The following is a 72,089-nucleotide window of genomic DNA, read 5'->3' on the forward strand; positions in this document are numbered from 1 at the left end:
TGAAGGACCCCTCTAGAGCCGTCCAGGCACCAGAACTGCATCGTCAAGATGCCGAAGCACTGCCCGATCATGCCCCCAGCGCGACATGGGCGTCATCGTAGTGGGTCTCGACATCGGTCTGTGGCCTTTGGATAGGCGTCGTCAGCCACGACCGCAGAGAATAACACCTGTCGCCCAGGGACCAACACTTCAGCAAGGTGTGTGCCTCGAAGATGTCAGGAACCGTTGGGTGTGCCAGGATGAATGCATCGTGCACACTGCTCAGGTTTCAAGCGCAGATGTGCATCAGATAGTCACATACCAGATGCACGTTCATCAAGTGACAAGTGACCTTTTCGCTGTGGAAAGCCCGGCCTGTCATCTGCAGGTGTTCCGAGGGTGACTTGCATCCATCGATCACCCCCTGGACCTGGGATATTGCGACGATGACAGCGAATCTTGCTGTCCGGCCATTCTGGTGGGCCCGGTCCATGTTAAATTTGTATTATTGTGCCAACTGGGCATATAGGGCCTCTGTGACGGCACAGATGCACCTGTGCACAGAGGCCTTTGAAATCCTGGACAGGTCCCCTGGAACAACCCCATTGCTGTGTTCTGTGACCTTGTGGTTGCAATGATGCACACAGAGCATCTGGTGACTTAACTAGAATGATGGTTTATTGATGAATACATGGAAAGATAACAAACAATGCTATACAGACTAGGTTACTATTTGAGTTCCGTGAACTCTCCTGGAATCACCCTATGTGTGACTGTCCTGCTGTACGCCTTACTACCAACTGGCGAGTGTCCCACCTTACATGACCGATGTCTGACGCCACCAGCTGGTTGGAGGTTGTATTACTAACTATGTACAATACTATTCACAGGCATATCACCACACCAATGACAGAAAAGTTCAGGTCGACTATCACTTTTATGGCCACCGGAAGAGGGGGGCCTCCTCCATACCCCCGCAATGCCAGTTGCACCATGATCCTGTAGATATGCTGTACAATCCCCCTACTCAGCCAGAGTCCTCGACACCATGCCCGGTCCGGCAGGTACTCAAATGACAGGCGCTGCCAGTGCACACACGGCCTCATGCAGTGCCTCCATCCCACCTCCTCCTCAGCCTGTTGGACGGTCAGTTTTCCATCCCCAGTCTGGTGTGCGCCCGCCGCCACGATTTTGACTTCACGGCCAATTTTCCGCCCAATCATTTCAGCGCACGCTATTTCTCTCTGTCAGACATGAGCAATCTCAGGGACCAGGGATTGAACTTGGGACCTTCTTAGATTGAACCACAATAGGTTTGTCTTTTCCTCAATCATTTCAACATTGGGGGAAATCTTTGAGTTGTTCACGCCGGCCGGATCTTCTGGTCCTACTGACAGCTCCGCAAATGGTTTCCCGGTGTGTGGGGTTGGTTCAATGGACAAGAAGATCCCGTCACTGGGACCATCTCCTACCACCAAGACACATGCTGCAGGGAGGCCAGAGAATCTCGCCCAATGTGTACAATACTAAATGAAATTAAATGAAAATCGCTTATTGTCACAAGTAAATATTTCAGAAAAAAATTACCATTGTATTTCCCTCTTTCTTTTCTCCAACAGAAAAGCAAGACCAACAAAAAGCTGCGAGGACAGTGAGGCGGCTGAAACAATTAATGCTGAATCCAATGAGAATACACTAACTGTTAACAACTCAACAGTCTCACAGTAAGTTCACCAGCAATACATTGTTGTACTTTGATCATGGAATGTTGAGCAAGTCGTGAACAAGAATAGCATGAATTATTTAATGTAATAAGAAATTATGCTTGTTTGATTGATTGTGTTGTTCAGGTCATCTTCATCTATTTTTTAGTCTTGTGTTTATTACTTGTGTGTTACAATCCCCATAGAAACCAATGACTTACAAAAAAAAAGAAATTCAAACTTGCAGTTACTCGCTGAAAGGTTAACACGACAAAATTTCATATTTTAAAATGTTTACTGAAAAACACCTTTGACTAAACACAGTTTTCTGAGGGAAATTATGCATCAAACTGCAGAATGGAACTTTGAACATAATCATAAAATTTACAGTGCAGAGGGAGGCCATTCGGCCCATCGGGTCTGCAACGACTCTTGGAAAGAGCACCCTACTTAAACCCATGCCTCCAACCTATTCTCTTAACCCAGTAACCCCACCTAACCTTTTTGAACACTAAGGGGCAATTTAGCATGGCCAATCCAACTAACCTGCATATTTTTGGACTGTGGGAGGAAACTGGAGCACTGGAGGAAACCCAGGCAGACACAGGGAGGAAGTGGCAACTCCTCGCAAAACAGTCACCTGAAGCTGGAATCGAATCTAGGTCCCTGGTGCTGTGAGACAGCAGTGCAAACCACTGTGCCACTATGCCACCCTAACCGATAAAGGCTACTATCAGATTTGCATCACATTTTCTTGACATTCCGTCCGGGATTCCCAATTGGCAGGATCCTCCACTTCGTCGACAGCACACCCATGCCTTCGGATTTCCCAATGGCGTGAGGGTGGCCACAATGGGAAACCCCATTGGCTAGCTGCTGGGATGGAGATTCCTTTGCCAGTGGGGCATGCCATGCCAGGAAACGGGTCTCTTGGGACAAAGAATCTGCCCACAATCGTCCCAAAATCTGTCTAAATTGATTCTTAGGTTCCAAGGGTTTACTTCTGATATTTTCCTTTCCGAGTCCAGAACCCTTTAACTCCAGAATTGTCTTCCACAGGATGAGCTTTCCTGGAAACCCCTCCCTCCAGATAAAGCCAGGCAAATCATCCAGCCCCATTTTTACCCTCTTGCACCTTCTACCCAGTAAAATAATCTGGGCCCCCTTTAATCTCTAACAATCAAACCACCCAGGCTTGCTGTCAGGCAAACTTCAGAATAGGTCACATGATCCCTTTCATTTTACTTTAAATTAAATACATATTTCCAAATCATAACAATCTTATAAACTCATGGAGTGAGAACGGATACAGTTGTACAGGTTGTAGAACGTGCATCTATTAACATTTTGCCATATGACCGGTGCACCGGTAGTGATAGGTGATGTTGGGGAGGGTGCCATAAGTTACTCCCACATGGCTACATGCGTAACATGTAAGAGCTGTCAAAGCTGGTAATAAGCTGCAAAAATTATCGGCAGTGTCATAATTCCTGCACAACCACACAGTCATACATGATGACAGAAACTGGCTAAGTTGGCACAAGGGCTCCATCTCATCAACCTGCCAACAATTGGAAAAAGTCGGAGAAGGAATAACGTGTATATTGCCATGCAGGTCTGTCTGGCAAGTTGAAATAAGTCCAAGCCTACATGTTGCTGAACCTGGTGGGCCCAGAGGCTGTGGAAAAATCTAAATCCTTTGTATTCCAGGAGGGAGAAGTCCAAGTGGACCCTAAGGTACCGCTAAAGAAATCTGAACAAATTTGGGGCCTCACGGTAGCATGGTGGTTAGCATCAATGCTTCACAGCTCCAGGGTCCCAGGTTCGATTCCCGGCTGGGTCACTGTCTGTGTGGAGTCTGCACGTCCTCCCCGTGTGTGCGTGGGTTTCCTCCGGGTGCTCCGGTTTCCTCCCACAGTCCAAAGATGTGCGGGTTAGGTGGATTGGCCATGCTAAATTGCCCGTAGTGTAAGGTTAATGGGGGGATTGTTGGGTTACGGGTATACGGGTTACGTGGGTTTAAGTGGGGTGATCATTGTTCGGCACAACATCGAGGGCCGAAGGGCCTGTACTGTTCTATGTTCTATGTTCTATGTTCTACATCTGCAGGCTTGTAAAAAAACGTAACCGTGGATAGATACACGTTCAACACTGCGAGTCACAAACCCAATAAATCGATACAGTAATCTGTATTGACATTGAACATTCTTGTAAAAAAGTGCAAATTTGGTACCTGTAAGACACAGTTTAGTGTGTGAATAATCAGCAACAGCAGCTACTCCACAAAATACACCTTAACGGTGGAATCCACCATTAATATTTGCACATTGAGAGAAGCACTAAAGAATGAAGAGAAGCTGAAGTGTTTTTAATACAAAATGCACCCTGCTCAAACTGCAATGGCCAACACCCACAAAAAAGAAGCACATGCTCAACATTGAACAAGCGCTGCAACAACTGTGGTAAATGGAATCACTTTGCCAAGTGTTGGGGATCTGCGACTACTAGAAAATATGTTGCAGGCAGTTACATATCAGCATATAAACAAAGTGAATGAGCTGCAGAAACATTAACAGTTTGAGCCCCTGGAAGCATTATATTGCAAAAGCGTTGACCTTATTACTGATAAGGGTGAAATATTCACAACGCCCAACATTGCTCACAACAATGCCAAACTGAAATTCAAAACTGATATCGGAACAAAATGCATTGTGTTGAAGCCACTTCGGAAGAAAATTGAACCCAGTCCTACGTGAGATTCCACCAACCAAATAAACTTTTTTGCTGATGGTGGACAGGTCATATGCACAGGAGGCGCAGCCACCTTGGACTGCGCGCAGGGCATGTTCCAATTCCACACAGTCGACAAACCACTGCCGGGTCTTCATGACAGCATTGTACTAGGACCAATCCACCTGGGACCGGATGTGGACACCTTATGACACCAAGCAGCAGAGATGCTGGAATAGAGATCTGTTTGACTGTGATGTTATTGGGAAGCTGTTATATATCAGGTTGGATGACTCTGTGCCAACCACTGTCTGTGCTCCAAGAGTAACCCTTGCCATGAAACAGAAGGTGGGTGGATCAAAGGTTGCTCCACGTGCGGATGGGTTAGAGACTAATATCCTCATTGGTGTACTTTGTGAGTTATTGCGGTTATTATGTCAGTTTCCATCAGCTTCCAAAATCAGTCTTACCATCTGATCAGAGAATCCCTGCAGTAGAGAAGGAGGCAATTTGGTCCACCGAGCCTGTAAAGACCCTCCGAAAGAGCACTCTACACAGGCCCACTCCCCCACCCACTCTACCCTATCCCCGTAACCTAACATACACATCTCTGAATTGTGGGAGGAAACCGGAGCACCCGGAGGAAACCCGCACAGACAGGGGGAGAACCTGCTAACTCCACACAGACAGTCACCCAAGGCTGGAATTGAACCCAGGTCCCTGGCACGGTGAGGCAGCAGTGCTAACTCCTGTGCCACCATGCTGTGCCCAAATTATGATGCAGAGCGAGTTCAAAAAAATTATATACTGGCTTATAAATCAATATTTCAACAATTTCCAGTAACATTTTTCATGTAAGACTACATTCAATTTACTTTAACTTAATAAAGACTTGATATATGCATGTCACAGTTCATGAACAAATAAATGGACCTCTTCTTTAAATTTTAGAGCAAAATTTCCTCTGGAGACTTCGGAGACTCAATGTTTTTCTGAAGTGGAAAAGGAAGCAATGGATCAGCAACCCCAAGATCCATCCAATCGGGACACAGACGATGAAGACAAAATGTTTACAGCCTGAACTCTGTCTTTACACAATGTCATCTTCCATTCTGAATTGTCTTATGCTCCATCACAAACGCGACTTTGTTTAAACTATAAATTTATGGATAGTTCACCCTCCTACATGTGTTTACTATGAAACACAAACGTTGATCCAATTAACAACTTTTTGGAACGTTAAATTTCGTCTATAATATAAATTGTGAAGAACAGAAACGGGCATTTAATGTCCATGGTGTCACTCAGTAGAAGTTTCACTTGTGCAGGCGTACTTTATTGTTTTTAACGAGAGGGGGTGATTTTAGACTGGAGGAGTGGATGAGTTTTGGTGCGGGTCAGGATGGTTAAATCCAGCAAAGATCTGAACATGTTGGCAAGTTGGCTCCAGCCCACTGTCTTCCACATTTAATTTGAGTGTATTTGGTTGACTTTGCGCAACCCCTCAGAAGGGATGGGCTGTCTATTAACATATGTTAATATGGAGCGATATTTCAACACAGTTTTAAATTTAACATTGCGTCCATGAGTTTCCCCTACTTCCTGAAACTTGCTGTAGGAAGCATGGTGCGAAAACCATGACAATTGAGTGGGCTAATCACAACTCATAGAAATACTGCAAGGGACACTCAGTACTACTTGCTTCTTTACCTATTATTGGGAGGGTATTTGTTCATTGTACTTTTGCTAAGAGCTTATTGTATACACTTTAAGGAGTTTCAGGTTGCCGGGTCACGTGGTAGCAAACAACTGCAGCTGGCTGGAAGTCTTGCTCCCTCATGGGTCTGGTGGTCACACATTACACAAATTAAGCCCCCCCCCCCCCTCCCCTCAATAATGTTTCCAACGGATCCTTCTGGGCCTCCATTAGGATCATATCTAGGACCATACAGTCAGCAACCCACAATTCTTTAAGACAGGTGACTGATGGCTTGATTTCCAGGTCTGGCAATTATTTAAACGTGATGATGCCAGTCAGAATAAGTTACCGTTCAAGGTCTGTGGCTCTGGCTGGTTTCCCAGTCACTGAATGTACATAAGTAACAGTCTGGGCACCCCCTGATCAGCCAATATTTTTCATGAACAGCAAAGGCTTCCGCTCCATCCATATGCAACTGGTGACAACACAAAAGAACTGTTCTGCAAAATTGTGCAAGATTTCCGAGAGGCCGATTTCATCCTGCAAAATTCCAAACCAATTAAAAGCCACTTAAGGGCCTTATCCCTTTGACACTGGTACCCTATCTGTGGTGGAAGAATGGGGAATGGAGTGGAGTGGAGAGGGGAGTAGAAGTCAGGGGCTCTGCACCACATGGGGACTGTGCCCAGTAAACGCTGGTGACCTCCTTGCGGACTTGGGGGAGGGCGCTCTTGATTAGACATCCTGTGCTCATCCTGGAAAGGGCCACCATTGCAGAAACACCCCACCTGCCTTAGCAATGCCTGCACCCGACCACCTGTGGGTCTGCTTGACAGTCCTTGGCGAACCTGACCACCTAACTAGATTCCAGGATCTGCTGCATGGTGACTGCTCCAGGGAAGCTGCAGTGCGGCCTTCACTGTTGGGACTGAAGAAATGCTGGCCCTCCAATTGGGCAGCAGTTCTTCAAGGAGAAATATTCATCCAACACCGTCGTTAAATTCAGCCAGATCTTCTTAAAGCCCTCCCTCCTACCTCCTGTACCCTCATTCCCAATAGAAAATGCAAGTAACTCATGGATTTCTTCGTCATGAAGGTTGAGACCAGCCACTTAGCTGAAACTGCCACATTTCTCCCAACTCCACAATAGCCCTCAATACCAAGGCCAGCAAGGCTGCATACACAGCCCCCTACTATACTCCCTATACACACGACTGTGTGGCAAAATTCAGCTCCAACTCCATCTATATGTTTGCTGATGACACGACTGTATTGGGTCAGATCTCCAACAACGATGAATCAGAGTACAGGAGGGAGATACAGAACCTAGTGGCATGGTGTAATAACAACAATCTCTCCATCAATGTCAGCAAAACTAAGGAGCTGGTCATTGACTTCCAGAAGAGAAGTATCATACACACCCATGTCTGCATCAATTGTGCTGAGGTGGAGATGGTTGACAGCTTCAAGTTCCTAGGTGTAAACATCACCAACAATCTGTCCTGGTCCACACGTCAATGCTACGACCATGAAAGCACTCTACTTCATCAAAATATTAAGGAAATTTGCATATCCACATTGACTGTTCACAATTTTTTTAGATGCACCATGGAAAGCATCCTATCTGGCTGCATCACAACCTGGTCTGGCAACTGCTTGGCCAAGACTTTAAGAAACTAAAGAGAGTCATAAAAACTGCCCAGTCCATCACACAAACCTGCCTCCCATCCATTGACTCTGTCTACACCTCCCGCTAACTTGGAAAAGCGGACAGCATAATCAAAGCTGGATCATTCTCTCTTCGAACATCTTCCATCGGGCTGAAGATACAAAAGTCTGAGAATACGCACCAACCGATTCAAAGACAGCTTTTCCCCTGCTGTTACCAGACTCCTGAAGGACCCTCTTGTCAACTGAACTGATCTCTGTACGTATCTTCTCTACAATTGTAGCACTGCACTCTGTATGCTTCACCCGATGCCTACGTCGATGTATTTACACTGTGTATCTATTGTATGACCTATGTTTCTGATGTATGGAGCGATCTGCCTGGACTGCATGCGGAACAATACATTTTACTGTACCTCGGTACACATGACAATAAATCTAAATCTAAACCCTGAGCCTACAGGCCAAACTTCCTTTAAGGCTTCTCCTTTCCCTAATGCCAAACTTGATCATTCTCTAGTTTCTCTCCTATCGTCATTCATGCCCTTTCTGAAATCATCTTGTCCATGAAACCGACCTCCAGTTCTTGCAATCCTATTTCTACCATCTGCACATGGATGGAGTGGAAGCCTTTGATTTCTGGTTGATCTGGGGGTGTCCCCATCCACTTGTGTATACTGGCATCCTTTCCTGGCCCCAATGTTCGCTGATATTGTTCATGGATCTCTCTTTTCAGGTACTGGTCCATTATCCTTCAAATCCACTGTCATCTTCCCTCCCTTCAAAAGCCAACCCATGTCCCCGTTAGGTACAAACTAACCCTCACCCCCATCTGCAACCTCTCTTTCTTCTCCAAAATATTTGAAAAGTTTGCTGCCTTCCAAATCCATTCCCACCTTTCCTCGAACTCTACGTTTGAATTTTTCCAATAATGTTTCCACCCCAGAGTCACATAGAGAAACTATCATTCTTCCTTCATGACCTGTTGACCACACCATCCTCCTCTACCCTCTCAATACACTGTCCAGCTGAGTGTGTGCACTCGCCCACTTCCTTTCTTATCTATCTGGTTGTAACCAGAAAATCACCTTCAATGGCTTCACATTCCCATCCATGCAATTTCTCATAAATGGATATATTTTTAAAATTGTATGGCGTCTTTCACAACCACAGGATATCCCAACATGCTTTACAGCCAATGAAGTACTTTTAAGGGTAATTACACTTATAATGTAAGAAACATGACAACCAATGTGCACGCATCACGGTAGCACAGTGGTTAGCACTGTTGCTTCACAGCTCCATTTTTCCCAGCTTGGGTGACTGTCAGTGCGGAGTCTGCATATTCTCCCTGTGTCTGGGTGGGTTTAATCCGGGTGCTCCGGTTTCCTCCCACAGACCAAAGATGTGCAGGTTAGATGGATTGGCCATGCTAAAATGCCCTTCGTGTCCAAAAAGGTTTGGTGGGTTACTGGGTTACGGGATTAGGGTGGAGGTGTGGGCTTAAGTCGGGTGCTTTTTACAAGGATTGATGTAGACTTGATGGGCCGAATGGTCTCCTTCTGTACTGTAAAAATTCTATGATTCTATGATCCTCTCACAGACAGCAAAGTGAGAATGATAAGAAAATCTGCTTTTATAATATTGATTGAGGGATAAATATTGGCAAGCTGACTGGGAATGGCTCTCTTATATTCTTTAAAATATTGGGACCTGAAAGGGAAGCCTCAGTTTAACATCACATTCAAACGGCCATACTTCGAAGTGGACAGCACTCTTTCACTGAGCACTGCAATGTCAGCCTTGGATTTTTTCATGCTGAATTCCTGGGATGAAACTTGAGCTCACAGTCCACCTGACTAGCTTAGTGATAGAAACTGTGTGAGATGAACAAGTTGGGCCAAAGGGCCTGTTTCCATGCTGTAAACATCTATGACTCGATGACTCAAAGAGGCAACAGTGCTGTCAATGAGCCATTGACAGTGAGCCATACTTACATATCGGCCAAAGGAATATGTTTTATAACCATTGTATACCCATTGGAAGAAAAGGGTTTCCACTCCTGCTCCCAATCCACTGACTGCTGCTAAACGTGAATATTGATTTACACAGGCATCAAATGTTCAGTTCTACTAGCCACAGCATTTATGAAAGTTCTTGATCCCAAGAGTGTTGATGGTGGCATACTTAACAATGGTAAGGTCATTGAATGTCGAGGGGGCTTTTAGGTGTCCTTTGAGATGCATCACTAACTGACACAATATCTAGAGCTACTTGGCATTAGGTGAGGTGGTGGCATAGTGGTATTGTCACTGTACGGGTAATCCAGAGACACAGGGTAAAGATCTGGGGACTCAGGTTCGAATCCCACTGAGGCATGTGGTGAAATTTAAACGCAATATAATATCTGGAATTAAAAGTCTAATGATGACCATTAAACCATTGTCATTAAAACCCATCTGGTTGACTAATATTAGAGAAGGAAATCTGCCATCCTTACCTGGTTTGGCCTAACAATTACATGTGACCTAAAAGTACATGTGACTCCAGACCCACAGCAATGTGGTTGACTCTGAAATGGCCAAGCAAGCCAGTCAGTTGTATACAACCGCTATAAAAACACAAATAAGGAGTGAAACGGACTACCAGGCATTGACCCAGGCACTGCAACAACAACAGCCAATGCAACAAAGACCTCCTTACTAACATCTGGGGGCTTGCACCAAAGTTGAGACAGCTGTCTCACAGACTAGTCAAGCATAATCATACTCACAGAATCATATCTTAAAGACAATGTCCCAGACACCACTATTACCATTCCTGGGTATGTCCTGTCTCAATGGCAGAGGTAGTGGCACAGTGGTGTGCAATCGGGAGGGAGTTGCCCTGAGAGTCCTCAACGTCAGCTCTGGACCCCATGAAGCCACATGGCTTCAGCTTAAAGGTGGGCAAGGAAACCTCCTGCTGATTGCCACATACCACCCTCCATCAGCTAATGAATCAGTACTCCTCCATGTTGAACATCACTTCGAGGAAGCACTGAGAGTGGCAAGGGAGCAGAATATACTCTGGGTGGGGGACAGCAATGTCCATGACCAAGAGTGGCTTGGTAGTATCACCACAGAACAAACTATCTGAGTACAAAAGGATACAGATGCTAGACTGGGGCTGCAGCAGGTGGTGAGGGAAACAAGAGGGAAAAACATACTGGACTTCACCCTCACCAACCTGCCTGCTGCAGATGCACCTGGCTATGACAGTATTGGTAGAAATGACCACCGTACAATCCTTGAGGACGGGGATATTTGTGGAGGCTCGTCCTCCAGTGAGTTGTTTAATTGTCCACCATCATTCATTGCTGGATGTAGCAGGATGACAGAGCTTAGGTCTGGTGCCTCTATCATGTTGTGTGGCACTACCACGGTGCTAAATGGGATAGAATTCGAACAGATCTAGCAACTCAAGACTGGGCATCCATGAGGCGCTGTGCGCCATCAGCAGCAGCAGAATTGCATTCAACCACAAGCTGCAACACAGGACTACATGTGTGCCAAACAGCATAAGCAGCAGTAATAGACAGAGCTAAGTGATTCCACAACAAATCATCAGATCTAAGCTCTGTAGTCCTGCCACATGCAGCCGTGATGATGGTGGACAATTAAACAACTCACTGGAGGACGGGCCTCCACAAATATCCCCACCCTCAATGATGGAAGAGCCTGTAACTATATGTATTAGTATGTCAGTGAAGAGTTAATTATTACATCTCAGTGTAATTCAAACACTAGAGGGCACCACCAGTTCCCAGTATAAATATCAGAACTCAAGGAATCTTGGGTAATTAGGTGTTAGCAGAAGAAAAGCATTGATCACAGCTCAGGGAGTAAATTAGATGAGAGAGAAGTAGCACAAGGACACCATTAGTTAATTCTAGATTAAATGTGGAAAATTGCCCAGGTGTGTCCAGTACAATAGAAACAGAACAAATCCAACCCAGCCAATTATCGCCCTATCAGTCTACTCTCCATCATCAGCAAAGTGATGGAAGGAGTCATCAACAGTGCTGTCAAGCGGCACTTACTCGGCAATCACCTGCTCACGAACATTCAGTTTGGATTCCGCCAGCGCCATTCAGCTCCTGACCTCATTACAGCCTGAGTTCAAACATGGACAAAAGATCTGAATGCCAGAAATGAGGTGAGAATGACTGCCCTTGACATCAAGGCAGCATTTGTTCAAGTATAATATCAAGGAGTCCTCGCAAAATTGGAGTCAATGGGAAAACCCAACGCTGTTTGGAATCATATCTGGTACATACCTGGCACAAAGGAAGATGATTGTAGTGGTTGGAGGTCAATCATCTCAGCTCCAGGACATCACTGCAGGAGTTCCCCAGGATAGTGTCCTCGGCCCAACCGTCTTCAACTGTTTCATCAATGACCTGCCTTTCATCATAAGGTTAGAAGTGGGGATGTTCGCTGATGACTGCACAAATGTCCAGCACCATTCATGACTCCTCAGACACTGAAACAGTCCATGTCAAAATGCAGCAAGACCTGGACAATATCCAGCGTGAACTGACAAGTGCAAGTTACATTCGCGCCACACAATGACCATCTCCGACAAGACAGGATCTAACTATCGCCCCTTAACATTACCATCACTGAATCCCCCACAATCAACATCCCAGGGGTTACCATTGATAAGAAACTGAACGAGACTTCACTGCTGTTGGGTCAATATCCTGGAACTTATTCCCTAACAGCACGGTGGGTGTGCATACACTTCAGTGATGCAGCTGTTCAAGAAGGCAGCTCACCACCACCTTCTGAAGGGTAACTAGGGATGGGCAATAAATGCTGACCTAACCAGCAATCCCTTAAGTGAATTTAAAAAAATAAGCAATCTAATTTCTCCAATGCAGAAATCCCACCAGGTGATCTTGGGGCGAGAAACCACTTCAACTGTTTCACTGAATCAACCTTTTTTACTCATATTTCCTTCAAGCTTTTAGCTCAGACATTTTTCTGAGCGCTATTTGTTTGATGAAGTTTAGCACTCGTGGATGCTCCCATCCAGACCAATGGTAATTTAGATCCAGAATGAAACTCGTGTCTTTCGTTATTCATGCTTCAGCTGTTTATAACTTGGCAGCTTTATATACAGCAAGAGCACCCAGCAACTTTCCGTTTCATCATTAACCTGAACCAATACTTGCCAAAAATTATCACAAGATGAGCAGCAGACCCTCCCCGAGGGAATAATTGGGGATTTAAGAGGATTAGCTGGAAACGTTACCAGTCTTGTGCAGTTTTCATCATTAACTCAGGATTAGTGAAGTTAAGGGAAAAAGCTGGAGCTGAAGTTTTTTTTTCAGAGATGGGTTCAGTGGGGCTCCTCGCCTATCTCCTGAGTGTAGTTTGCATAGTGAGGATCCAGGGCCAGTTCCCTCGGGAATGTGTGAAGTTGGAGGTGTTGTTGAGTGGGGAATGCTGCCCTGGCCTCGCCGCCAACCCCAGCGACCGCTGCGGCTCCAGCCTGGGCCGGGGCGTGTGCGCCGATCTTCGGGCTGACCCGTCTCGCCACGGCCCGCAGTACCCGCACGATGGGCTGGACGAGCGGGAAGGCTGGCCCCTGCGCTTCTTCAACCGCAGCTGCCGCTGCGCCGCCAACTTCCGAGGCTCCAACTGCGGCGGCTGCCACTTCGGCTGGGGCGGCGCCGACTGCCGGCGGCCCCTCCTGGTGCAGCGGCGGGACGTGCGCCGCCTGAGCCCCCAGGAGAGGCAGAGGCTGCTCCGGGCTCTGCACCTCGCCAAGGTCACCCCTCACCCCGAGCTGGTGGTGGCCACTCGCCACCTCGCCAACATCACTGGGCCCGACGGCCAGAGCCCCCAGTTCCAGAACATCTCCATTTACAACCTGTTCGTCTGGACTCACTACTACTCAGTGAGTAAGACCTACCTGGGAGGAGGGCAAACCTTCAGTGGCATCGACTTCTCTCATGAGGGTCCCGCTTTCCTCACTTGGCACCGCTACCACCTGCTGCAGCTGGAACAGGACATCCAGGTAAGGACCCCGTCCTTCACCCACTTCAAACTGGCATGGGGTAGTTGGCATCTCAACCTGCAGGAAGTTAAGGGCATAATACAATCTTTCTAAAGGCAAATAATTGTTTCTTAACCTTTTGGGGCAAAATTATTAGATCAGGGGTCAGTGCATTTCAATTGGCACCCAGAGTGACAATCAATGCCCAAACCCCCTTAAATCATTGCGGATTTGGCACCATTCTTCATTTCTTTAAAACTATTTGATATCTGGGGTGCTTTCACAGGAGCACTTGAAACCAAATCTGACACATGAAGAAATATTGGGACCTTGAGTCAAGGGAGTAAGTTTTTTTTAAGGAATGTTTTGAACTGGGAAGGTGAGGCAGGGGGTGTAAGGAGGTAATTCTAGCAGGTCCTGGGCAACCAAGAGGCCACCGCACCAGTGGTCCATGGAGAGGGGTGGTTAAAATCGGGGATACTCGAGGGGTGAGAATTAGAGGAGTGCAAATATCTCCAGAGGGCTGTAGAGGTGGAGGAGAGGGTGAGGAGGTGGGTAAGTGAGGATGAGCATTCTAAAATGGAAGGTGTTGTTCGACTGGGAACCAGTGATGGTCAGTGAGCACAGGGGTGATCAGGATTTGGTGTGAGTTTAAGATATGGACACGGAATTTTGGATGACTTCAAGTTTACAGAGGGTAAAATGTGGGAGACCAGGTGTGTATGGAAAAAGTTAAGCTAGAGTTAACAAAGTGGGGCAGCACGGTGGCCTAGTGGTTAGCACAGCTGCCTCACGGCGCTGAGGTCCCAGGTTCGATCCCGGCTTTGGGTCACTGTCCGTGTGGAGTTTGCACATTCTCCCCGTGTCTGCGTGGGTTTCGCCCCCACAACCCAAAAATGTGCAGAGTAGGTGGATTGGCCACGCTAAATTGCCCCTTAATTGGAAAAAAATAATTGGGTACTCTAAAATTAAAAAAAAAATTAAAAATAAAATAGAGTTAACAAAGTCACAAATGATGGTTTCAGCAGCAGATGAGCTGAGACAAAGATGGACTGAGCTGGAAAGAGTCAATAGATGATCTTGGTGATGGTGCAAATATATATTTGGAAGCTCATCTCACAGGTCAAGTATGATACCAGTCTAATGGCAAACGTGGTTTAGTGTCAGACCATTGGCAGGGAGAGGATTGGACTTGGTCGCTCGGAATCAGAGATAGGAGCAGGGACTCAACTGGCTTCCGGCCTTCCCAACATTGGAGGAAATTTCTGCTCATTGGGCATCAGATGTGAAAATTAAAGCTGTGCTTCAGATGATGCCACTGGGGAAAGGCGAGGAGAGTGCCAGATTTCAATCATGTTCAGTTGTTTAAATGACCTGTGTTTGATTATGTTAGTTTGTTCACTGACCTACATTCACTGTAGCTGATGCTGAAGTCTGGGTGAATGAAGCCTTTTGAAAGCTAAGGTTATGAAAATCCTCCAGAGGAGTACCTGTGAAGACCCAAGCTCTGGACATTGGTGTAAAAATTGTGTAATTGAAGATAATTTTTAAAGCATGTGAATAGAATTGGTAGCATTTATGTAGTCATAGAATCATAAAATATACAGTGCAGAAGGAGGACATTTGGCCCATCGAGTCTGCACTGGCCCTTGGAAAGAGCACCCGACATAAGCCCGCACCGCCTCCCTATCCCCTAACCCAGTAAACCCACCTAACCTTATTGGACACGAAGAGCAATTTATCATGGCCAGTCCACCTAAACTACACATCTTTAGACTGTGGAAGGAAACGGGAGCACCTGGAGAAACCCACGGGGAGAACGTGCAAACGCCACACAGTCACCCAAGTTGGGAATCGAACCTTGGACCATGGAGCTGTGAAGCATCTGTGCTAACCACTGTGTTACTGTGCCCCCCCCCCCCCCAGAAGCATTGCTCTGAGGCAAATCGGGTATATATAAAATATCATCAAATCAGTGATTACACAACAAAATTGTCAATGGGGATAGATGCGAAACATTTAACTTTACCAACTTAGTATTAGTTTCATTGCTGGGGGATCCTCCCATGACATGGAATCAATGGATTTTGGGATTCACCCGGCGCAGGGGTGGAAAGGCCAGACATAGCAGCGATCAACATTAAGGCAATACTCATACATTGGGCAGGATTCTCCGGTCTCGCTGCAGTGAATGGGTGATTTGGCTGGGCGCCAAATTCTCTGTCCTCGCCAGCAGTTGTAGCGGGGCAGATTCGCAATGGAGAATCCCGGCAGTTGTCTTGAGCAGAAAACCAGCAAATGTGTGCGCAGCTCATGGAAGGTGTATCGACATTTGATACAGTTGCAAGTACACTCAAAATAATTTGCACTGAAGAAAATGTGATGACTAAAATGATGTGCATTCCACTGGAAATGCCAAGGAAATAGTGAGCATGTAAAACAATACTTGACAGCATTGAGGCAATTGGCTTCTGCAAGTACACGAACGGATTAATTTGTATCTCATTAATTGAAACTTATTATTTGAAGATGTCAGTTCCACAATTAGGGAATGTTTTCACACAGACGATGGCAGTCCAGATCTAATTCTGCCATGTAAGATTCAAAGAACAAAGCAATTATCCCTTAAACACAGGATTGCAGACACAGCTTGCCCAACTAGCACAGGTGCAAGGATCACGGACAAAAAGACTTCAGTTTCATCAACGTGTGACCCATCACTGAATCCTTTATAGTGCAGAAGGAGGCCATTTGGCCCATCGAGTCTACACCCTCTGAAAGAACACACTATCCCTGTAACCCCGTAACCCCACCTAACCTTTTGGACATGAAGTGACAATATATATTGTGGGAGGAAACCAGGGCACCCGAAGGAAACCCACGCAGACATGAGAGAACACACAGTCATCCAAGTTTGGAATTGAACCAGGATCCCTAGTGCTGTGAGGCAGCACTGCTGACCACTGTGCCACTCCTATCACGGTCGGATATCTTCAAAACTGTGCCCAAAATATGGAAATACTCATCGGGTTGCACTGCCTTCTGCACCTCGAGGGAAAAGTCTAACTTGTGCTTCACCATTTTGCAGATATGCGCAGCTCTCAAAGTAGAAAACCTTGGGGGCGATTCTCTAATCGCGGGACTAAGTGCCCGCGCCATCGTGAACGCCGTCACGAACCGGCCCCCGCAATTCAGGGGCAGAAAAGGGGCCAGCAGCGGCGCCAGGAGAAAGTGCAGTTGGCGTGGCGACAGAGCAGCGGCGTCATCGTGCGACGGCAGGATGGCGCCACACCGAGATCTGAGATGGATGAGCCCCGCCGCGCCGCTCCCCGCTTCCGGGACAGCGACCTAGAGGCACCTCTAGACACTGTGGAGAATCGCCGGGCCATCCTCTTCCCCAGCCGTGGCCACCGGTAGCCGTGCAGCACCATGAGGCGGGGATGGCGAGAGGTCGGGATGGCAGTCAGCGTTGTGGGGCACATCCCTCGCACGGGAGACCTGTGCAGGAAGAAACTGCACAACCTCGTGAGGGTATTGAGGGTAAGTACCCTGAGACTCCCCCCGGGCAATGCCCCATGTCAGGGGTGGGGGGGGGGGGGAATGGGGCCCCACGTTGCACCTGGGACACATGTGGAACCCAGCCTATGGGCAGATGCCATGGCGTGGATCCCAGTGTCCCCACCTTGTGATAATGGTGCTTACATGTGTGCGTCCTGCCGATGACCACCTAACCCTGAGCTTCACCTCCCCTCTCCCCCCAAGGGCGAGACAGCTCACAATCAGAGGGAGCGTTCAAGAACCACCGCGCCCACTGCATTTTCTCTATGAGCAGAGGGCTCTGGACCTTCCTGGGGGAGCCGCCAGACGGGCGGTTGCGCCGTGCCAGGTCGGAGGTGAAGCACCAAGTGAGGACCCCCTGTCTGCATGCAGTCCCTCAGCCCATCAGTACCCCCACCCCTCTCACACCCCACCGCCTGACACTGCACCACTCCCCCAGTCCACACCCTCACACTGCCCTCTCCACCCCCTCACATGTCCCCGCGTGTCTAACGAAATGTGCCTTATTGTGTTCTCCAGGGCCAAAGGAGCACCGCCGTGGAACTGCTCTGTCACCCCGCCGCCGTCCAACTCTAACCTCCTCCGGCCACAGGGACGCAAGGGACAGAGGGGAAGAATCGCGGGCAGGAGGGCCCTCCGTGAGGCTGGGCCACCGAAGGGTTACCCACCGAGGACAGACAGACGTCAGGACGGACAGTCATGACACATCTGACAGTGAGACGGACGAGGAGCGTACAGCGAGTCAGGACAGTGACGGCAACAGGACAGCCCCTCAGGACAGTGACACACGGAGGACGTTGTGACGTGAGGCACAGGGGCATGGCACCTGGCATGGGCCGTGGACTGAATGCAACGGGCCAAAGTTCCAGCCAGGAGACCCCAGACCTGGGTACAGACGAGGACCTAGCGGCCGCAGCACTGCTGTCACCCACCACTTCAGCCATCGCAGATACACTCCCCTCGGTTGGGCAAGTAAGTGACGAGGCTTCTGGGTCACAGACTGGTGCGCACCACACAGCCGAACCGGTACAGCAGGTGGAGGTAGGAGCAGCCGAGGGGCTGGACGGTTGGAGGGCAGCCCAGGCCCAGCACCCAACTGCTGCCCAGATGGTTCCTGCATTCCTGGGCTTTCCAGGCCCATCGGTAGACCCGATGCATTTGCAACCCCAGGGACCAGACGACGGGATGACGGCTGTCTTCCGGCAACTGCAGACGCAGCTGGAGCAGTCCATCCGCGTCCACGAGCAGGGAGTGGTGCCGGTCATGCCTGCCACCCAGGCCGACACAGCACGGGTGGAGTCCACGATGGGGGCAACGGTTTCGGCCATGGGTCAGGTTCTTTAAGGCGCGGGGCTTAGTGTAAATGTGTCATCCGTGGCCCACGACAGGGATGCCCTCTTGCAGGCAGTCATGTCCGAGAGCCAGCTGGACATTGCTGCCGCTCCGGGATCTGGCCCAGTCTCAGCAGGCCATCGGCGGCCTTATCCATGTGATGGATGGCGTCGCACAGACTCAGCGGGAGGTAGCGCTGTCCCTGACAGGGATGTCACACTCCCTTAGCCCCATCGCCAGGAACGTTCAGACCCTGGTCAATTCCACAGCGGGCCTCCAGGACTGGCAGTGCCAGGTGTCGGTGGTGCAACGGGGCTTGCCTCCGCTCGCACCACCGTCCCATAGAGAGGCCCGGGGGCCACCGAGCTCCCCGAGGGAGGAGGAGGTCCTGGTGCCTATCCCGGTTACACCAGCAAGGGAGGGATCGGAACACTCGCACTCCCCCATCTGTCCCTGGTGTGCATCTGGTGGGCAGTGGGCAGAGGAGGGTGGCACCATGCCATCCAGCACGCCCGCCGAGCAACCTGGCCCATCCAGGCCGGGCCACCCTAGGAAGCGTGCGCCGACGGGGAGCCCTGTCGAAGGGCAGGATTCTCAGCAGTCCGCCTCCACTCCTGCTGTACCGTCTGGGGAAACACCTAGACGTAGTGGTAGGGCCCGTAAGTCCAAAATGTTAGACACATAGTAAGTAGGCATGGGTGCAGGGCATAGATTAGTAATTACTGGCTTGGACACTTGTCTTTCAATGTCACTATTAAAGTGTTACACCAAACCTAGATGCGTCTGTCCTATGTCCGGTGCCTGGGGGGGGGGGGGGGGGGGGGTGAACGTGTGTGAGGCACTCTCAATTACGACGCGAGAGCGAGGTCAGTAATCAAAGGCTTTAATATACAGAGAACAGGACTGCATCCGAGAGAAGTGTGCTCGCAAAATGGAGTCTCATCTTATATCCTGTTTCCAGGGGGCGTAGCCAGAGGCGGAGTCCCCCAGGGTTCCAAGCCTCTTAAAGGGGCAAGGTATTAAAGGTACCCAGTGCCCGGTGACGATGGTGTTCGAAATTCATTGCAAGGGTGAGGCCGGGTGTGCCCCCAACACCATACACACCGTCTTCCTCAGTGCTCCGACGCCCACTGCCCCATATGGACATGTGATGGAGTGTCCGTGACGTATAAAGGGGACATGGAGGTGGGGATATTCAGATATGGCCATGAGTCAGACCGTCAGTAGCGATCTGAAGCTCACTGCTCATCGCAGAGCGGGTTGTCCTCATCCAACATGGTACTGTTCACACCCGCTTACGGAAGTAAAAGTGTAACGACAATAACTGGGTGCTGCAGGTGTAGTGTTGCATGAGTGGTGCCGTGTGTGGTAGGGTTGTGCGATGGTGTGGAGGGGGGGGGTTTGCTGGGTGGTGCCTTTGCCCGCGATCGATGGCGCGAGTGCCCTGCACAACGATGCCCTCCCCCTAGCGTGCGAAACGTAGGGCGTCCAACGCCTCGTGTGCTCGCTGCCCCAGCCGGTGGCATCGTGCGGCCTCCCAGCCATATCCCGCACCCCGGTGGTGTCTGTGTCCCGCCGCCCTCCCATCCTCATCCTCATAGTCAGAGGCGACGCCCTCATCGGGCTCACCTGCTTCTTCCTCCTCCATGACATCGCCCCTCTGTTGGGCAATGTTGTGCAAGTTGCAGCATGCGACTACGATTCTTCCGACCTGTCGGGATCGTACTGTAGAGCGTCTCCAGAGGGGTCCAGGCACCTGTACCTCATTTTAAGGAGGCTGACGCACCTCTCCACGACACCCCTGGTTGCAGCATGGGCCTCATTGTAGCGGGTCACCGCGTTGGTCTGTGGCCTCCGTATAAGCGTCACCAGCCCCGGCCGCAACGGATAACCCCTGTCGCTCCTCATCCGGGTGGGTCGGTGTGGTGACTGACCCTCGAAAATAGCGGGATAAGGGACTGCACCAGTAGAAAGGCATCATGAACGCTGCCTGGGTATTGGGCGCGCACGTGCATTATTCGCATTCAGTGGTTGCAGACCACCTGGACGTTCATGTCCTCTTCCTGTTCAGGAAGACGTCCCTGTTCCGCGGCGGTGCACGCAGGTTGACGTGCACCCCATCCACGATGCCTTGGGCCGTCCGGACCCCGGCCACTGAGGCGAATTGCACTGCCCTGGCAGCCTGGTGTGCGTGGTTCTCCGGGAAATCTATGTATGTCCCACGACGACATATAGGCCGTCGGTAACGGCCCGGATGCACCGATGCTTGAGAGATTCCACATAGGCCCCCACTCGGTGCCTGGAAGGAGCCGGTCGTGAAAAAATTTAGGGCAACCGATTCCTTCACTCTTACAGGGATGGCATGTCCTCCCCCCGTTCCACATGGTGCTAGATGCGCCATCAGGTGGCATATATGGCTCAATCTGAATCTCCCCCTGCATGCTTCTGTGAGGTCCTCGAAAGAAATGCGGTCCCGGTAGACACGATGACGTAGGGGACGCCTCCGCTGCCTTGGCCCGACCACCTGCTCGTGCTTCTCCCCTCTTGCCCCATCAGGATCTGAGTCGTCGACCTCTTCCTGGCCGACGACGTGGAGGTCATTTTCACCTCCGCCTCCACTTGGACCTGTCGGGCGTGATGGCCTGCAGCAGGAGTGCCTGGCACGGGGACCTCCGCAGCCACTCTCTCTGCTGCATCCGCCTCTGCAGCACCCTCACTGAGCCGCTTGGCTTGCCCGTGCCGAATGTCAATCTGCATGGCTGCTGCTGCCGCCATGGCCGCGAACATCGATGGCTGTTGTGAAAACATCAGGAACTTGAAGTGGGGGGGGGGGTTGGGAGGGAGAGGCAATGACATTTGTTAGGAGTGCGCTTTGGCACGTAGGCAGCCAGATCCCTTTCGATGAATGTGTGCCCCGGCTGCCTGGTCTCAGTTCATTCACACATGCACCGTTACACCTGCCCACAGTATCCGTTTCCCGTACAGTTCACCCCATCCCTCCTCATTGCAGCGCCAGCAGCCAGAGCCCTTCACCATGCCCTCGACTTGGAAGGGTGTCTTCACCACCTTCCTGCCTTGGCACTCCAGCTGGGGGTTACTGTCCCCCTCACCCGACAGGATGGAGGCATCATTTGCACCACCCCCTCCTCCTTCCCCCTTCCCTCCTTTCCACACCCCATCCTCCTTAGCACTGTCCTCACCCATCCCAACCACCCTTCCCCCACCCGAAACCCCCTCCTCCCTCCCCACAAACATATATGAACATAACAGAATCGCCTCTACTGCCTGCTTGGCAGATTCTCCGGCATGAGCAACGCCGACCTCGATGACACCGTTCTTGCCGGTTGGGAAAATGGCGGAACTGCGTCGGACCGGCGTCGCTAGAAAAAGTTGCGTGCACAGTGTGGTGAATGAGATTCACACGGTATTATAAGTTACCAATGTCACTCTGTTCCAAGTATATATATATATATCAATCAATATTGTAAGTGCAGTTGCACTACCTGACCATCAGGGGGAAGTAGCTCTGGGAGTACTCGAGAGTTTGTACTGGGCTTCCCCCCCCCAGAACTCCTCCCCCTGGAGCTGCTGTATAAAGATCCGTGCCACAGAGTCAGCCAGCCAGTTCACCGAAAGTTCAACGGCTAACAGGCTGGCTCTGTTGTAAGTATATTAAAACCGCTATTCTAATCCTACAAGCACGTGTCCGTAGAATTGATGGTTCCATCACACAGCGATTCTCCCCGACGGTGTGGCATGGGAGAATCGGCCCCTTAATTTGTTCAACCATGGAGAAGTCTGTTCCTGAGAGTGACTTACTATAAAGCACCAAGGAATGCTCAGTCAAGATCATAGACACCTCAGCATTACTTATTATCAATATTGACATGGAAATATCTATTCTGAATGGCAAAACCAGCCATAGTGTTTGCAACTTTCCCTTCGCCTACAACAGGAGTTTACAAGACTCCATTATTTCAGTTTTTTGGAACAATCCTAGCTCCAGTATGTTACAAAATGTCATGTTAGATATCTTCGATAGGCTTGGAATCAAACATCAAGACCTCACCGGAACACACACTAACATGATTGATAATGCAGCCAATAATCACCAGCATCCTTCCTTATTTATTGAATTTGGGAGATGAGTGGTACTGTCAGGCTTTTCATGTTGACTCCACAATTCTATCAGTTTCACAAAATTTGAATAGTTGCTATTTGCAATCCATGTTAAAATGTGTGGAAGCAGTTGGTATCATTTAGCAAATCAATTCATTATCATGGATATCAAGCTTCTGTACCTTCTGCCTGATGGATGGATCTGGAAGAAGGCAATGCCTGGATGAGAGGGATCCCTGATAATGATAGTGACAGTGAAGGAACAGCAATATATATCCAGGACAGGATGGTGAGTGGTTTGGAGGGGAACTTCAAACTGCTCTTCACATGTGTCTTCTGCCCTTGTCTTAGATGGCAGCAGTTTTGGGTTTGGAAAATGCTGTCTTGGGAGTCTTCGAGTGCATCTTGCTGATATACACACTACTGCCATCACTGGTGAGGGGCGTGAATGGCACTCCCATCCACAATCAAGTGGATGTGTTGAGCTTGAGCTGTACTCATCCAGGCAAGTGGAGAGTATTCCATTGCATTCCTGACTTGTGCTTTGTAGATGGTGGACAGACTTTAGGGAGTCAGGAGATTGGTTACTCACTGCAGGATTCCAAGTTTCTCAACTGCTCTTAAGCATAGGTATCTAGAAGGCTGGCCCAGTGTAGTTTCTGGTCAATAGTAAACCCCAGGATGTTGATGGTAATGCCAGTGAATGTTAAGGGGCTATGGTTAGTGTCAAAACCTGGGGTTCAGCAGGTAATGGGACACAAATGGATCTCTTCTACATCTTGTATAAAACCACAGGGCCAGGAACTGTGAACTGGCCTTTGCAGTACAGTACCTGCTCTGTACTCTCTGTTGCATTAAGCCTTTTTCCTTTGGCTTGACCTGTTTGGCTCGGTGTGGACTCCTTTCTGGACCTTATAATGCTGGCGACGAGGAGTAAACTCTGGGCTCTGGACAACATTTCAGCCTCCATCAGCTTTGAAGCCCCGCGTTCCAGTTGGGTTCTTCCGTGCTCTGGGATGTCGTTATTTGGTCGGTTGGATCCGTTTGATACAGCTCGGGATAAATGGGTCCGTTACACTGAGTCCGTTACACCGTTCACTACTTCTTTTGAGCCAATGCCTTATCAGGGAATGAGCAGTGGTGTTCCTCGCCATGGTGGGGGCGGAGACTTGCAGGGTGATCCATTACTTGAATTTTCCCGATTGCCCCCAACTCCCACACGCGGAGACAGTGGCGGCTGCTGACGAAATCTTCTCTGAGGATCTCGCATCCATCCAGCCCAGACGAAGGAACCACAAGCTATGGAAGTGAATGCCTGTGGGTGGGGACTGGGGGGGTGTGGACCCCTCCTTTTGGTCAGATCAGTTCCAGGCTCTGAAATGCGGCTGCCTACATCTGCGTGTCTCCCAGGGCTACCGCCTGCCCTCGTTATGAGTGTTGGTGCCTTCCTCCATCCGCACGTCTCCCGGACCACCGCCTGCCCTCGCCATGAGTGGCAGTGTCCTACACCTGGTTGCTGTTACCAAGGGGCCTGTCGACAGACCGGGCGGATTGCCCCCAATGATCAGGCCATGGCCGGCATTCACTCAGGACCATGGGCCAGCCATTTAGGAGATGAGGAGGAGGCGTCTTGTGTAACCCTATCCTGGTTCCATTCCGGGTAAATGGCCATCTGTTGCAAATGGAAGTTGACACTGAAGCAGCGGTGATGCTGCTCAGCTTTAAAACTTTGGGTGGCCCCTTAACATCCGGCAGTGAACAGGTTGGCCGAGCAGACCATACAGACCCTGAAGCAGGGCTTGTGGAAACAGGGTGCTGGCTTGTTGGATACCAGACACTTTCTCTGCCCCCATCCCCCATGCAGTTACTGGGATTGCACCCACAGAAATGCTGATGGGTCACCACCTATGGACCAGATTAGTGGTGTTGCCTGACAGAGGGGTGAAAGTGCGAAAGGCACAGGATCTTCAGACAGCGGTCCTGCTTTCCAAGCATCCAGTTTGTGTTTTTGTCCCCGGGGGGTAGGCAAGATTTACCTCTAACTATACTCGGGGTGACCACTGGCTGAAGGGGTTCTGTGGCGACCTGAGCCAACCTCGTATCAGCAACAAGTGAAGTGCCACGTGGACCACCTTTGAGCCAGGTGCCCAGTGGCACACCCACGGGCGGCTCCGACAGTCCTGCAGGCCCTGTCGGACCACAGGTGCCCAAAATTCCCTGCCAGTCTGGACGGAAGAGGCAGCCCCCAGTCCGCTATACACCATTGGATCTGCCGTAACCTGGCGTTAAGCAGGTTATGGGACACTAATGAAACTGGGGGATTGATATTCCCAAAGAACTATGGGGACTATACACTCCCCCACTGAGGGATGGGACGCCCCCATCTGCATCCTGTATAAAACAGGAGAGCCATAAATGTTGAGCTGGCCCCCGATGTAGAGTAACTGCTCCAAACTCTTGTTCTATTGCATAAAACCTTTGACTCGACCTGCTTGACTCCTTTCTGGAACATTTAATAGTTAGATTCTGTCTTGCTGTAGATGGTCATTGCCTGGCACTTATCTGGCATGAGTCATTTGTCAGCCCAAGCCTGGATATTATATGGGCCTTGTTGCATTTGGACATGGACTACGTAAGTAACTGAGTCGTTAATAATGCTGATCATTTCATCAGCAAACATCCCCACTTCTGACCTTCTGATGGAAGGAAAGTCATTGAAGATGTTTGGGCTATGGATGACGGTTCCACAACTCGCGTATTCCAGAAGATTGTTTCTTCAGACTTGTCAGATGTTGAGGGTTGCTCAATTACTTGATGAAGTAATTGGCCATGAAAGAGACAGAGCAAAACCTGATTGCTCAACTTGCAAAAGGCAATCAACATTGCTGTTTAAGAAGGGAGGGAACCAGTGGATGTGATTTATTTAGATTTCCAAAAGGCCTTTGACAAGGTGCCGCATAGGAATCTGTTAAGATAAAGGGGTCTTTTTCAGGACTAATCAACACACGGAACACAGCAGCCAATCACCAGACAGGACACGGCCACTATCAAGCCAGAGGGCACTAGTTTTCCTGCTCTCTCGGGATGCAGCCTCTGAGACAGCCAGAGCCCGTGATCAGTAACACAAACATCTACCATGTTCTGGTAGTATTAGTCGGGTCAGGTTAGCCTCAGGTCTCCAGTCAACCTAACAAAGTGTCGACCCACAGTGTAAGTATGTTTAACAGTTCATAGTTAAATAAAATAGAGCTGTACATCTGCTAGTGTTGGTCGCCTGTCTCTCTAACTGCTCTGGTAAACGCAGTCCTCGCAGACTCAGCATACCCAACATATCATGGTACGTAACGTTAGAGTTTGATGGACCTACCCCGAGATAATCTGCCTTCGACCAGTGATGAGCCATCCGGTAGTATGGACAGCGTCCGCCCTCCTCCGCCGCTCCGCATCACCGGCAACCTCGGTGCCAACTGGAAGATATTTAAGCAGAAGTTTCAACTGTACCTCAAAGCCACCGACCTGGAAGCTGCCTCAGATGCCAGAAAGATTGCTCTCTTTCTCTCCATGGCCGGGGACCACGCCATCCACATTTTTGACTCCCTCACATTTGCTGAAGGTGAGGACAAGTCCAAGTTCAAGACAATCCTGCGCAAGTTCGACAGACACTGTGACATCGAAGTCAACAAAAGTTTTGAACGCTACGTCTTTCAACAACGTCTGCAGGGTAAGGATGAACCTTTTCAATCTTTCCTAACCCATCTTTGCATCCTCGCGCAATCCTGCAATTACGGCTCCACCTCCGATTCAATGATCCGCGACCAAATCGTTTTTGGTGTGCAGCTCCTCAAAGTGAAACAGCTCACACTCGCTATAGCCATCGAAACCTGTATCCTGCATGAGCACGCCACTAACCGATACTCGCACATTCAAGCAGCAGAGACGGCGCGGCGAGGCCTCCACGATGCGGAGCGGGTGCAGGCCGTAAAACAGCTCCAGGGCATGAGCCTGGATGAGGGCAGCAATTGTGCATGCATTTCCCGGGCTCCCACGCATAACGACCGAGGGGACGGCGAGGCCGAAGACCGAACTGCGCAGGCGCACACTACGTACGACTGCAACACGCATGCGCGGTGGCGCACTGAGCGTTCTGACATGGCAACGTGCAACAACTGTGGCTCCTCCCACTTAAAGCGACAATGTCCCGCGAAATCTTGACGCTGTCTCCAGTGTGGCAAGCTTGGCCACTACGCAGCCCTATGCAGGTCTGCTCAAACCCCTGCCTCCCATCGCTCCAACCAGCAGCGCAGGGACGTCCGAACCGTACAGCATCCGGTCACAGATTCCAACTCCGACATGGTTCCCGACCCTGACACCTAGGATCTCAAATCCCCATTCCAGGTGGGCATCATCACCAAGCACACGGTGCTTTAAAAGAAAAAGGCCAAGGCCTTCCCAGTGATGAGCATTGATCCGGACGATGAGTGGTGTGCCACACTCACGGTCAACAAATCTCACATCTGATTCAGGTTGGACACCGGCGCTTCAGCCAGCCTCATTGCGCAGTCTGACCTGGACAGCCTGCCAGCTTCTCCACTACAATGGCAATGCCACTGCTGCCAGTGGCTCATGCCAGCTTGTGGTGTTGCACCGTTCCTTAAAGGCCACCCTGCCTTTCGAGATTGTAGGGTCACGGTCATATCTGATAATGGCCTATGTTTTGCTAGTCAGGAGTGGTCCAACTTTGCCCGGCGGTATAATTTCACGCACGTCACCTCAAGTCCCCACTACCCCCAGTCGAATGGCAAAGCTGAAAAGGGGGTACACATTGTCAAACGACTCCTGTGCAAGGCGGCCGATGCGGGATCCGACTTTTACCTCGTACTACTTGCCTACAGGTCAACTCCTTTGTCCACTGGCCTGTCACCAGCACAATTGTTAATGAACCGCACATTACGGACAACGGTGTCTGCAATACACCTCCCAGACCTGGATAACTTTCCGGTCCTGCGAAGAATGCAACTGTCTCAGGCCCAACACAAGTCGGCGTATGACACCCATGCCACGGATCTCCCTGGTGACCAGGTTCGTGTTCAACTTCCTGAAGGTGGCTGGTCTGCCACTGCTGTGGTAATCAAGCAACTGGCCCCCAGGTCGTTTCTGGTTCGTATGCAGGATGGCACTTTTCTTCGCCGTAATAGGCGGGCACTGCGGCTGCTTCCACGCTCGCCGCCAGAACATGATGTCCTGCCTCGCCCTCAGGACAGGCCCTTCCAAGAGCTCGCAGATCTACCTCTTCTGTTGCCACCCTCTGCGACTGACACAGTCCCGCCCGTTCCAGAACAGGCGGTCCCCGACCCACCCTTGAGGCGGTCAACCAGAATTCGTAGCCCACCACAGAGACTGAATTTATGAACTGACTGAATTCATGGTCTGATTGTTTCGTTACCCTGGTTTTACGTTCGCTCGTTTGTACATTATGTTATTTATATCCCGTGTTGTGTTACATACTTTCTATCTGCACTAGACACCTTCCCGTGTAAATATGTTAGAATTTTTGTATATAGTCATGTAAATATGCTCACATGCTCTCCACATAGTCAGGCACATTCACTTACCACACTATTTATTGCCACGTGCACATACTTTTTCAAAAAGGGGGGATGACACAATATACACACAAGTATATGATGGTGCATAGGCTGACACTGACTGACACACTGAACGACCAATCAACACACACAACACAGCAGCCAATCACCAGACAGGACACAGCCACTATAAAACCAGAGGGCACTAGTTTTCCCGCTCACTCCCGGGATGCAGCCTCTGAGACAGCCAGAGCCCGTGATCAGTAACACGAACATCGACCATGTGCTGGTAGTATTAGTCTTGTCAGGTTAGCCTCCGGTCTCCAGTCAATCTCAATCTAACATAGTGTCGACCCACAGCGCAAGTATGTTTAACAGTTCATAGCTAAATAAAATAGAGTTGTACTTCTACAAGTGTTGGTAGTCTGTCTCTCTCACTGCTCTGGTAAACGCAGTCCTCGTAGACCCAGCATACCCAACATCAGAAGATCAGTGTGAGGTTATGCACTTTGGAAGGAGAATGGAGGCATAGACTATTTTCTAAATGGGGAAATGCTATGGAAGTCAGAAGCACAAAGGGACTTGGGAGTCCTTGTTCAAGATTCTTCTACGGTTGACGCGCAGTTCAGTCAGCAGTTGGCAAGGCAAATACAGTGTTAGCAATCATATCAAGAGGGCTAGAATACAAGAGCAAGGATGTGCTTCTGAGTCTGTATAAGGCTCTGGTCAGACTCCATTTGGAGTATCGTGAGCAGTTTTGGGCCCCATATCTAATGAATGATGTGCTAGCCTCGGAAAGGGTCCAGAGGAGGTTCACAAGAATGATCCATGGAATGACGAGCTTGTTGGATGAGGAACAGTTGAGGACTCTGGGTCTGCACTAGTTGGAGTTTAGATGGATGAGAGACGATCTCATTGAAACTTACAGGATACTGTGAGGCCTGGGTAGGGTGGACATGGAGAGAATGTTTCCACTTGTAGGAAAAACTAGAACCAGAGGGCACAATCTCAGGCAAAACGGCTGATTCTTTAAAACAGAGATGAGGAGGAATTTCTTCAGCCAGAGGGTGGTGAATCTGTGGAACTCTTTGCCGCAGAAGGCTGTGGAGGCCAAATCGCTGAGTGTATTTAAGACCGAGATAGATAGGTTCTTGGTTAATGAGGGGATCAGGGGTTTTGGGGAAAAGGAAGGAGAATGGAGATGACAAAAATATTAGCCATGATTGAATGGCAGAGCAGACTTGATGGGCAGAGTGGCCTAATTCTGCTCCTATGTCCTTTGGTCTAACAAGGGTAAATACACATTTGCGGCACCCATGCTTGACTTTCTAAGGTGTAGAATGATGGAACTGGAGTAAAACCTACACAGGACAAGACCATAGCCATTCACGTGAGTGAGTTGCCATTATCCCTCGTACTACCATATTCTTTTTAATCACGCGGAGAATGTGGAGCCGCATATCGGCTCTCTCTCCTCGCTCGCTCTCTCGCTCTTTTGCTCTCTCTCTCTCTCCCTCCGATGGATGCTGAGTCGCTATCTGCTGCATTAAGTTGATCACACAGAAGCACAACCTCACATTCATAGATCTAATCATAAACTTCCGAGACAATTGTACCTCAAATAATTTCTGTATGTGGAGAAGACAGGAGATGATTTGAATTATATATGTTTGTTATTTCAGCTGAGTTAATTAACAATGGAGTAGATGTTGTGTTCAATGATTTAATTGATCAATGTTTGATTGTTGATATGTTGACTGATCTGTCTTCAGTATGCTTGATGGTTAAGCCTGGATGGAGCCTTTGCAAGTTAAAGTAAACAAACTTCCGAAAAAGCAGGATTCTCTGATCCTAAGTGGGGGCCAGCATGGCACTGGAGCGACCCACGCCACTCCAGCTGCTGATCCCGGTGCCAAGGGGTCCACGCATGTGCAATGGCACCGGCGCCAACGCATGCATGCGCAGTGGCTCCCCTCTCTGGCCAACCCGGCATAACTTGGCACGGGGCTACAGGGGTTGCCGTGGAAGAAATGAGGCCCCCAGCCCAAGAGGTCAGCCCGCCGATTGGTAGGCCCCGATTGCGGGCCAGGCCACAATGGAGCCCCCCCAAACCAGGCAGCCCCTGGATCCTTCCATGCCAAGGTCCCGCCGGCTAGGAGCGGTTAGAACGGCGCTGGCGGGACTTGGGATTTTTGTTGCGACTGCTTGGCCCATCCCGGGGGGGGGGGGGGCACGGAGAGTGGACCCAGAACGGCGCCACGCCGGTGCCAATGGAGCCAATTCTCCGCTCTGCGAGTCTCGCCGGTCGCGGCAATTCACCGGCCCGGCCTGGCCCTGGGCTGAGAGAATCCCGCCCAGGAATACCTGAGCTCTGCATATTTTGTGGCAACCTCTTGTAACTTGATAACCTTGTAACAGATGGGTGGCAATGTAGAATAATTTCTCCCATTCACACGTCTCAGCTGAATGCAATAAAAGTAATTTTGAAAGGGAATGTTTTAACACCCGATTTCTTTGTTCCTTAAAGTCAAAGGTGAAACCTGCTTTTTTAAAAGCTTAAATCAAAAGAAGGGTCTCATGTTTATTTCTGGCAACAACTGAAATATAAACAGAACAAACACTCTCTCCTAATTCACAACTAAGTGTCACAACAAAAGTTCATTTGTAAAGATGTAGCATGCACTTAACACAAAGGTCACTTCTAATCCGAGGTAATGTTCCAGGCCTGAAGTAAAGTATTACCTCTTGATGAGCTGAAGAGAAATGAAGGTTGGATGTTCTTGGTGATGAATTCACCATCAGTTCACCCCAAACAAAAGCAAGCTTCTAACTTTCCAGTCAAAGCTGGTCAAGCTCTTGTCGTGAATAACTCCTGCAGGTCAAATTAATAAGCTTCAATTCTCTGCCGAAGATGACTATTTTTAAAATTTAGAGTACCCAATTCACTTTCCAATTACGGGGCAATTTTAGCGTGGCCAATCCACCTAACCTGCACATCTTTTGGATTGTGGGGGTGAAACCCATGCAGACACGGGGAGAATGTGCAAACTCCACACAGACAGTGACCCAGAGCCGGGATCGAACCTGGGACCTCGGCGCCGTGAGGCTGCAGGGCTAACCCACTGCGCCACCGTGCCGCCCTTGCCTAAGATGACTTTTGAGGGTGGGTCAGTTTTTCGTGCTGGACAAGAGATGGCTCCCCTCTCCTCTTATCCCAGACTGACTATTTAGGCTGTTTTTAGAATAATGTGATATGATCAAACTACTGTAGATATTCTGTACCCCTCTCAAACAATGACTGAATGAGATACAGGAGCAGATTTGTAGGAAAAATGTGTGTGATAGACTGGTGATATTTGGGTACTTTAATATTATTGCAATTGATATTTTGCATTTTAAAACCTGTTCAGAAGAAATTCCTTGACCAGTATATTCTCCGTCCAACTGGAAAGGAGACATTGCTGGATCTGGTGCCAGGGAATGAGGTGGGCCTAGTGTCAGTGGGGAGCAATTTGAGTAAGAGTGATCATCATTGGTGTGAACCTTGTGATATAATGGAGGTGAGCAACGATCAATATTAAGTAGAATTTCTAAGTTGAAAGAGGATTAACCTCTTGGGTGACAGGGTATCTAGCCAAGGTAAAATGGAACCAAAGACTGGCACAGCAGCTGAAAGAATTTTGAGAACTGTGGAGATTAATTTCAGGTTAGTAATTTCACTTGACCACTTTCAGATGTCTAATGACGACTGAAAGATTACTTTGGAATTCAGAATATCGCACCGAGCGTCAGTTACATCGGATGTAGAATTCTGTTTCAAAATGTTTACTGGTAAGGTTCTGAAAATGTTTAGAAATGCTAATACTGGACAAAATTAACAGCAACTTCTCCATTCGAGCTGTGTCCATATAAATAGTTACAAAATATTCTGTTGTATTGATGAATTGGAAGTCCAAATTGGACAACAATTTCTTCTGTCTTGTTTTAAGGTAGGCCAAGTCCAAAATTAGCTCATTGGATAAAACTGTCTGCTGGTGAGGACTTCTAAATTCATCTTGTATTAGAAACGTACTTTTTTGAGGGAATCTATATGTATGGATTTTTCTGCGTTTTTGGTGTGAACGTAGAACAGTGCAGAAGGAGGCCATTTGGCCCATCGAGTCTGCACCGACCCACTTAAGCTCTCACTTCCATCCTCACTTCCACCCTATCCCCGTAACCCAATAACCCCTCCTAACCTTTTTTGGTCACTGAGGGAAATTTATCATGGCCAATCCACCTAACTTGCACGTCTTTGGATTTTGGGAGGAAACCGGAGCACCCGGAGGAAACTCACGCAGACATGGGGAGATCGTGCAGACTCCACACAGACATTGACCCGGTAGGGAATTGAACCTGCGACCCTGGCACTATGAAGCCACACTGCTAATCACTTGTGCTACCGTGCTGCTGGAGCTCTGGCAAGGAGGAATCTGTGGGGCTCACCTTTTGGTTGAGTGGAAATGTTCACCTTTATAACTACAACATGTACCAATGTTGATGCATTAGACTCAGCCTTAGAACAGGGACCGACGATTCTATATTGTAAGATTAACAGGACACAGATTAGTCTGGAGCTAAATAGGCAGCAGAAGGTTACGAAGTTCCTATTGCTCTGAGGATCTGTGGCTCAAAAAAGCCACAGTTGGGGGATATGATAGCTCCCTGAAACTGGCAATTGGGGTAAAGAAAAACAGTGCTGTTTTTGACGGAGATGATAGGAAGCTGGGATCATGCTGAAGATTTAGATTCTGGGCTGCAGCCTTGTCAATGATGTTACGGCACCCTGGGTTAGTGCGCAGTCAATTCTAGCCCCACAGAGTCCCAGCACGAGTGAATTAACCAATAATTTGTATAAAATTTGTGGCATCTTTGGCCCCTTGGCTGCTCAATAAGTTATAGCGTGAAAATTGAACTTTATTTATAGCGGGCATAAAGTTGAAACATGCAATAACTGTAACAGAATGTTGGCCGGCTAATCTACTGCTCCTGCATGTCCCCTCCCGCCTTTCACCGTCCCATCCCTCACCTAACCACAGACAAGACAAACACACACTGGGAAGGGTAAGGGGTAAAATTATGATATTGAAGTCTTTGGAGCCAGCCATATTCCCAAAAGGCAGAGTGTTGAAGTCGCTAGTTGGATTGCTAATGAGGATCTTCTGGCATGTCCAGTCCGAACTCCCAGGCTGTAAGATTGTCTCTGGGGAGTCACTTTCACTTTTATTAACTTGGACCTTCACTCAAGAACAGCCTCGAGCATGTGTAATTCTTATTTGTTTCCAACTCCACAAAAGGACCAACAGCTGGTCTGAGATAAGAGCAGTGTTCCCCACATGAGATTTTAAAATGATTTTTAAATAACTGACCCTGCCTGCTGCTGGTGGCTGGACTAAACTTCATTCAGTTCAATCTTGCTAAAAAGGGGGAAAGGTCTTTACTTTGGACCTTTAGACAAAGTCTATCAGGTAAGAGAGAGGGATCAGGGCTGCGGTCCATCAGCTTCTTGCTCAAAGCGAAACTAAAAGCCAGATTAAGCCTTTGCAGAACAATCAGCACAGAAATCAGCTAAGAACCCGGCAATGTAAACAGCTTATTGGCCGACAACCAGGTCCATCAAGATGAGTCATCACCGATGTCGGACCAAGCAGCACATGCTGCTGTAGATGCCTTTAAAAAAAATTAAAGATGAAGTCCATCTTAAAGGCATAGGTGAATTGTTGTCCATGTACAAAAATTTAAATAGCAGAATAACGGAAATTAAAAGGAAAAAACAAGCAGGATGCACAGGGATTAACAGGAGGATCCTTACCATGCAGTGGGCCACAGTCTCCAAAAAGAGATTGAGAAACTGGGTGGTAAGCAGTTGCTGGGGCATTCTAAGGTTGAGTCCTGTTGCCTAAAAATTACTTGCAGTCAAAAGGAGAAACAGCAGGTCTTCCAAACTGATTGTGACTCACTGATGAGGTTGATAAGCAGATTTATGTTTGCCATTTAACATGCAGTTGCTTTTGCATGTTACCGTTTGCCTGTTAAGTCTTTGTCTCATGCTAATTCTGGATGTTCCAGTATAAGATAAATAGTATTGACTGTTTTCTTCATTAACTTTTGTATTCTAAAGGTAGGTGGTGACAGAAATGCAATGCCATTGTACTCTTCATTCAGAGACCTGGGTTTGAATCCCACCAGGGCAGATGGTGAAATTTGCCTTCTCTAAAAATCTGGTATTGAAGGCCTGATAATAACCATGAAACTATTGTCAATTGTAATTTCAAAAATCCATCTGATTCATTAAGGTCCTTGAGGGAAGGAAATCTGCCATCCTTACCATGGCTTACATATGACTCCAGACATATCACAACAAATGTGATTGACTCTGAACTGCCCTCTGAAAAGGCTCAGCAAGCCCCTCAGTCCAGCGGCAATTAGGATTGGGCAATAAGGATTGGGTTGCTGGCCAAGCCAGCAACGACCATGTCCCAAGGAAGAATTAACAGTGCTTCTGCTTATTTAAAACTGTGGACAATGTGGCTTTATTCTCTTGGTGAATAACTAGAATTTCTAATTCTGTCTACTTTAAAACAGAAAGGTACTGGTGTCTAACTGGATCATAGCTGAAATGTGGGGGGTTTGTCTGGGACCATGACAACACTTGGGGGCCTGGTCTGTGATTGAAATTACATCTATATCATGTTTACCAAATTACTGTTTTTCTCATTAATATAGGTAATGCTACAGGATCCCACTTTTGCACTCCCATATTGGAATTTTGCCACTGGACGAAATACCTGTGACATCTGCACTGATGATCTAATGGGAGCCAGAAGCAATTTTGATCCTACACTCATCAGTCCAAACTCGATCTTTTCCCAATGGCGAAACTTGTGTGAAAGTTTGGAAGACTATGATACGCTGGGAACTATTTGCAATGGTAACCACTTTAAATAATACAATGAAGGGAAAAGTGTGTGAAATGAAACATGAATATTTATCCTTTTCTGTTGAGAACCTCTATGACTTTGCCTTCTTACAGGAAATCCATCAATTAAATATTGGACCTGGAAAAGCTAGACAATCTTTTTACCCAACTAATGGAAGTTACTTAATATTGGAAAATTCACACTGTTCCTTGAATTTTTGGAGCACAGAAACCAATGGTCATGCCTTTCACTTAGAATCATAGAATGGTACCAGAGGAGGCCATTCAGACCATTGATTCTGTGCCAAGTAGACCATTGATTCTGTGCCAGTTCTCTGCAACAACAATTTCCCACACCCATGTCCTTTTCCTGTAGTCATCATTTTTTATCATCTTCAAGTGCTCATCCAATTCTCTTTTGAAAGACATGATCGAATCTGCTATCATCCCACTCTCAAGCAGTGTGTTGCAGACCCTCAGGAGGCGTGTTGCAGACCCTGGGCTGGATTCTCCATTGCCTGACGTTGATATCGTAATCAGCGATCAGGCGGAGAATCGACACCGACTCCCAAATCGAGGCCGCAGCCTGTTTGACCCAGGTCAGCCATGCGCAGCCCCCTTGGAAATGGCATCATCGCGTTGCACACAGCACACCATTGCAATGGCGTTGCCACGTCATTGGCCGGTCCTCCCGCGGTTCTGCCCCCCCCGATGTGCAGGGTCAGGGGTTAATTTGGTCTCAACTCCAGTATTATGTCCCATAAAACATATGGGCTGAGTTCCCCAGGCGCGGGGCACGTGTGGTCTCATTGGGCGGGAACCCAGCGTGGCGGCTACGGACTGTATCTATCGCCATCACACTCAGCTGGGATCTACGCCGCTGGCCAGGGGTCTCCCGCGAGGGCTAGGGGGACTGGTGTGGGGTCGCGGATGCCGGGTAGGGTCCACGCACGGCCGGTGCCATGCTGTGCCGCGTGACTGCTGCAGGTCATCAGCCATGCGTATGCGCGGCCGGGTTCCCGGCCATTCTCTGGCCATTTTCGGCACGGGAGCTGGGGGTTCTGGTCCCAGAATCAGTCAGGGGTTGGTGCCGATTTTTCCATCGTAAACCTCCCACAGATTTTACGTTTGAGCTGACATTTAGCTGCTGGAATGGAGAATCCAGCCCCTAACTTTTGCGGCATTACAAACTTTTGGTTCTGTGGCTTTTAGTTCTTTTGCCAATCATCTTAGTTTGGGCTCCAGTGATTTTTGACCTTTCCACCAATGGGCACAGTTCTTCCCCATTTTCTCTGTCAAGGTGTCTCACACATTTGAACACACCAATCAATTTTCCTTTTAACCTTCCCTTCTCTTAAGGAAAACAACTCCAGCTTCTCAAATATTTCTTTCAATTGGAATTCCTCATCCCTGGAACCATTCTCTTCATTTTTCTACACCATCTCTGAAGACTTTGCATGCTTCCTGACGAGCGGTACCATGAGTGGGACATAATAGTCGAGTTGAGACCAAATTAGCTTCTCTGCTTCTTCCATCCTCGCTTCCCTCCGTACGCTCAGATGCATTCGATCCAATCTCATGAATCTCATGACTTGTCAATTTTAAATAGAGTCTGCCTATCTTATACTTCCTCTTTTTTAAATGTTTATTCTCCCCAGTATTTCAACTACCTTCTTTTTAATTATGACATCTTCTTTCCTGGTAAGGGCAGATGCAAAATTTCCGTTCAGTCCTTCAGCCATGCCCTTTGCCCCATGCATAACTCCCTTTTAGGACCCTAATTGGCTCCAATCACCTGTTTACCACTCTTAATTTTTTACTATTTACATGCCTATTGAATACTTTGGGGTTACCTTTATGTTAGCTGCCAATCTCTTCACATACTCTCTCTTTGCTTCTGTTATTTATTCATTTCTCCTCTTAACCTTTGATATCCAGCCTGTTTATCAATTGTCGCCCATCTGATATTTCTACTCTGTGCCCTATCTTATTCTCTATCCCTTTTGTCATTCAGAGAGCTCTGGACATCCTACTTTGTTTGTCCTACTATTTCCCCTCGTGGAAATATACCTCGCCTGTGCCTGAACTATCTCTTCTTTAAAGGCAGGTTAGTGTCCTAGGTCCAACCACCTTCAGCTGCTTCATCGAAGACCTTGCTTCCATCACAGGTTCCGAATGGGAATGGTCGCACAATGTTCAGTATTATTTGCATTTCCTCAGTTACTAAACCATTCCATGTTCAAACATAGCAAGACCAATATTCAGGCATGGGCTCACGGGTGATGAGTAATATTTGCACCACACAAGTGCCAGGCAATGACACCAACAAGAGGGAATCTAACTATCGCCACTTGACAATCAATGGCATTAGCGTTGCTGAATCTCCCACTATCGACAACCTGGAGATTGCCATCGACTAGAAACTGAACTGGACTGACCATATAAAGGCTCAGGCTACAAAACAGGTCAGAGGATAGGCACGATGGCACAGTGGATAGCACTGTTTTCTCATAGGACAAGGGAACCAGGTTCAATTCCGACCTTGGGTGACTGTGTGGAGTTTGCACATTCCCTCTGTGTCTCTGTGGGTTTCGTCTGGGTTTCCATCACAGTCTAAAGATGTGCGCGTAAGGTGGGGTTACAGGAACAGGGCCGGGGAGTGGGCCTAGGTAGGGTGCAATGTAGAAATTCTAATTCTATGGAATCCTGCAACGAGTAACTTCCTCTAACAAAACATGTCCACCATCCACAACGCACAAGTAATGGAATGCTCTCCACTTGCAGTTCCAACAACACTTCAGAGGCTTCATACCATCCAGGACAAAGAAGCTCGCTTGGTTTGCACTCCTTCCACCACCAACGCACAGTGGCAGTTGTGTGTCCCATCCACAAGGTGCACAGCAGAAACTCCCAATGTTCTCTGGACAGTACCATCCAAACCCATGATTGTTAGCAGCTAGACGGACTAGGACAGCAGATACCAGGGAACACCACCTCCTGGAGGATTCCCTCCAAGACACTCACCATCCTGACTTGGAAATACATTGCTGTACCTTCACTGTCACTGGGTCAAAATCCTGGAACTCCCTTCCTAACACAACCTACACCACAGGGACTGCAGCAGTTCAAAACCACTCACTGAAGCTCACTACCATTTTCTCAAGGGAAATCACGGGTGGGGAATTAATGCTGGCCCAGCTAGTGATACCCACGTTCTGTAAATTAATCGAAAAGTTTACAGTTTTGCCTGCTGAAGTTTCACTCCAGTTTACCTGGGCCATATCCGTTGTAAACCCATTGAAGCTGGCCCTCCGACAATCTATTAATTTTACTCTGGATTGCTTTTTGCCCTTTTCCGTAACCAAACTAAACCTTATGATTCTGTCATTGCTGTACTCTATATGTTCCCCTATTAACACCTCTCTGACCCGCCTCTCACCCCAGAACAAGATCCAGTGATACATACTTTCAGAAAATATTCTTGAACACAATTTGGATGCTTTTCCCCTTCTCTCCCCTTTACACTATTTTTACCTCAGACAATATTAGGATAATTAGTGCCCCCATTGTAACTATAATTTTTGATATTGCTATTGATTCCTTGCAACTTTTGTTCCCCTCGGCCTGTCCCATGAATAGTGTTTATAAAATGCAGCAAGTAATGTAAAGACACCGCTAATGTCTCTTAGCTCTAACTAGATTCTGTCCTCGCTCCCTAATCTGGTATCTCCTCTCTCCAACACTCTAATGTTCTCCTGTATCAATATCCCTCTCCCTTCTCCTTTCTTTCCCCACCTGTCCTGAAAACCTTGGGCTTAATTTTAATTTTGATATGCAGACCCGTGTTAGTCCACGTTTGATTATTTTGGAGGGAATCTGATTTCCTCTGCAGTCCCGACCTCGTACAAGTTACCTCTGGCCTTTTCTTCAGGTCGGGAATGCCAAGTGTGAAAAATACACCCCCTCCCCCGCTGAGGTCAGGTTGCCCATTTTAAAATCAGGGACAAAAATTCGATTTCTTACCATGTACCATTTTCATCTAGTGGTCTGGGATTTTGAAGTCCATTAGAAGCGTGCCAAAATGGAAATCTTGCGGCCAAGTCATGAACATTCTGAAAAGTCGGTGTAAAATTTTCTGACGCCTTCAAACATCACTATTGAATGCTGTATTTTAATGTAGATGTTTTTAAAGCAGCAAATCATCAAATGGATCTATCCTGCAAACACTTTAATTGCCCACAATTGTGTAATTATTCACCTGCATTACAGTACTTTTCCAATGGAGAAAGTTCCATAATGTATACTTTTAAGATTCTGTTTGCTAACTTTCTGCCTGTCTCCTTAAATTAAGACAGCATGACCACATATCTTTCTGCTTATGTCATTTGTCCCGATGTGGACCTCAACTGCAGGTTGAGTGCTCACACCCCACAGTGTGAGCCTGGCACCAAGAAGGCAACACACCATCCTAGATTCACATCTGTGATCACAGAACCACCAAATCGATCACAATGACTCACGTAGTCTTCCTTTGGACTTGGCTCTGGCTGCTCTCCCGAGGAACTAGTGCTCTCGATATTCAGAACTGAATATTGGTTGGAGAGTGGGATGCACTCAGGACTCTTGGTCTTACCTACCTGTTCTCTTTTGACTGTCTGGTGATCATTCATTCCCTCTGCTGTGCCTGCATGCGGGTGACCACCTCTATAAATGTGCTGTCCACATGGCTCGCAGCTTCACGGTTGCACCACAGAGAAACTCCAAACTCAAGCTTCTGCAGCTCTCAACACATATGACTATCTGGGACACAGGAAACATCCTGGAATGCCCACATTGTACAGGATGTCTACAAAATTATGAGAGGAATGGACACAATGGATAGTCGGAAGCTTTTTTCCCAAGGTGGAAGAGCCAATTACGAGGGGCCATGGGTTTAAGGTGTGAGGGGCAAAATTTAGAGCCAACATACCAATACAAATAAAACTTACTACTATTAATATGCCTTGCTAATACTGCTACCCCAACCAATACTTAGTACCTTCATATGGCAAATAAACCTTGCATTAGAATAAAAGATATTACTCACAAATCGAGTGCTCTGATTTCTTCCCACCAGTCCCAAAAGACGTGCTTGTCAGGTGAATTAGACATTCTGAATTCTCCCTCTGTGTACTCGAATAGGCGCCGGAGTGTGGCAACCAGGGGTTCTCACAGTAACTTCATTTCAGTGGTAATTAAGCCTATTTGTGACAATGAAGATTATTATATTCACTTGTTACTCAATGTTATTAGTTAATACTTCTAACATTTTTTAGACTCCCAGTTGTTTAGACTCAAAGAACAAAGACAATTACAGCACAAAACAGGCCCTTCGGCCCTCCACGCCTGCACCGACCATGCTCCCCATCTAAACTAAAAACTCCTACCCTTCCGGGGACCATATCCCTCTATCCCCATCCTATTCATGGATTTGTCAAGATGTCCTTTAAAAGTCACTATCATACCTGCTTCTACCACCTCCTCTGGCAGCGAGTCCCAGGTACCCACCGCCCTCTGTGTAAAAACCATGTCTCGTACATCTCCGTCCCTTAGCAGTAATACTCACGTGCCAATAACCTTACAACTTTCTTGTGATGTACCTGCTCACTTGTTTTCAAAGTGGAGTTCTCCAAGATCTCTCTGCCTGAAGGTAAGTGCTATAGGCCTTGCTCTTCAATCTGTATTTATCCACTGTCAGCTGTGGAACAGCCAGTTCACTTTTCTCCCCCAAGGTAAGAAATTATATTTGTATCTTAAAAATAAATAGGGAAATGTGGACTCTGAATAATGGTGAGATTATTATCATTGTAGTATATTTACATAAACGTGGTACAGAAAACTCATCCTCTCATGACCTTTGAAAATGAACACAGTTGTCTCAAATTAGGCAATCTATTACAAAATGAGATTTAATTCCAGAGATATCCCAGACTGTATTGCACATTGTAATCTATAATTTATTTTAGTTAGAATTTGGTTCCTGGTCTGACAATGCGTCAATGTTAAAATCATTCTTATTTCAAAATGTTGCCATTTCTTGCCTTTCCCCACGTCTCCAGCCGTGGAGGCATTTGAAATCTCAGTCATCCCCAATTCCGACATCAAGCGCATTTCCAATTTTAGTCCTCCTTCACGTCAGCCAGGGTTTCCTTGTGACCCACAAGCTGTCAACTCGCTATTTACAATAGAATTGCCACAGTGTCAGAAGGAGGCCATTTGGCCCATCCAAGTCTGCACCGACCCTCGAGCACTCTACCTACTCTCCTACTCTATCCCCGCAAGTCTTCTAACCTTTGGACACAATGGGGCAATTTAGCATGGCCGATCCACCTATTCTGCACATCTTTGGACTGTGGGAGGAACCCGGAGGAAACCCACACAGACACAGGGAGAATATGAAAACTACACAGATAGTCACCCGAGGTCAGAATTGAACTGGGGTCCCTGGCGCTGTGAAGCAGCAGTGCTAATCACCGTGCTGCACTTTGTTTAGTGATGAAGTGAGAATCTGCTCTAACTACTCCGTTCTATTGATTTCAGACACTGAAGGTGGTCCTATCCGCCGAAATCCAGGTGGGAATGTTGCGAGGCCAATGGTGCAGCGTCTCCCTGATGCCCAGGATGTCGAGAAGTGTTTAGACGTATCTGCTTATGACACACCACCTTTCTATTCCAATTCCTCAGAAAGTTTCCGAAACACGGTGGAAGGCAAGTATGTTAAAAGAAAGTTTGGATGTTCATTTCAGGTGAAAAATATTCTTGAGAATAATTTGTGGCTTTTACGGGAGGAGTCTCAAGCAGCAAAAGCCCATTTTAAGGAAAACAGCTGGGGCAGCTGAGGCCATTCCCTGCCCATAACTGTGCTGTGAGAGAGCCTCGGAATGTTTTGTGTGACCACCACATGGCAGGAGTGCCTTTTGAACTCAACGTTTCTGAGTGTGAACAGCTGGTGTCTTTACAGGGCATTCAGGAGCCTGTAAATGATCATTGGTCATTTGCTCCAGGAGGTGATGACCCACAGCCACAGATACTGCAGGAGAGTAAGTGGGTGGCCATCTGGCAGGTGAAGAAGAGGGAGGCAGAGCAGGGATTCACCGAAAAGGTGATATTTAGAAACTGGTGTACAGTGAGGATGAAGGCGTCTTTAAAAGGCAATACAGAACATTCACCATGGGACAAATGACTGTAAAATGGGACACTTCAGAGAGCATAAATGCTGTCGTCATAGGGATTCGAGAGGGTAGGCAGGGGCTTTTCTAGTTGCTAATCTAAGACTATGTTGCATCTATCACCTAGAATTGAGTGTAACATTCCACAGGGAGAAGGAGAATCGGTAGATGTTAATATGTATTTTGGAAGCAATGACATAGAAATGAAATCAATTGAGGCCCTGCAGTCAGAGTTAGGGAGCAAATTAAAGAGCTGGCCTCAAAGGGGGTACATTTTTGCTAAAGAGGCAGGAAGGCTGAGTCAGGAAGTTTCTGTTTGAAATTTCCCTGCCTGGCCGATCTATCACCATATTTTTGTTCCAGGGAGGCAGATGTGATATAGTCAGGCCCACTGATGCTGGGAGCTGTTCGGAAGCAACTACGGAGGTGATCGAGAGCCAAGGCAGGCTGGTTTGAAGGCCTACTCCAGTTCTCACATATTTCAACCTAGTTGTAGTAAAGTCTGTTAGGCCCACTAGCTCTTGTCCCTCACACCCCCTCATCTTCCACCCACCCCCAAGCACCTCATGCCCCCTCTTATCCCTGTGCCCACCTCACCTCACTGCCCCATGTTTTCTCCTTGTTCCCTCATATTCTCGATGCCCACCTTACACTTTTTTCCCCTTCATGTCCACTATGGACAGACCTCAGGAGCCAAGGAGAGATGAAAAATCCAAAGTCTAAGAAGCATCTGACACACACACGATACTGAAAAAGAAATTCCTTCATGAATTCCTTCCTGACATTCAAAAATGTAAATCCCTTAAAGTGGTCAATCTGTTGTAAATAAATAACTGTTGACTAACCACATTACAGGCAGCTCATCCTTTAATAACCTGTGTCCCCTGCTGAAATAAATGGTTGTGGACATTTTGAATCTAGTACAAGTATTTGTAATAGGCTCAGCTATCATCACAACCTTGACAAATGTACACAACAATGAGTCGATTGAAATAAAAACTGAAAATGCCAAGGCTGGAATTGAACCCAGGTCCCTGGTGCTGTGAGGCAGCAGTGCTAACCACTGTGCCACATGTCACTGAATTAAAAATTACTGTTGTTTGCCACCTGAGCACCTCGCATTCTTCTCCCCATCTGGACACAGTTCTCATCGGCCCTCAATGTCAGACGGTTAGGCGAATGTTCCATTTGCTGTGAGATGACTCTGGCATGATTCAGCGAACCCTTGATCCCTTCCCCTAATCCCCCTCTTGAGCTAAGGGACGAAGGAATGCAGGACTGAACCTCACTTGTTCATTAGCCAGGAAGTCAGCGTGCTGGAATCAGATATAAGCACCAGTGAGGAGCAGACTATTCCTCCATGAGGTGGGACACGGGTGTTCCTGTCCCTGCATCCTTGCCCCGTCTGACTTTCATCTTCTGGATCCTCAGTGGCCTCTTCATCAACCTGCTCCTGAACACCCTCCTCATTCTTCTTCATGAAGGGCATCGCCCCACCACAGAGCCAGATTATGTAGGGCACAGCAGACCACCCCGATGCAGGAGACCCTTTGGGGGCTGTACTGGAGGGCTCCACCGAACCTGTCGAGGTAGCGGTAGGGCACCTTCGGGAGGCCGATGCACAGCTCTATTAGGTGGCCATGTGAGCCTCATTGTACCAGGCCTCTGCTCCAATTTCTGGCCTCCACACTGGCATCATCAGTCAAGACCTCAGGGGATATCCGTTGTTCCCTACAAGCCATTCCAACAGCCTGGGGTGACCCTCAAATGCCAGGGATCTGCGACTGCCCAAGGACGTAACCATCATGCACGCTTCTTGGAAAACATGCACACATATGCATGAAATGCATCTAGTGGTCACGAACCAGCTGTTTACTGAGGGAGGGTAACCCCTGATGCCACGGGGACAAAGAACGAAATTGATACAGTTGATAGCCCCCTGCATCAGTGGCAGACCAGCTATGTTACCGAAACCCGTAGCCCTCTCGTCTTGCTGGGCCTGATCCAGGTCAAAATGGATAAAGTCCAGATCCCTTGTATAGCGTGCATCCATGACCGCATGATTATACTTATGGGTGGATGCCTGTGGGATGCACACAGTAATTCGCGCCATCCTAACGTTAAACTCTGGTGGGTGGGAAGATTGGGTGAGGGCTGCAGATGTGACATTAACCATGCCAAGGATTCAAATACATGCAAATCAAGTTTGCGCTCTTCTTGGGCGTGAGCCTGATCGCGTCACCGGGGAGGGCCTGGGAAGAATGCATTCTGAAATCTCGCTGGGGAAAATCCCGTTTTTGACCTCTCGAGAGATTGAGCGGCCATTACGGGATTTGCATCCGCGACTAAATCCTAGGTCTCCTGTGCCAGGTTAGAATGAATTAAAATGTATTTCTAACCCGTTTTATTTACTATGAATTGGTTGTGGTCTGTTTTCTAGGTTACAATGATCCTTCAGGGAGGTACGACCCAGCAGTTCGCAGTTTGCATAATCTAGCTCATTTATTTCTAAACGGTACTGGTGGACAAACCCACTTGTCCCCAAATGACCCTATCTTTGTTTTATTGCATACGTTTACTGATGCAATATTTGATGAATGGTTGAAGAGGAGTAAGGCAGGTAAGTTAACACAATCTAATTTTCTTTTCTATCCCTGGACTTTATTAAATCCTCTGTACAGATATCAAGTAGATCTTAGACATAGTTATAAGCATATATTTCAACCTATATCTGATATCCATGTAATTGTAATGCTGCATTTTTGTGACACTGGTCGACATTTTTGATATTCATTTGAGATGTGAGCATCGCTGGAAAGGTTGGCATTTGTTGCCCATCCCTAATTGCTCTTGAGAAAGTGGTGGAGAACGGTCATCTTGACCAGCTGCAATCCATGTGATGTAAGCATCCTTACTATGATGGAGGGAACTCCAGGGTTTTGACTCCGCATCAGAGATGGAATTGTGATGTAGTTCCAAGTCAGGATTATCTATCCATATGGACTATCCATGTAGCCTAGGTTTCTCATCCCTGGAACCATTTGTGAGTCTTTTCAGTGCATACCTTCTCATCCCTCAGTATCCTTGGATGCATCGGATTCAGTCCTGGTGATTTATCAATTTTTTGTACAGCAAGCCTTTCTAATATCCCCATTTTACAAAAGTTTAGCCCATCCAGTATCTCAACGACCTCCTCCTTCACTACAACATTGGCAGCATCTTCTTCCTTGATAAAGACAGATGCAAAGTATTCATTCAGTATCTCATCCATACCCTCTGCTCCATGTACAAATTCCCTTCTTGGTCCCTAATTGGCTCTGCTTCTCCTATAACCACCCCTTTCCTGCTGACGTACCTACAGAAAACCTGGGGTGAAATTCTCCATTTTCTTTCTCTGAGTTAGGTGGTGGGCAGTTCCAGCAGTGTAATTCTCACTGGCCAGAATGGTGTGAACTCACGCCCGATTCCATGCTGGGAACCTCATTAATTATATACAAGTGAGTCACTCTCCAAATCCCTTGGTGGGTCGGGCACTGATCTGTCTACTGGTGGTCAGCTGGCAGATTCAAAGGTCCAGGTGCCATTTGTAAACACCAGTCCAGCACACTTCTAGCACTCTCTCCAGTCCACCTGCCTTTATGAGGCAATGCAAGATGTCCAGAACACCAGAAGCAAGAAGCCAGCAGCCTCAAGAAGAAGTCTTTACCATGATCAAACCACCAAGCCCTCGAGGTCCTCATTCAAGGAGTCCTGATGCAAAGGGATGGCTCCAGGAATCACACCAATCTCACCTCTCTGGCCTGGGCGGGTGGTGCCCAGGAGGTCAGGACGGCAGGCGACTGTGCCTGAACATTGAACGGAGATGTGCCCAGGAGAATTCTCTTAATTAATGTTTCCAATAAGGAAGGATGAGGAAAATCTTCTTATCTCATAGAGTTGTGAACTTGTGGAATTCTCCACCACACAAAGCTGCTGGGGCCAGTTTGTTGGATATATTAAAGAGGGAGCTGGACATGACTTTTATGGCTAAAGGGATCAAGGGGTATGAAGAGAAAGCGGGAGTGGGATACTGAATTTGCATGATCAGCCATGAGCATATTTAATGGTGGTGCGGGCTCTCGGGGCCGAATAGCCTACTCCAGAATCAGTTTTCTCTGATTCTATGAGACTGCGGGATTTATATTAGAACATAGAACATTACAGCGCAGTACAGGCCCTTCGGCCCTTGATATTGCGCCGACCTGTGAAACCCCTCTAAAGCCCATATTCCGAAAGACTGTGGGGAATACACTCTTTCCCGCCCCCCCCCACCCCCACTGAGGAGCGGGGTGACTCCTTCTACATCCTGTATAGAACCGAATGGCCGTGAACTGTGAGCTGGCCCCTGTAGTAGAGTAACTTGCTTTATTGCATTAAAACTTTTCCTTTTGATTCAACCTGTTCGGCTCGGTATGGACTCCTTCCCAGACCTTATAATAAATCGAGCGATTGATGTGCCAGGCCATGCAGTTAAATGTAATTGAATACAATTCTGCTTCTGCTGATGTCTCTAGCATCACCTGGATACATAGTTTTCAGCTACGAGATTGCCCAACTGTGTATCTGTCCCATTCTGCATGGTGATAGCGCCATACAATTTGATGGAGGGTGTGCTCAGTGTGAAGAATGGTTCATTTTTATGTCCTGCTTAACCAGAATGCAGTGCTTCTTTCCTTTAGCCATGTCCTGTTCTCCATTCAAGCACACTGCATGTTATTTTATTTTCCTGTGGTTACATTGTGTTTTCCTTCTTTTTATCCAGTTCATTTTTTAAATGTTGTTCCACTATAATCATCTTCCATTTAGTCAACTGGTGCTTGAGAACTTGAGTATTGAAGAAAAAAGAGACATGTTGTTGAAGTTTTTTGTCTTGCACTCATCAGGACAGATTCATAAGAATATCAATTGCAAAGGAATCAGCAATTTATAATCCATGAGCAGACAGTGCTGATTGATTGGCACGTGGACTCTGATTGGTAGAGGCATTGCCATGGAGATTACTCCAGGGAACGTTAATTGCCAAGCTTTTACTTAAATTCAAGCCAGGCAGGTGCAGCATTGAATGGCTGTCCCCACCCTTTTGTTCAACCTTTTGAAAACCGTGCAACGCAAGGCCATGCTCTTGCTGACTGCAAATGATAGGGCCCTGAGTGTGAATATATGTAGCGTCTAGCACGTGTTCTCCAGGACAATGCCTTGACCAATCAGAGTCAACCTGCCTCATTTGTATTTAAACTAAACCTTGGTGGTTCCCTGGTGCAATCTCCATAGCAACACCTCTACCAACAAGAGTCCACTTTCCTACCAATCAGCAATTTCTTCTCATTCAATGCAAATAATGTTTCCCTTTACAACCGGTCTTCTTGCGAATCTGTCCTGATAAGTGCAAGGAAAAAACTTCAACAGTATGTCTCTCTTTTTCAGCAATATTCAAATCTTCCATTAATGAGGAATAGTCCACGCCCCAAACATTGTGTTTCTCTTCTCGCTTGTTGGGTGTTTCCAGTATTTTAGTTTGAATTCTGCCGTCTGTAATATTTTGTGGGTTTTTTTTGATAATATATTATAATTGTGCTGTCTGTTCTCCCTAATTTACACCACCCTATTGATTTTAAAAAAGCACTTCTTTGCCTCCCTCTTTTTCCAGATTTATCTGTCTTTCCGTCTGAAAATGCTCCCATAGGACATAATCGAGAGTACAGTATGGTGCCTTTCTGGCCCCCTATTACCAATGCGGAAATGTTTTTGACAGCAGCTGAAAACCTTGGCTACACCTATGATGTTCAGTGGGCAAGTAAGTTCCTTGTGCAACTTTCCAAACACTTAACATGAGGAGGAGAAACAATCTTAAGCATTTAGTTTTTTAAATGTCTATTAATTGCGTAGCTTTCACACAAAACCACTATTCATTTCACAGGTCTGTTAGCATTTCCCAGTTTGATGCTTTTATATTAGGCTAGTGTAGGAACAGAAAATGCACCAACGCCACAATATAATTGTAAGAAGTCTTACAACACCAGGTTAAAGTCCAACAGGTTTGTTTCAAACACGAGCTTTCGGAGCACGGCTCCTTCTTCAGGTGAGCTCCGAAAGCTCGTGTTTGAAACAAACCTGTTGGACTTTAACCTGGTGTTGTAAGACTTCTTACTGTGCTCACCCCAGTCCAACGCCGGCATCTCCACATCATGACAATATAATTGATACAGGATCATGGGATTCAATAATTGTTACCATTTGAGATTGAACAATGCACCAGTAAATGGGGATCATGAGGACGATGCTCCTTATTCAAAGAGAAACTGTATTTATGGTCTTGTCCACAATTATTTTTCCAATCCATTTTCTCTATGTAGTTGCTTTCAATTAGTCATTAGCCTTTTAACACATTGGCTGTGCTGCAGATAATATCCAACGGCAAGGCAACACCCTAATTGTCTCAATGTTCAACGTAGATTCCGACAAACATTCCTGTATTTGTTTAGAAAATAATTACTATTTTACTAACCAGTGTCAGCTATGTACGATTTTTAACTTCAAGGTTGAATGTTGAAGAGATCTGTATTGAACAGTTCCCATTCTTGGTGAACAGCATTTTGAATCCAGACGCTGCACGACCATTCTCTGAAACATCAAGCAGAGCTTGTGAAATGATCATAAATACTAACTGATGTCATCAGTTAGTATTACATTCTCAGTGCAATATTCTCAGTGCAATGCTCTTGTGTATTCTCTCACTGAATAATCTCAGTCGTTGTCAAATTGCAACAATAGGAAGGAGAGAAAGATTGAGATTGTTCATCATCGTGGATTTTTACACATCTTGTTGAAGATGAAGTTGGTACAGTCGGTAACACTGCTGCCTCACAGCAACAGGAACCTTTTTGATTCCAACCTTGGGGGACTGTGTGGAGTTTGCATGTTCTCCCAGTATCTGCATGGTTTTCCAGGTGCTCCAGTTACCTCCGACAGTCCAAAGATGTGCAGTTTTGGTGGATTGGCCATGCTAAATTGCCCCTTAGTGTTCAAAAGGTCAGGTGGGGCTACTGGGTTATGGGGAAAGAATGAGGCCTAGGTAGGGTGCTCTTTCAGAGGGCCGGTGCAGACTCGATGGACTGAATGGCTTCCTTCTGCACTGTAATGATTCTATGAATATCTGTTCAATTTGGATTGGATTAAATATTTTTAACTTTACCTTTACCTATCTCCTACAGATCAGTCATTCTCATTGTTGGAGATGATAGCCATGGGGATTGTGGCTGCCCTTGTGTTGATTGCTATTGTTTTCACTGTCTCGACATTAGCCATACGCAAGAGAAGAAGAAAACGCACTGCGAGTGACCTGAATGAACCTCTCTTACAGACTTCGTATCCACAGTACTCAGATTATGATGAATCAACAGTACCTCAAAAAGCCCCATAGTCTGCTAACTGACTCAATTGATTTCTTTGTGTTTTCAAACTACGCCAATCTGTTTTAAGAAGAACAGACTGACTTCCTGTAACTGTGTTTAGTTCAAAGATCAAAGAGAAATAAGCTGCAGAACTTTGAATCTCTGGACCTACTATAGAATAAATGAACTTGGCCATCCAGTTTGTTTGTAGCTTTTAATGGAATCTGTTGGGGCTTTGAGCGGGGTTTAAAATTGAGAAGTATTAGAGTTAATTTGTGTACCGCAAAGTAACTTTCTTCAGAAAATGTTAACTTCAATAAACTTGTATTGATAATCTCATGGTGACTCGTGATATTGTGTGATGATGGATACAAAGCACTTAGCAACAGAGCAAGTCACTGGGTCAAACAATCCTTTAACTTTTTCAGAGATAGCCATACCTTCTCGCGATATCCTTTGATTCCCTTCCCTTCCATCCAGAAATCCACAAAGGCCGGAATTCTCCGGCTGTTGCGATTCACTGTTCCCGCTGGCGGCCCATGGATTTCCTCGCGGCGTGAGATGGTTTCAATGGGAAATCCTATTGACAAGTGATGGGAGTAGAGAATCCCGTCACCAGCGAATGGTGCATTGCCAAGATACACGTGTCTCAGGGACCGGAGAATCAAGCCAAAATTGTCTGCGTTCCTGTCATTGCATGGCAACCTATTCCACAAACTTATTCCTTTTCAGGTGTGAATGCTCCACATGACTTTCTTCTTAGTTCTGCTTTTCATTAGCTTTAATTTTATTTTTTTAATATAACGTTTATATTGGCTTATTATTTAATGTCAGTCTGTACGGAACACACTGTTAAGAGCACGGTCATACGGTAATAGATATAGTAAATAACAATAGTCCAAGCCTAATCTACCGAGCATATTTATAAGTCTCTGTGGGAGGATGGGGTGGTCCCCACCCCTCCTGAACAGGGTGTGGTCAGTGTATATGTACATTTGTTCTGCACTGGAACACTTTGACCCTGCAGTTGGGCCCTTCCTTTGCAGCTGTGCTTTCGACCTTCCATCTGCTCTCTGCCTGCTTGGTTTTCGCCTCCCCTCCCTTCAACCCCACTCTTCCCCTTCCTCCTTCCCTTTCCCATGTGCTTTGTGGCCCATCTGTGGAACCTCCCCTCCCCCCGGCTCCATTGGCTTCCACGTCCTCTTCCAACCCCAAGATGGCGAATTTGATTTTCTCCAACTGGAGAAATTCCGACAGGTTGGGCTGCCAATCTACAGCCTTGGGTGGTGCTGCGGATCGCCAGGCGAGTGGATGATTAGGGAGCAAAGGTTAGGGCATTGGCCAGCTTCTCCATAAAGAGTTCTGGCTGGTCTAACATCCCGAAGACTGCCACCTTTGGGCTTGACTCCACCCTCACCCCTACAACCTTGGACATTGCCACAAAGAAGGCTATCCAGAATCTGACAAGTCTGTGGCATGCCCACAACATGTGAGTGTGGTTGGCCGGGCCTCCCAACATGGTTCACATTTGTCTTCCACCTTCGAGAAGCACCTGCTCATTCGGAGTCGGCTTAGGTGCGTTATACGCACCACCTTTAGCTACATAGTCTTGCACATGCAGAGGTGGAGTTTGCCCTGTTCAGTGCTTTGCTCCAGATTCCCCACTCTATTTCTATCCTTAGTTCTTTCTCCGATTTTGACCCTTACCTCATCCAGCGGGGAGCGTGCCTCCTCCAACAGTCGCTCATACAGGATCCCGCTGTTCCCCTCCCTAAGTTTCCCACTTCCAACAGCTCCTCTCCCAATGAGGGTCCTGCCGTTTGTGGGTCCGTTGTCATTTCCCTCTGGAGGAAATTTCTGATCTGTATGTGCCGTACTTCGTTCCCTTTGGGCAATTTAAACCTCTCCGTCCGTTAACATTGTCAGTCTAGCGTCCATGTAAAAGTCACTAACTGTCAATGTCCCCTGGTCCTGTCTCCGCTATTGTGGCTGGCACGAACCAGTGCTTAGTGCAGGTAGGAGTTGTGGTGGACATTTCGGTCAGGCCGAAGTGTTGCCTGCTTTGAGCACTGGGTTTGTGGAGTACTTGGCTGGTGGGGTTGTGGCAAGGGCTCGAAGGAACGTTCCTATGGATGAGCTCTCCTCCAACCTTACCCATTCTTCTTCCGGTTCCCTCACCCATCCCCTCAGTATTCCTGCTGTGGCTGCCCAATGGTAGAACTGCAGGTTTGGGAGGGCCAGGCCTCCAATGCTTCTCTTTCTTGCAGGACTTTTTGGGGGATCCTTTGGTTCTTCTCTCCCACACATCCACACAAACGCCACAACAATTTTGTTTACTGTGTTAAAAAAGGCCTCGGCTGCATAGCGGTACGGATCTGAACAGGAAGGGGAACCTGGGCTGCACATTCATCTTGACCGTCTGCACCTTCACTGCCAGGGAAGGTGGGAGTGAGTCCCACCTCTGCAGATCCTCCTTTATTTCCTCCACTAGACATGTCAGGTTCCATTTGTGGCTTGTCATCGGCTATTTGAATTTCCAGGTCGCGGAATTTGGTCTGGGCTTGCTTAAACGGCAGTCCCCCCAGCTTTGTCCCTACTCCCCTGTGGGTTAACAGGGAAGATCTCCCTCTTACTCAGGTTAAGGTAAGGCTCCAAATACCTTCAGGATTTTCATTATCCATTCCATGCTGGTCTTGGGGGCTTGAGATGAAGAGGAGCAGGTCATCCACATAGAGTGAAACTCTGTGCTCTCTGCCCCCACTTTGGTTAACTCTCCACCCCTACACCACTCTGATGGCGATAGCCAGTGGCTTGATTGCCAGAGCAAACAGCATAGATAGCGGGCATCCATGCCCCTGTGCAGCTGCAGATATCTAGAGCTAGTGGTGTCGGTCCATACACTCGCTATAAGAGCACTGTACAGCAGTTTCACCTAGGAAGTTAACCCTAGCCCTTTCCCAAACTATTCCAGTAGTTCTATGAGGTTCTTTGTTCAACACTGTCGAAGGCCTTTTCTGCATCCAGGGAGATGATCATTTCTGGTGTTCTGTCCCCGAATGGGTCATTATTATCTTCAATAGGCGCCTGATGTTCGATGTTAGCTGCCTGCCCTTGACTAAGCTGATCTGGTCATCCACGATTACCTCTGGCAGGCAGTTCTCCAGCCACCTCGCCAGGACTTTCCCCAGGATCTTTGTGTCTATGTTGAGCAGTAAGATGAGTTTGAAGGACCCGTACTCAGCTGGGTCTTTGTCCTTTTTGAGTATCAGCAATATTGAGACTTGTGCCAGTGTTGTACTGGCGAGTCTGCGTACATCTCCAGAAAGTGCAGGGCTAATGCCAGCGCATAGTTTTTGTAGATGTCCACCAGGAATCCACCTAGCCCCTGTACCTTGCCCAGCTGCATGGAGTTGATACTCTCCATGAATTCCCCCAGTTCCAATGGTGCTTCCAAGCCCGTCTCTTATATTCCCTCATTACCAGCATGTCCAATCCATCGAGGAACTGCTTCATCTTCAAGTCCCCCTCCGGTGCTTCGGAGGTGTACAGCCCTTGGTAGCAGGTTGCTATCAACAGACTCTGTTGATCTTTTCTGGGCAGCGATTAATCTACTGCTTTTGTCTCTCATCTGAGCTATTTCTGTCGTGGCTGCCTGCTTTCTTAGCTGGTGAGCCATTAGGGCAGCTGGCTTTGTCTCCATGTTGATAAAAGGTCCCCCGTGCCTGGCGGTGTTGGTGCACTGCTTTCCCCATGAAGAGCAGGTCAAAATCCATCTGTAGCTTTTTCCTCTCCGTCAGTAGTTCCACGGTCGGGGCCGTGGAGCATCATCGGTCCACACCCAGTATGGAGTCGGCCAGTTATTGCCTAGCCGCCCTCTCCTTCCTATCTTTGCGCACCTTGTAGGCAATAGTTTTCTCCATATCACAGCCTTCAGTGCCTCCCAGAACGTGGAGGGTGAGACCTCTCCATTTTGGTTGTTGGTACCGTATCCGTCTATGGCCTGTGATATCCATTCACAGTATCGCTTCTCGGCAAGGAGCGTCATACCCAACATCCATAGGGAGAATTGTGCCTGGCCTATCTCCAGCCTCAGATCCACGTAGTGTGGAGCGTGGTTGGAGATTACCGTTGCAGATTACGCCCCTCCCACTATCCCTGGAAGTACCGCATTCCCAATTATGAAGAAGGTGATCCTGGTATACACCCAGTGAACCTTGGAGAAGAAAGACAACTCTGGGTGTGTGAAGCTCCATCTGTCCACTGCCCCCATGTATTCCATAAAAGCATTCAATCCTTTTGCCATGTTTGATATTTTCCTCAACTTTTTTTTCACATAAATTTAGAGTATCCAATTCAATTTTTCCAATTAAGGGGCAATTTAGCGTGGCCAATCCACCTACCCTGCACATCTTTGGATTGTGGGGGTGAGACCCACACAGACACGGTTGGTTGGATTCTCTAAAAATGGGGCTATGACCCCACGTCAGCGTCAAAACGCTGGTATTTCACTCTGGACTTTCCTTACGAAAGTCCTGAGCAATTCTCCTTCCTGCAGGGAGCTTGCAGGGCCCCGGAGTGCTTCTCTCAGCTCTGCTCTCGCACTTCTGGTCGACATAGCGGACCCGCTAAGCGGAGCAACAGCAAAAATGTAGGTCCCCTGAGATTGTGCGGCCGCGGATCAGTGCTGCCCGATCGTTTCCCCGGCTGACCATGAGAATCCCCCCCCCCTCCGGTGAATGATCCCCTCGCCCCACATCAGGACTGAGTCCGCAGCCACCGCTCGAGGTTTCCATTAGCCGATACATGGTTAGAACCACGCCTTTGTGAACTCAGCCAGTTGCGCGCGGAGAATCGTTGGGGGGGGGGGGGGGGAGCCTCTATCAATGGCCCCCTACCTGCTCTGCGTAGATCACGCGAGTGGGTTCCCGAGCGATTCTCCAGTCCCCAGAGAATTGCTTCAGAGGCGCCGGTCACGATTTCCGTGCAAATGCCCATTCTCCGCCCCCGCGTTGAACGCGATTTTGGCGTGGAGGCTCGGAGGACCCAGCCCGTGGAGAATGTGCAAACTCCACACGGACAGTGACCCAGAGCCGGGATCAAACCCGGGACCTCGGCGCCGCGATGCAGCAGGGCGAACCCACTGCGCCACCGTGCTGCCCTCCATTGGTACAATTAACAAAATAACAGAAAGTTCTTCAGTATACCTGGCCCATCATTCTCTCCAACATCACCAGAAATATGATGAACCATCCTTTATCTCAGTGATGTTTTAGGAATGTTGTGCGACTGTTTAATAATTATTCTCATCAATATTCTCAACCCCAGGCCCCATTGCTATACTGCCCAAAAATTCAAACCACCCAATTATACCAAACCCAGATCTCCATAGTTCAGCTAAACACCACAAAACCTATCCAACATCATCTTCCTCATTCTGTAGATGAATGCAGCAGTGATGTAGCCGGCTTTTCTGCCCACTCCAAGTTGCCTGGAGAAAGAGTGATGGGCCATCTTTTTGACCTGATGCAGTTTAAGAGTTTCATACAACTGAATGTCTTGTTTGTCAGACGCGAGTCAAAATCAACCGTGTTGTGCATGGTGAGATTCCAGTGCATTTGTTGAATTATTAATCTAGGCCTCTGGATTGCAAGTACAGTAGCATAGCAAACACTTTGAGATGCGACAATGTACTATATGAATTCCCTCTTCATGTGAAGGGTGGCATGATATCACAGTGGCTAGCAGCACCAGGGACCTGCGTACAATTCCGGCGTTGGGTGACTGAGTGGAATTTGCATGGTCTCACCGTGTCTCGGTGGGTTTCCTCCGGGTTCTCCAAAGATGTGCAGGTTAGGTGGATTGGCCATAATCAATGCGAGAGGTTACGGGGATAGGATGGGCAGTGGGCCTAGGTAGAGTGCTCTTTTGGAGGGTCGGTATAGACTCAATGGGCCGAATGACCTCCTTTTGCACTGTTGGGATTCTTTGGATTCCCCTTCAAGGAATAGTTAGTCATACAATCCCATGTTTAAACACATGGCCATACATACATATGGAAACAAGGAAAAGAGTAACTGGTTCATCCAGACTACGCTGCACCATGATAGCAAAACCCTCATAGCTAAACGCTCATACCTCATACCCAACCTCAGAGCCTCGAAATTGACTGGGAAAGATGGGAGCAACAAAATAACAGGAGTAGTGAAAGTAAAGATACTGTGTAAAATTCTTCTCAAACTCTCTCAGACAAGTTCAGGAGGTCCTATGGCCAGAATTATCTACAAAGCAATATAATGTGATCTCTGCCCCAGTCAAGACCTGATCCAGCTCACATTTGAAGGTGGAGGACTCAGCTGACAACATGTTCCAAATGCTCACTGCTCTCTGAAGGACCACCTATTATCGAATGCATACCAGAGCTTACATCATTTAAGTAGGTCTCCTGGTCCTCCCAATTCATTAAACTTGAACAATCTATTCAGTGGAATGCTATTTAAATATTTTATAGATTATAATCAAGTCACTAGTAAGTCTACACTGTTCTAAAGTAAATTGACCTAGGTCTTTGAGCCTATCTGGGAGCTGAGGTTCTTGACGTGAAGAATAATTAACATCGCTCTCATATGGATCTGGACTTCGATAACTACAAGACCGTTTTAAGGCATCTGTTTCAAAATGAGATAGTTATGCTCTGTCATTTTGGGGCCTATGCAAATATATGTTAAAACAACAAAGCTAATCAGTTGAACAGACAGTACAAGTTAAAAGAACCTCAAGCAAAAGGTGAGAAAAAATTAAAATGTTCTAATAACACAAAGGCCGCAAGAAACTGCAGAATGTGGTGAACTCAGCCCAACGCATCACACAAGCTTGCCACCCCCACATTGATTCTGTCTACACCTCCCACTGCCTCAGGAAGGCAAACAGTATTGTCAGAAACCCCTCGCATCCAGGCTTTGCCTTCTTCCAGACACTTCCATCAGGCAGAAGATACAGAAGTCTGAAGACACGCACATCCAGACATAGCAACAGCTTCTTCCCCACAGCTACTAGACTCCTCAACGACTCTCCCTTGGACTGATCTATTCCCTGTAAAAACACTATTCACGATGCCCAATCCTACTCATGCTCATGTATTGCTTATTTGGCCCTTCTTCCGCACTGTAACCAATCACTATTTGTTGATGTACTATTTGTCAATGTACTCTGTCAATTTTTTTTGTCTAATATGATATTTTTGTCTACTATGAACGTACTTTGTACTTTCTCTTGGCCGCAGAAAAATCCATTTCACTGTACTTCGGTATGTAGCCATCTAAGATGGCCACCTGCAAAGGACCATGGGAATTATGGCCAACCCAGGACTCAGACAGATACAGAGCCCAATGTGTATCTGAAACACAAGTAACCAGGCCTGATCGAAACCCCTGCTCATTTGCATTTTAATGGGCCATTTTCCCAGGACAATAGAACTCCAAACAAGCAACCGGTACAGCCACAGTCTGATCGGCACCTTTACTCAGAAAGCACATCTGCCAAGGTCAATGACCGCTAAGGACCCACTCAGCTACCAAGGCACCCGCCCCTTTATTGGTGGAAATTGAAGACAGTGATCAGAGCCCTGTCGAGCTATTGGGTCCAAGGTTAAGGACCGCACCAAAGAGCATGAAATTCCGGAGGGATAAAAGAGGACACAGCCATGTGTTCTGTCTCTTTTGTATCCGGCCTGTGCCAAACCAATTGTAGCAGGAACAGCCAGCTAAGTTCAAGAACAACGATCGCTACCTGACGGATGAGCCCAGCAGAGGCAGAGCCACTTTCTTCGAACCGCCGAGTGAAATTCAGATAAAGGCCTTATCCATTTGCATAGTGCCGGTCGCCCTGAAGTTAAGAATAGATTATTGCAGCTGATAGGTGTAGTTTAACTCGTAGTAGATATTGTGTTTGCGTGTTGAAGTAACCCTTGTGTATGTAAATAAAACACCTTTTGATCGAACTAACTGGTTGTGTGGTCATTTATCATTAATATTAGTGATGTACCGTCAATTACCACGACACGAGAATGGTGAAACAATCGAGGCTTTATTGCACAAGATATTGTGCCTCCTGCAGCTGGAACCAGAATGGAAGCAGCCCAGGAGAGCATACACTTTTATACGCCGCCTGCTGGGAGGAGCCAGCAGACAGGGATTTACCGTTGTACCTGTAATATATGGGCAGTGCTGTAATACATACAATATATCACTCGTAGTGCTTACCACATTCACCCCCTGTTAAAAAAAAAGAGTCCGGCGGGTGTAACGAGAACATTACAAATTAAGTCTGTTGGGTTCTTTGACCCTCCGCCGCGATCGCCTCAGTTTTGGTGGTAATGTGGGCACCGCCGTTGTCACCTGCGACTCCGGGAGCGTGTTGTCCTGGTCTTCGTCACCCCTGAGTGGATCCAGAGGGAGGACAGATCCTGCTAGGGTGAGGCCTGCGGTGAGGTTCGCTGGAGGGAGGGCGGGTGGCGCAGGGGTGAAAGAGGCAACCGGAGGGGGAAGGGGCGGTGTCAGGTCGGGAGTCGTGGGTGGGGACCCAGTGGGTGCCAGGTGCCGGAGGGAGACTGTGTCCTGGTGCCCGTTGGGGTGTGCCACGTAGGCGTATTGAGGGTTGGTATGGAAGAGGTGGACTTTCTCGACCAAGGGATCCGATTTATGGCTCCGCACATGCTTCCGGAGGAGGATGGGTCCAGGAACTGTCAGCCATGTTGGGAGCGAGACCCCGGAGGTAGACTTCTTGGGGAAGGCAAACACGTTCGTGAGGGGTCTCATTAGTGGTGGTGCAGAGGGGCGACTGGATGGAGTGGAGCGCGTCGAGGAGTACCTCCTGCCAGCGGGAGACCGGGAAACTACTAGACCAAATGGCCAGTAGTACGGCCGTCCAGACCGTCCCGTTCTCCTTCTCCACCTGCCCGTTTCCCCGGGGGTTGTGGCTGGTCGCCCTGCTCGAGGCAATGCCCTTACTGAGCAGGAAGTGGCGCAGCTCATCACTCATGAAGGAGGATCCCCGATTACTGTGGCTGTAGGTGGGGAAACTGAACAGAGTGAAGATGCTGTGCAGGGCTTTAATGAAAATGAAAATGAAAATCGCTTATTGTCACGAGTAGGCTTCAATGAAGTTACTGTGAAAAGCCCCTAGTAGCCACATTCCGGCGCCTGTTTGGGGAGGCTGGTACGGGAATTGAACCGTGCTGCTGGCCTGCCTTGGTCTGTTTTAAAAGCCAGCGATTTAGCCCAGTGTGCTAAACCAGCCAGTGGCAGTAGTCATGTCAGGGCATGGGATGGCGAAGGGGAACCGGGAGTACTCGTCAATTACATAAGAACATATGGGCAGCAGGGTAGCATGGTGGTTAGCATAAATGCTTCACAGCTCCAGGGTCCCAGGTTCGATTCCCGGCTGGGTCACTGTCTGTGTGGAGTCTGCACGTCCTCCCCCTGTGTGCGTGAGTTTCCTCCGGGTGCTCCGGTTTCCTCCCACAGTCCAAAGATGTGCGGGTTAGGTGGATTGGCCATGCTAAATTGCCCGTAGTGTCCTAATAAAAATGTAAGGTTGGGGGGGGGTTGTTGGGTTACGGGTATAGGGTGGATATGTGGGTTGAGTAGGGTGATCATGGCTCAGCACAACATTGAGGGCCGAAGGGCCTGTTCTGTGCTGTACTGTTCTATGTTCTATGTTCTATAAGAACTAGGAGCAGGAGTAGGCCATCTGGCCCCTCGAGCCTGCTCCGCCATTCAATGAGATCATGACTGATCTTTTGTGGACTCAGCTCCACTTTCCAACCCGAACACCATAACCCTTAATCCCTTTATTCTTCAAAAAACTATCTATCTTTACCTTAAAAACATTTAACGAAGAAGCCTCAACTGCTTCACTGGGCAAGGAATTCCATAGATTCACAACCCTTTGGGTGAAGAAGTTCCTCCTAAACTCAGTCCTAAATCTACTTCCTCTTATTTTGAGACTATGCCCCCTAGTTCTGCTTTCACCCGCCAGTGGAAACAACCTGCCCGCATCTATCCTATCTATTCCCTTCATAATTTTACATGTTTCCATAAGATCCCCCCCTCATTCTTCTAAATTCCAACGAGTACAGTCCCAGTCTACTCAACCTCTCCTCGTAATCCAACCCCTTCAGCTCTGGGATTAACCTAGTGAATCTCCTCTGCACACCCTCCAGTGCCAGTCGTCCTTTCTCAAGTAAGGAGACCAAAACTGAACACAATACTCCAGGTATGGCCTCACTAACACCTTATACAATTGCAGCATAACCTCCCTAGTCTTAAACTCCATCCCTCTAGCAATGAAGGACAAAATTCCATTTGCCTCCTTAATCACCTGTTGCACCTGTAAACCAACTTTCTGTGACTCATGCACGAGCACCCCCAGGTCTCTCTGCACAGCAGCATGCTTTAATATTTTATCATTTAAATAATAATCCCGTTGCTGTTATTCCTACCAAAATGGATAACCTCACAATTGTCAACATTGTATTCCATCTGCCAGACCCTAGCCCAGTCACTTAACCTATCTAAATCCCTCTGCAGACTTCCAGTATCCTCTGCACTTTTCACTTTACCACTCATCTTAGTGTCGTCTGCAAACTTGGACACATTGCCCTTGGTTCCCAACTCCAAATCATCTATGTAAATTGTGAACAATTGTGGGCCCAACACGGATCCCTGAGGGACACCACTAGCTACTGATTGCCAACCAGAGAAACACCCATTAATCCCCACTCTTTGCTTTCTATTAATTAGCCAATCCTCTATCCATGCTACTACTTTACCCTTAATACCATGCATCTTTATCTTATGCAGCAACCTTTTGTGTGGCACCTTGTCAAAGGCTTTCTGGAAATCCAGATATACCACATCCATTGGCTCCCCATTATCTACTGCACTGGTAATGTCATCAAAAAATTCCACTAAATTAGTTAGGCACGACCTGCCCTTTATGAACCCATGCTGCGTCTGCCCAATGGGACACTTTCTATCCAGATGCCTCGCTATTTCTTCCTTGATGATAGATTCCAGCACCTTCCCGACTACCGAAGTTAAGCTCACTGGCCTATAATTTCCCGCTCTCTGCCTACCTCCTTTTTTAAACAGTGGTGTCACGTTTGCTAATTTCCAATCCACCGGGACCACCCCAGAGTCTAGTGGATTTTGGTAAATTATCACTAGTGCATCTGCAATTTCCCTAGCCATCTCTTTTAGCACTCTGGGATGCATTCCATCAGGCCAGGAGACTTGCCTACCTTTAGCTCCATTAGCTTGCCCATCACTACCTCCTCAGTGATAACAATCCTCTCAAGGTGCTCACCTGTCATAGCCTCATTTCCATCAGTCACTGGCATGCTATTTGTGTCTTCCACTGTGAAGACCGACCCAAAACACCTGTTCAGTTCCTCAGCCATTTCCTCATCTCCCATTATTAAAACTCCCTTCTCATCCTCTAAAGCAGTGCTACTCAAAGTGTGGTACGCGTACCGGTGCCGGTACGCGAGCCATCGTCTGCCGGTACGTGACTGCAATGACTGTTCTGTCTTGTCACACTAACTTTCACCATTGAACGCTTTATCAATATTTGTTGCCACAAATTGAAAAATATATATTGCACCTAGAAAATGGTTAATGCGATTCTGGCAACCACCTGCATTCTGCTTTCTTCAACAAATGTTCCATACTAGTTCATCTTTCGACCTCGAAAGATAATAGACAATGCCCCGTTTTCCTGCTCCAAAGTCAAGCTCCTATGCCGAGCCAGATTGGCTAGTATTTAAATGGACTGATAAAGTATTAAACCCACTGCTGCCATTCAGTTTTATTCTGATTCTCAATGCAGACACATTTTACTCGCGGGTGGTGAACGGAAGGGACTGAAGGGTGTGAAAATGCAATAGGATGCCAATGACCGAGCGATAGAGAGCAGGACGAAATCTATTATCTATTATCTTACTCTTCTCAATATCTGGCACCTTCATACTTTTGTGGTTGGTAATTTCTGTGGAGCTTTATATTATACATTTTCAGGGAGCACTCTAAATTATTATAATCCTTCGGCATAGCGATTCGACAAGTTGGAACAATGCTGCTGAATTCAAATTGCTGCACAAACTCCCTTATTTATGCAGAAACTCAGTCCAAGTTCAGAGATCAAGTGAAAAATCTGGTTTCCTCAATTTTTCGACATGACCACCAAAGAAAACTGAAAACAGCTTTCCAACGACTGAATGCAAAATGTTTTTCCCGTCAGGGATTCATGGCTGCAACAACAACTCGACCGGACGGGAAACAATAAAGCCATCGGTCCCGATGGTATTCCAGTTGTGCTCCTCAAAGCTGCTTGGCCAATGCCTAGATCAAGACTCCAAGCAGGCATTCCATTCACGTTGGGGGACAATAACTCCCAATGCAGTCACCACATCCGATTTTCACCTTATGGGATACGACAACTGTAACCAAGGGTAAGAATGTCCATGCTGGCGTACCAACAATGTTTTCTCTTTTGTCCCAAACAGTGGATATGCTGACTTGTACTCGCTGAAAGCTCCTCCTTACTGTAGATAAGTCAAAATCTGAGGGGCACACTATGGCTTCAGGAGTCTGAGAGGAAACTGCGGCAATACGTTAACAGAGGAAACATGCAAGACATCCGTAAACAACTGCCCTATGTTTGTGACACAATATATTGTGTGAGGCCTTGTGAATTTAGTTCTCCAGATTTAGAATCCTACGAAAGGTTATCACAACAGTTCAAGGACATATTGACAATATGACTTCAACTGTTACTTGTGGACACCAGGATATCGATGTTTCATGCGGGATAGAGAGGGCTGTAAAAAGGGGTGGAGCAGTTGTGTTACTGGTCAGAGAGGATATCACGGCCGTGCTGAAGGAGGGCACTATGAAGGACTCGAGCAGTCAGGCGATATGGGCGGAGCTCATGAATAGGAAGGGTGTGGTAACAATGTTGGGGCTGTACTACAGACTTCCCAACAGCGAGCGTGAGATCGAGGTACAAATATGTAAACAGAGCATGGAAAGATGTAGGAGCAACAGGGTGGTGGTGATAGGGGATTTTAATTTTCCCAATATTGACTGGGATACACTTAGTATCAGAGGTCTAGATGGAGCAGAATTTGGAAGGAGCATCCGGGAGGGTTTTCTGGAGCAGTATACAAATAGTCCAACTCGGGAATGGGTCAAATTGGACCTGGTGTTGGGTAATGAGCCCGGCCAAATGGTTGAAGTTTCAGTCGGGGATTACTTTGAGAATAGTGTCATGTGAGAGTGTCTTTAATAATTGGATGCTTAAGAAATTTACCCGTAAGAAAGGAAGCTGATCAAATTACTGAAGTGATGTCACAGGGGGGAGCTGAGCTCACTTCGGCTTCTGTTTTTTTTTAGTTTCAGTTTGCGCAAAACTTGGGTGTGGCTGTGAGCTGCATTACCGGCGAACTGTGCCATGAAGCACTATCTCTTAATTATTTGGTGAAATCGGAATTGTAAAGCGGTCTCAGTAATGAATATAAATCTAATGCACTTCTGTTTGAAGGATTTGTTAAGTCTTTTGTATGTGTAAAGAAACAGTTTGCAGGATTGGGTTGTGTTGTATTATTTTCGGGGTTATCTTTGATTTAAGAGGGCAGCACGGTGGCCTAGTGGTTAGCACAACCGCCTCACGGCGCTGAGGTCCCAGGTTCGATCCCGGCTCTGGGTCACTGTCCGTGTGGAGTTTGCACGTTCTCCCCGTGTCTGCGTGGGTTTCGCCCCCACAACCCAAAAATGTGAAGAGTAGGTGGATTGGCCACGCTAAATTGCCCCTTAATTGGAAAAAATTATTGGCTAATCTAAATTTATTAAAAAAAAATTAAAAATTAAAAAAAAAAAATCTTTGATTTAAGGGGTGTTAAAAGATGTCATGTTAATTTAAAAGGTTAATTTGAGTCCATGGAATAAGCATTGTTTTCTTTTAAACACCACGTGTCCATAATTGTAGTACCACACCTGGGGACTAAGCCGTGTGCTTAAAAAGCAACAATAGATTAAAGTTGTGGTTTGGCTGAACTCCTTCATAAATTTTGAGGTTCCGAAAACACCTCTCCCATAACAATTGGGGGCACGAGGGGGATAAAAGTTTATCTATTGGATTGGCTTTTTTGAACTTAAGACAAGGAAGGATTTTTGCTTTTCCGGTGTGGTATTTTTAGTTTAAGTGGGGAGTGTCTTGTAGACAATGGCTCTTTCAGAGGCTCAGAAATTGTTGGGGTGGGGGTGGAGACGGTGACACGCAGTACCTTACCGACAGAGACTAAAAGCATGCTGTTAGATTTGGAAAAAGCATTGCAGTGAACATTAGCGGGCAAAATGTGAAAAGGTGGTTAAGCATTTAAAGTTGCCTGAGATGCCGTTTGATTGATTGGAATGGCAAACATTTTCCGTTGAAAATTAAACAAATGGAAGATGAGAAAGAATTAAAGCGGCTTGAATACGAATGAGAGAAAGGAAAAAAAGGAAGTGAGAGAGAGAGGAAAAAGGAAAGAAGAGAAAGAAAGGAGAAAAGAAAGAAGCCCTTGCAGAAAAAAGAAAAAGAAAGGAAGATACAGATCAGGTAAAAAGATAAAGAGAGGGAGTTTGAACTTCAGAAAATGGCTGTGAAACATGACAGTCAGTTAAAATTGGCAGACGGAAAGGGAAACGTATAGTTGGATGATAGTGATGAGGATAGTGAAAAAGAGCGTAATAGTCGAAGACCTGTTGGGGATCTAATTTATATATGCCCAAGCTTTGCCAAGGTTTGACGAAAATGAGGTAGAAGGCGTTTTCATTTCATTTGAGAACATAAAAAACATAAGAACACAAGAACTAGGAGCAGGAGTAGGCCATCTGGCCCCTCGAGCCTCCTCCGCCATTCAATGAGATCATGGCTGATCTTTTGTGGACTCAGCTCCACTTTCCGGCCCGAACACCATAACCCTTAATCCCTTTATTCTTCAAAAAACTATCTATCTTTACCTTAAAAGCATTTAATGAAGGAGCCTCAACTGCTTCACTGGGCAAGGAATTCCATAGATTCACAACCTTTTGGGTGAAGAAGTTCCTTCTAAACTCAGTCCTAAATCTACTTCCCCTTATTTTGAGGCTATGTCCCCTAGTTCTGCTTTCACCCGCCAGTGGAAACAACCTGCCCGCATCTAACCTATCTATTCCCATCATAATTTTAAATGTTTCTATAAGATCCTTTTATTATATATCCATTATATTTTTCTGGTATAAATGACTATTACTACGAATGTTCAAATAATATTTTGTCGGATTGTAAACAATTAATTATATGGCACAAAATGGTACCAGTCCCTGGCACACTGGGAAGACTTGTTACGTCAATGATGACTGGCCTTAGAATGAATAAGACATCATGTCCTCATGTTTAGTACAGATAGTCTCAAAATGCCCCTGCAATAAGACATATCTCAAAAAAATTTCTGGGGGTTCACATCCCCCCCCGAACCCCCAGCTGGATTGGCTTGTTTCGCTCACTGGTCCCTGGCACATTGAAAAAAAACTGCCGGTCCGCCACATCAGATAGTTTGAGAAGCACTGCTCCAAAGGACCAATATTTACCTTAGCCACTCTTTTTTGTTTTATATATTTGTAGAAACTTTTACTGTCTGTTTTTATATTCTGAGCAAGTTTACTCTCATACTCTATCTTACTCTTCTTTATAACTTTTTTAGTAGCTTTCTGTTACCCCCTAAAGATTTCCCAGTCCTCAAGTCTCCCACCAATCTTTGCCACTTTATATGCTTTTTCCTTCAATTTGATACTCTCCCTTATTTCCTTAGATATCCACGGTCGATTTTCCCTCTTTCTACCGTCCTTCCTTTTTGTTGGTATAAACCTTTGCTGAGCACTGTGAAAAATTGCTTGGAAGGTTCTCCGCTGTTCCTCAACTGTTCCACCATAAATTCTTTGCTCCCAGTCTACCTTAGCTAGTTCGTCTCTCATCCCGTTGTAGTTGAGGAAGTACACATTGCGGTCGGTGGAGCGGAGGGGCCCTTTGAAGTCCACGCTGAAGCATTCAAAGGCACGGGAGGCCTTCACCAGGTGCGCTCTGTTTGGCCAGTAGACGTACCACTTGCACTCTGCGCAGACTTGGCAGTCTCTGATTACGGTCCTGACCTCCTCAATGGAGTAGGGCATTGCGGGCCTTGACAAATGGAAGAACCGGGTGACCCCCGGGTGGCAGAGGTCATAGTGGAGAGCCCACAAGGATGGCTAAGCGGTTGGTGTGGAACATGCCTTTCTCCTTATTGTATGGAGGAATTTTTGGAGGTTTGCATCGTGGTCCTGCTGATCGTGGCCGCAGATGGTGATGTTATCTAGGTACAGGAAGGTGGCCCGCAGCCCGTACTGGTCAACCATTCGGTCCATCTCTCGCTGGAAGACCGAAACCCCATTGGTGACGCCAAAGGGAACTCTAAGGAAGTGATAGAGGCGGCCATCTGCTTTGATCGCAGTGTATTGGCGGTCCTCCGGGTGGATGGGGAGCTGGTGGAGGCGGACTTCAAGTGTACTGTGGAGAAGCCTTGATACTGCGCAATCTGATTGACCATGTCAGATATGGGTGGGAGGGGGTATGCGTCGAGCTGCGTGTACCGGTTGATGGTCTGACTGTAGTCAATGACCATCCTGTGCTTCTCCCCAGTCTTCACTACCACTACTTGAGCTCTCCAGGGGCTGTTGCTGGCCTCAATGATCCCCTCTCGCAGAAGCCGTTGAACCTCTGACCTGATGAAGGTTCTGTCCTGGGCACTGTACCGTCTGCTCCTAGTGGCGACGGGTTTGCAGTCCGGGGTGAGGTTCACAAACAGCGAAGGTGGATCGACCTTAAGGGTCGTGAGGTCGAGACTGATCCAGGGTGATGGAGGCGAGCTGCGGAAGATGTTGGGAGGTCCCGGGCTGATCAGCGGTGTCGGAGGTATCAGTAGGCAGTGAATGGCCAGACGAGCAGGGGTCCTGAGGCGTGGTCCAAAATGGCGCCGAAGATGGCGGCGCCCATGGGGCGCACATGGCAGGTGGCATCAAAGATGGCGGTGACCACGGGGCGCATGTGGCTTGTGGTGGAGAAGATGGTGGCACCCACGGGCCGCACGTGGCTAGCGGAGGAGAAGATGGTGGCGCCCCTAGGTTGCACGTGGTGGGTGTAGAAATGTCGGGCCTGAAAACAGCGGTGAACGACCAGGCCTGGCAAACGGAAACAAAGTGTCCTTTCTTCCCACACCCATTGCAGGTCGCGCTCCGTGCCGGGCAGCTTTGCCTGGGGTGTTTGCTCTGTGCACGAAAATAACACTTGGGCCTCCTGGAGTTGGCTGACTACTGCGTGGCACAGGCTTCCGGTGAGCTGGAGTCGGCAGCTGGTGGGGCCCACCATGCCCATGAGGGTGCCGCGCTTTCGGGGGTGTAGGCCTCCAGGTTAGTGGAGGCCACTTCTAGTGAATTTGCAAGCTGCCTAGTCTCCGCACGATTGAGCGTACCCCCTTCCAGTAACTGCTGGAGGACGTACTTAGACTTCATGCCCGTGACGTAAGCGTCTCTGATTAAAGATTCGGTGTGTTGGACTGCTGAGACTGCCTGGCAGTCACAGTTCCTACTGAGGATCTGTAGGGCCCGCAAGAAATCGTCCAGTGTCTCCCCTGGGAGTTGCCGTCTCGTGGCCTAGGAGGTGCCTGGCGTACACTTGATTCACCGGTTTAACGTAATGTCCCTTCAGGAGTGTCATCGCTTCGGCGTAGGTGGGTGCATCCCGGATGAGGGGAAAAATATCAGGGCTCACTCGTGAGTAGAGGACTTGGAGCTTCTGTGGGTCCGAGAGTTCTTCAGTGGCTGCTCTTAGGTAGCCTTTGAAGTAAGCTGGCCAGTGGTTGAAGGTGGAATTGGCGTTGGCTGCGTGAGGGCTCAGTTGCAGGCAATCAGGCTTGATTAGGAAGTCTATCTTTTAAAATCTTGTGCAATAAATTGATGTACCATCGATTACCACGAGACGAGAATAGTGAAACAATCGAGCCTTTATTGCACCAGATGTTGTGCCTCCTGCAGCTGGAACGAGAATGGAAGCAGCGCAGGAGAGCGCACACTTTTATATGTCGCCTGCTGGGAGGAGCCAGCAGGCAGGGATTTACTGTTGTACCTGTAATATACGGGCAGTGCCATAATACATACAATATATCACTAGTGGTGTTTACCACAATTAGCAACAGTATTGGCGACGCTGTTGGGATCAAAAACGGGCAACAGGTACATGGGACAATAAATATCAATCAATCAATCAGTCAATCAATCCCAATAAGAGACCGCTAAAGCTTGTTAGTATGGATTTTGACTCTAAAATGGCTGGGCCATTTCATTGAATCACTCAGTGATGTGGAGATTGTTTTCATTTTCAAGCGCAGTCGAGTTGATGAAAGAAGCTGGGAAACAGATTTTTTTTAAACTGGAGTTTGAAACCACTCAGACAATGCAAAGTTTGCGGTCTTCAACCGAAAGCTGCAGCTCACACTCAGTGAGTTCAGTGGGCAGTGACAGCAGATGAAGTGGTTCAATGCCGGACAGGAAAGGTAAGCAGCTAGGATGCAGGTTTGATTGATCACAGCAGCCAAGGAACGTGCTGTGGTTTCCAAGACTTTCAGTAGGGTGGGTGCCGCAGATAATGATGCACGTCACTAATGGCTGAATCCTCGACATTCCTCTCCAAACCCCTGGGACGTCCACAGCATAGTGTCATGGAAGGCAAGATCTTGGTGTACCTGAAAGCATCATGTCCCCACAGATTCCTGGGCCATCAAAACATTTTACGTTCAAGCGAATATGAGAAAATAAATGGGCAGCTTTGCCACTAGATGGTGCAGTTGACTAAGAAACTGGTTACTGCCTCCCAAGCAGAATCTGAGCTTGAACCCAGTTTTGTTATGAAGGAGGTAATTTTATTCATCTTGACTTATCCCACAGCTGAGCACAAAATGATTCCAGCTGTAACAGCACTCAATGGTTAATGCAACAGATTGAGTACAAATCTTATGTTCAGAGAAACATAGAAACACAGCAAATAGGAGCAGATGGAGGCCATTCGGCCCTTCAAGTCTGCTTCGCCATTCATTATGATCATGGCTGATCATCCAACTCAGTGCCTAATCCCGCTTTCGCCCCATATCCTTTGATCCCCTTCACCCTAAGAGCTATACCTAACTGCTTCTTGAAATATACAATGTTTTGGCCTCAACTACTTCTTGTGGTTACAAATTCCACAGACCAACCTCTCTTTGGTGAAGAAACGTCTCCTGATCTCTGTCCTAAAAGGTGTACCCCACATCCTCACACTGTGACCCCTGGTTCTGGACACCCCACCATCGGAAATATCCTTTCTGCATCTCACCTGTCTAGTTCTGTTGGAATTCTATAGGCTTCTATAAAGCCCCTTCTTTTGAACTCCAGTGAATACAATCGTAACTGATTCCATCTCTCCTCATACGTCAGTCCCGCCATCCCAGGAATCAGTCTGGTAAACCTTTACTGCACTCCTTCTCAAGCAAGAACATCCTTCCTCAGGTAAGGAGACCAAAACTGCACACAATATTCCAGGTGTGGCCTCACCAAGGCCCTGTATAATTGCAGCAAGATATCCTTGCTCCTGTACGCAAATCCTCTCTCTGTGAAGGCCAACATACTATTTGCCTTCTTTACCGCCTGCTTCACCTGCATGCTTACCTTCAGTGACTGGTGAACGAGGGTACGCAGGTTTCATTTCCTATGCCCCTGTCCTAATTTCTGGCCATTCAGATAATAGTCTGTCTTCTCATTTTTGCGACCAAAAGAGGATAACCTAGCATTTCTCCAAATGATACTGCATTTGCCATTCATTTGGCCACTAACTCAATTTGTTCAAACCAGATTGAAGGATCTCAGCATTCTACTCACAGCTCACCCTCTTAAAAAACTTGGTGTCATCTTCGAATTTAGAGACATTACATGTTTTTCTCTTGTCTAAATCATTAATACAAACTGTGAATAGCTGGGGTTCTAGCACCGATCCCTGCCGTACGCCACTAGTCACTGCCTGCCAATTTGATAAAGACCCGTTAATTCCGACTCTTTGTTTCCTGCCTGCCAAACAATTTTCTATCCATCTGAATACACCACACCTAATCCCATGCTCTTTGATTTTACACACCAATCTCTTATGCGAGACTTTGTCAAAAGCCTTCTGAAAGTCCAAATATACCATATCCATTGGCTCCCCCTCATCAACTCAACTAGTTACATCCTTGAAAATTAAAAAGTGTAATTACATATTTTAATTTCAAATTCAGTGTTGGAACTAACAGGATTCCTCTTTTTGACAACGTTAAGATATAAAGTCAAACAATTTGAGCCGCCAAAATCCAGAATGCATGATGTTCTCATTTCAACACCAGAATTCCTGATCCATCCTTAGGCCAAATATTCTTGTTTGTTCCTGTGTAGACATCAATATTTTCCAAGGTATTCTGAAGATTAAAAGGGGAGCTAGAGACATCTGAAACATCTCAATTGCCGTTTCATGGAATCATAGAATCATAGAATTTACAGTGCAGAAGGGGGCCATTCGGCCCATAGAGTCTGTACCGGCTCTTGGAAAGAGCACCCTACCCAAGCCCACATCTCCACCCTATCCCCATAACCCAGTAACCCTACCCAACACTAAGCGCAATTTTGGACACTAAGGGCAATTTAGTATGGCCAATCCACCTAACCTGCACATCTTTGGACTGTGGGAGGGAACCAGAGCACCCGGAGGAAACCCATGCACACACGGGGAGAACGTGCAGACTTTGCACAGACAGGGATCCAGGGGGGAATCGAACCTGGGACCCTGGTTTCAGTAAAGAAACAAGTGGTTGATATGCAGGTAACCACTTTTTCCTCTTAATTTGGTCCAAGAAGAGCCATACCTCCCTCTGGATAGTACTTTTGGATTGAAGAGCTTCTGCTGACAAAAGGTGGACCCAAACAAGAAAGGCTTATAAAGTTGCCGAAAATTTAATAAGCCTGAGTATTGGGAGCATTGCAAAATTCAGCAAAGGAGGACAAAGAAACTGATTTAGAAAGGGAGAATAGAATGTGTAATCTGGTGAGAAACATAAAATCACACAGTAAAGGCTTCTTTAGGCATGTAAAAAGGAAACGATCAGCAAAGGCCATTACAGGCGAGACAGGAGAATTTATAATGGGGAATAGAGAAATGGCAAGAAGTTAAATAAATACTGTGTATCTGGATTCACGGAGGATAATATAAGATATCCCTTTGAAATAATAACAAACCACGCGATAGGTAAGAATGCGGAACTGAAGGAAATTAGTATTAGTAAAAAAAGTAGGATTGGAGAAATGAAAGTGAATGAAAATTGATAAAGGCCGGGGACTCAATAATTTGCAACCCAGAGCATTGAAAGAGGTTGCTGTAGAGATAATAGATGTATTGTTGACCATTTTCAAAAATTCTATAGATTCTGGAAAGATTTCTTCAGATTGGAAGGTAGAAAGGAGGGAGAGCAAAAAGGGGAAATTACAGACGTGCTAGCCTGACATTTGCAGTCGGGATAATGCTAGAATCTATTATCAAGGATGTGATAACTGGACACTTCGAAAATAAATCTGGTTGGGCAGAGTCAACACGGATTTATGAGAGGGAAATCATGTTTGACAAACCTGTTGGAGTTTTTTGAGGGTGTGATTAGCAATATTGATAAGGGGAGACCAGTGGATGTGCAACATACAAACTAAGAGCATAAGAAGGCCATTCGGCCCCTTGAGCCTGCTCCCCCATTCGATACGATCGAGACTGATCTGTTTGTGTTTCAAATTCCAGATTTCCTTCTACTTCCGATAACCTTTGATTCCCTTGCCTAACAAGAATCTATCTCTCTCCACCTCAAAAATATTCAATGACCCCGCCTCCGTCACCTTCTGATGTGGAGATGCCGGCGTTGGACTGG

At 47.3% G+C, this 72,089-nt stretch overlaps 2 protein-coding genes across 2 annotated transcripts in view; both read left to right on the top strand.

The window, feature by feature from the left end:
- Positions 1-5,587, top strand: part of LOC119970164 — a 23,151-nt gene extending 17,564 nt beyond the window's left edge. The window contains exons 5-6 of the mRNA XM_038804321.1: positions 1,599-1,703; positions 5,364-5,587. Coding sequence (XP_038660249.1) covers positions 1,599-1,703; positions 5,364-5,493 — 235 coding nt within the window. The 3' untranslated portion in view covers positions 5,494-5,587. The remainder of the gene's footprint in view (positions 1-1,598; positions 1,704-5,363) is intronic.
- Positions 5,588-12,998: 7,411 nt separating this feature from the next.
- On the top strand, positions 12,999-50,353 carry LOC119970165 (5,6-dihydroxyindole-2-carboxylic acid oxidase-like). Its single transcript, XM_038804322.1, has 6 exons — positions 12,999-13,845; positions 35,184-35,388; positions 41,956-42,123; positions 45,025-45,204; positions 48,271-48,417; positions 49,835-50,353. Exons 1-6 carry the CDS (start codon positions 13,159-13,161, stop codon positions 50,041-50,043), a joined length of 1,596 nt encoding a protein of 531 aa, XP_038660250.1. The 5' UTR covers positions 12,999-13,158; the 3' UTR covers positions 50,044-50,353.
- The last annotated feature ends 21,736 nt before the right edge of the window (positions 50,354-72,089 follow it).

The sequence above is a fragment of the Scyliorhinus canicula genome, chromosome 8, assembly GCF_902713615.1.
Source record: "Scyliorhinus canicula chromosome 8, sScyCan1.1, whole genome shotgun sequence".
Classification (NCBI taxonomy): domain Eukaryota; kingdom Metazoa; phylum Chordata; class Chondrichthyes; order Carcharhiniformes; family Scyliorhinidae; genus Scyliorhinus; species Scyliorhinus canicula.

Excerpts from the sequence above, each read along its gene's own strand:
- LOC119970165 (XM_038804322.1), top strand. The coding sequence starts at position 13,159 with ATGGGTTCAGTGGGGCTCCTCGCCTATCTCCTGAGTGTAGTTTGCATA. Across the intron at positions 35,389-41,955 it reads GCTGGGAACTATTTGCAATG|ACACTGAAGGTGGTCCTATC; the intron begins GTAACCACTTTA and ends TATTGATTTCAG. Across the intron at positions 42,124-45,024 it reads TTTCCGAAACACGGTGGAAG|GTTACAATGATCCTTCAGGG; the intron begins GCAAGTATGTTA and ends TCTGTTTTCTAG.